The following is a 72,089-nucleotide window of genomic DNA, read 5'->3' as shown; positions in this document are numbered from 1 at the left end:
TTTGAATTTATTGTTTAATATGATGTGTAAGATAGGGGTCTAAATTTATCTGTCAAAATGGATAACACATTGGCCTCAAATTTGTTTATCTCTCTCTTCTTCGCTATTTTGAAATATCATAATTACTGTATATCAAATTCTCATGTTTATGTATCTTCTTTTGTCTCTCTCTATTTTCCTTCATTAGACTGTCTTTTCCTGTTCTAATATCACACTAAGTTATTATAGCTTCATATTATATTGTGCTTTGTAAGGATAAATTCTCCTTCAAAATTTCCTTCATTGTTGTTTGATTTACATTTCAGATACTTTTGAATCAACTTCTCATGATCTGTTACTTTTAAAAGTAGAATTTAAATAGGGGCCAGCCCAGTGGGGCAAGCGGTTAAGTGCTCGCACTCCCCTGCGGTGGCCCAGGGTTTGCCGGCTCGGATCCCGGGCGCGCACCGACGCACTGCTTGGCAAGCCATGCTGTGGCAGCGTCCCATATAAAGTGGAGGAAGATGGGCACAGATGTTAGCCGAGGGCCAGACCTCCTCAGCAAAAAAAAATAAAAACAAGAGGAGGATTGGCAGATGTTAGCACAGGGCTGATCTCCTCACACACACACACACAAAAGGCTGTAAAGTACAATTTAAATAGATATTGTATTAAATTTATAAATTTATTTGAGGAGGTTTGGCATCTTTGCAATGTTGAGTCCACTCTATTTTATTCTTTCTCCACTTTATTGAGTCTTAGAAAATTTTGACTTTTCCTTCCTATAGGTTTACAAAATGTTAGTTACATATATTCATAAGTACATTACTGTTTTGTTTTTATTTTGTCTTTGCTAAGGGTATTAAAGTAAATGTTTGTATTTTGCTATTTTCCTATATTAAAAAAGTATTAACTTACATATATTATCTTATAACTGGCCACTTTACTAAATTCTTCCATTCACTCTAACAATTTTTTTATTGATTTTCCAGGATTTTCTATATAGAAAATCACACAAATTGCAACTAATGGTGATTTTTGCTTCTGCCTTTCCAATATTTATTTCTCTTATTTAATTTCTTATTTTACCACATTTGTTAGGATTTCCATGTAATGATCACAGTACCTAATTTCAAATAACAGAATAAAGCAGACTCTGTTTAATTTGCTCAGGGAAAAAAAAAATTAGCTCAAGGGAAAACTAGAGAACCATATTTGGAAAACAAATAGGCTAAGCAGCCAGAATCAAATGCAAAATAAATCCATCTAGTGGACACATTAGTGCTGTTGCTATTGAATAGTGGAACCACAACTTGGCCCACCAGCACCAGGACAGCACTGAACACTGGGTACTTCCACTGGTACTATTGCCATCTTGTTCTCTGGGAAGCCAGAGTGGCTTCTCTGTCCTTGCTTCATGCGTTAACTTCTGATTCAAGGTTTTGTTTGAGTGTATTTGATCGGCTAGGCCAATGTCATATGCACATGCCATAGTGGCAAGCAAAATTGGGAAATGTATGTTTCTTAACAGTTCAGAGTTCCTCAGTTAGTGGGAAATTTCAAAATCATAGGATTGGGATTTAGATGGTGGGCAGAAAAAGAAATGACAAAAAGTACTCATCAAAACATGCTGAATAGGGCCGGCCCTGTGGCTTAGCGCTTAAGTGCGCGTGCTCCGCTACTGGTGGCCCGGGTTCGGATCCCGGGTGCGCACTGACGCACCGCTTGTCCGGCCATGCTGAGGCCGAGTCCCACATACAGCAACTAGAAGATGTGCAACTATGACATACAACTATCTACTGGGGCTTTGGGGCAGAAAAAAAAAGGAGGAGGATTGGCAATAGATGTTAGCTCAGAGCTGGTCTTCCTCAGCAAAAAGAGGAGGATTAGCACGGATGTTAGCTCAGGGCTGATCTCCCTCACACACACACAAAAAATAATAATTAAAAAAAAAACCTGAATAATAGCGTTGACATTGATTTATTTTGTTTCTTACTTTAATTGGAATTCCTACAATCTTCTGCTGCTAAATATGTTTTGTTGCTGATAGATACACATAATTATACAAAGGAAGATTCCTTCTATTCCTAGCTTCTAAAAGTTTTTGTTGTTGTTGTTTTAATAAAAAATGGATGTTGAATTTTTATCAAATAATTTGAGCATATATAGAGATAATTGTATATCTTCTTCATTAATATAAAACAGTAAATTACATGACTAGATTCCCTAATTGTTGAATTATTCTTGTATTTCAAAATATACCTCATTTGATCTTGTGGTTTTATTGCTACATCAATATTCAATTATTCCATAATCAGGGTTATATAAGTATATTTCATAGCTGAGAATTTTAGTGTATCATGAATATTTTTGTTTTCCCTCCCCTTTCTGTTTTTCTCGTGTGTGTGTTTGTGTTTGTGCGTGTGTGTATCCATTGCTATTGCCCCTCCACCACTTCTCAGTAGCCTCTAAGTACAATTTTCAACAAGGTCAATCACATCAGGTAAACTTAGACTTTCAATTTTCCTAGAAACAGCCTCCTGGAGACCCTCCTTTTCCTCTCTGGGCTGTTTACATTCCGTGCTTGAAGCACAATGGTCATTCTAAGACTTCCCTTTTCCTTCATACTTTGAATTCCCTTTGCCTCTCTTCTGACTTGGCTCTATTGCTTATGGTCCCCATCTCCCTCTTACTTGATTTATTGCAGATGCACGGGGATGAGAGCACTCAACAAGTCACACTTCTCCAATCTGAGCTGATTGTACTCTATGCTGGTGCCTGTTTGTCATCCTAGGATCTCCCTTCAACATCATCCTGATGATTCCTGTTCCCCTTTAATTTGATTGACTCTCTTGATTTTGAGGAGGACTAGCTTGCTGAGAAAAGGTAGGCAAGGGAGGTAAATTTTTGAGACAGTTCATACTTTAACATGGTTTTAGTCCATCCTCATATTTAATTGACATTTTAACAGGACCTAGAATTCTAGGTTGGAAATATTTTCCTTCAGAATTTTGGAGGCGTTTGTCTTCTGTTAAGAACATCAAAGCCATTCTATTTTCTGACCAATTCCATATCCCTTCCCCCTTCTATGGAACCTACATGATTTTGTTACTGTCCACAGTGTTCTGAAATTTCACAATGATGTGCCTTGGTGTGGGTCTATTTTCAGTCATTTGACTGGGACCTTAGTGGAACACTCCAGCTTGCATTTCCTTCAGTTTTAGCTAATTTTTGAGTTATTTCATTGTTGTTTTCCTTCCTCTGTCTTCTCTGTTCTATCTTTCTGTTACTTGGATGTTGGGCCTCCTGGACGAACCATTTAATGTTATCTTTTTTTTCTTCTTACAGCCATCTCTTTGTCCTTCTGCTCTACTTCTGTGAGATTTTTCTCAAGTGTATTTTCTTCTTTCATATAAATAAAACTTCTTTCATATAAATTTCTTTCTTCTTTTAAATAAAACTCCTTTCATTTCTTCTATCATGTTTTAAAATCCTTTATCTTACCTAAATGTTCCTTTTCATAATAGCTTGTTCTTTTTGTCATAGATGCAATACCTTCTCTTAATCTGAGGATTTTTATAATAATTTTCTATTGAAATTTTTTCTCTGTGTATATTTTTTACTTATAAATCATGTTTCTTCTGTTTTGGTTTCTCTTTCCATGTTAAACCTTTTCCTTGGGTGTTTGGCGATCTTTGTTTATTCTTGTTTAAGATTGTGGGGATTAAAAGTTTATTTTAATCACTCTGAGCACGTGTATGGGACTTTTTTGACCTTGAGCTTCACTTGAAGATTACCTTAAATAACATGTTTTTGGGGACCCTTGGGCTGGTCATATACACCTGAGAATATTCTTTCAATCTCCTATCTGGAGAATAAAGGTAACGGCCCTTTATTACATAGGTAAAGGCAAAGGATCCTCAGCATTCGGCATTCAGTATGTGTATGGACACTGATCTTCCTATTGTTGGTAAAGTACCCATGTGGCCAGCTATATGTAGGCAGAACCAACTTGTACAGTCACACTGAGCCCTGAGAAAGGCCCCACACATGGTTTAATTCTCTACCATGAAATTAGTAATTTTTGAACAACTGGCTTGCATTTTAATTTTGCTCTGGGCCTGACAAATTATGTATCCAGTCCAGAGTACCCACATCCTTAAGTCTGCAGATCCAAGACCCTCTACAGTTTTCTCTGAGAGTAGGAGGGGGGCATGGCCCAACAACGTATAATTCAGGCGGAGATGGAGGGATCTGTTTATAAACTGTCCTTCACACAATTCTCTTTGTTCTAGCACCCTCCTTCCCTCTCCGTCAAAAAACAGCTGTGCCTAAATCTAGCTTTCCATGGGCACCAACCTCACAGAATGCTGGCAGCTGATTTTTTCTACCACTTCTGTATGTTACTGGCCACTCAAATCCAGATGGCCTGTTGGTAAGCAATCTTTTATTCCTCCACCAAAAAGGTTGCTATTTATCAACAGTGGGGTCGGGTCGTTCCCCTGAATGTTAAACCTACATTGTGTGTCCAGTAGAGTACCCTGACCCTAGCATGCCTCTTTCTATGATAAGGTGAGGTATTGGGGGCCTGTGCCTTTCTTTCTGGTGACCACATACCTTATAAATTTTGGCAATAAAATCTGTTCCTTAATCCATTAGAGTGACTTAGTAGCATTCCTTCTGACCTACAGTGCACAAGGCACAAATCCAAATGCATGCAGTTTGCACAAAACTGCCTCAAGAAAAAAAAAAACTTTTGTGTAATCTATAACAATAATAAATAATTATAACAACAAAAATCGCTACCACAAACATCCACATATTTGTTTTATAGTTTGCAATATTGCCAAAACTTTAATTTTCATCTTTGCAACATTGGCAGATATATATCATTTCCCTATTTTATAGGAAAGGGAACTGGAGCGTGGAGTGGTTAAGTGACTTTTCCGAGGTTCACAAAAAGATTAAATAGTAGTGCTGAGTCTCAAAACTGCTACCGCCAAATATCCTCTTAACCAGTGTGAATATGCAAGGCTGTCTCATCCACAGACAGAGGTTTGTCTTTCTCCCATGACATCTCCATTTTTGCTGATTTTTTTCATTGAGGGAAGCTAATACTTCTGCCTTTCCCTCTTGGTCAAGAGCTCTTTAACAAACAATACCTAAGTTTATTAACTAAAGACTTTCCTTAGCAACCATTAATCTTCCAGAATGAACACAAAGCTGCTTTGTATCAGAATCCAAACCAGAGTTACTATTTACTTATTTATTTATATCACATCTTCATAAAGACATTTATAGAGCACCTAAAAGGTTGTTAAAACAAAGATAGAGTATGTTTTGTCTGCAACAGTTTAATGAAATAAAAACTAGGACGTCACTACAAATGGCCAAATATCTAGGTGTAGAGATGAATTAGCTTTATCTACTTTTTAAATCTTCTTTTTTAGAATTTTAATAAAATAATTAAAATGTCATGGGAAATAATATATTGGCTCTGTTTTGAGATAAAACTCTCTGCATAAAGTCAAGTATTTGCATAAAAATTGAGACTTTTAAATCATTTATAGTGGAAAATGTCCTCCCTCGCCAGCCCACTCCCTCGTCAATGTAAAAGCCGAGATAAAATTGTATGGATCAGATCTTTGATAACCTTGATTTTGCCTTCTGTAAATTGCTTCATTTTTATTTTATTATTTATTATTATTTTTTTTTAATAATTTTTATTTATTTTTTTCCCCCAAAGCCTCAGTAGATAGTTGTATGTCATAGCTGCACATCCTTCTAGTTGCTGTATGTGGGACGCGGCCTCAGCATGGCTGGAGAAGCGGTGCGTTGTTGCGCGCCCGGGATCCGAACCCGGGCCACCAGCAGCGGAACGCAGGCACTTAACCGCTAAGCCATGGGGCCGGCCCCTATAAATTGCTTCATTTTTAAAATGTGAACATAAGCTGGATCTCTTGAGATTCAGTTCAGCTATGAAATCTTTACTTCCATCAGGCATATATTCAGATCACTGAGCATATCCAGATTATTTCATTTTCCTTTCTCATGCGTTCGTTTGATTAGCCACTCCCTCCCCATAGCTTTAATTATACATTGTCACTTCCTTGAGGTAGCTTGAAATATAAGAAACAGTCTGGAATATCAAACAAATCATAAATCAATAATTCATTTTAATGACTGGATTACTTTATTGCCAAAAATGCAGAAGCAATATGAAATTCTAAAATAAAAGATGGGGTTGAATATGGCAGGAAGATGAGTCACAATTATTAACATAAATTTACAAATGCATCCAAAATGCAAACATAAAAAGAGAAAGCAAAAAACGCTATAAGAAAACATAGGATACCTTTATTTTATTTTATTTTTTTGTGAGGAAGATTGGCCCTGAGCTAACATCTGCCAATCCTCCTCTTTTTTTGCTGAGGAAGATTGGCCCTGGGCAAACATCCATGCCCATCTTCCTCCACTCTATATGGGACGCCACCACAGCATGGCTTGCCAAGCAGTGCGTCCGTGCGGGGCCAGGATCGGAACCGGCGAACCCCAGGCTGCCACAGCGGAGCGCCCGCACTTAACTGCTTGCACCACCAGGCCGGCCCCACCTTTATTTTTTCTTAAAATAATGAAGCCTTTTCTAGGTATGACAAAAACAGAAGCCATTTTTTTTTTTAATTTTATTTATTTTATTTTCTTCCCCCAAAGCCCCAGTAGATAGTTATGTGTCATAGCTGCACATCCTTCTAGGTGCTGTATGTGGGACGCGGCCTCAGCATGGCTGGAGAAGCAGTGTGTCGCTGCGCGCCCAGGATCCGAACCCGGGCTGCCAGCAGCGGAGCGCGCGCACTTAACCGCTAAGCCATGGGGCTGCCCCAGAAGCCATTTTTTTTTAAAGACTGGTTAATCTGACTACATAATTTTTAGCGATAATGTCACAAGACAAAAGGCATACTGGGAAAAGTTATTACCAAAAACTAAATAGACAGTGACAAATGACCTAAGCAGGTTTGGTTTCTCCCGAGGACTCTCTCCTTGGCCTGCAGATGGCCGCCTTTTCTCTGTGTCCTCACGTGGCCTTTTCTCTGTGTGCTCGCATCCTTGATGTCTCTTCCTCTTCTTATAAGGACACTGTATTGGGTTAGGTCCAAGCTTAGTCATATTAGATGCTGGGCCCACCCATACATATGACCTCATTTAACCTTAATCACCTCTTTAAAAGCCCAAATCTAAATACAGTCACATTCTAAGGTAGTAGGGGTTAGAGCTTCAACATACGAACTTTGGGGGAAGACAATTCAGTCCAATAACAGCTTTGATCTGCTAAGGGCATCCGTTTCTCTGTCTATCAACTTACTTCTGGTGCCAAGTGACAATATGATACCAGGGTCTGGTCTTTGACTCTTCACCTTTATGTTGGGATGCCCAGGGAGTCGACTCAGTCACAGTGCAGGGTAAGTTACAGAGAGGAAGATATGTACACTTTTAAGCTATTTCTAAACTGGGTGGCTAGCCATAACTTGTCTCTATACTGAAGGGACTGCAAAACATGAAACTATATTATGATATCCTTAACTCAACTTCCGCTTAGCAAGATCCCAAAAACATTCACAGCATGCCATCTGACATGGGTAAGTGTGATGCAAGAGAAGCTGGAGTAGAAATAAATGGTCATATTAAGTAATTCCAGTTAAAATGATTATTTTAGCAAATTTTACAAAAACATATGGAAAATAAACATGTCACTAGCTCCTGTCCCAGGGCCTTAGAATGCATCTGTACAAGTCAGGGACCCAACTTCCCCTTCTAATGTCCGTTTCTGGGGTTAGATGGGTTGCCTGCATTTGAAATGGGTAGAAGGTGTATTAAGGTGGGGGAGCATCTGCCTTTGTTTCAAAGAATAAATATGAAGAAAGGTTGCCTGTCGGTGGTGGGGAATTTGACATATTCAGGGCTTTTCATCATATTTTGAAAATGTTTCTATATTTGGGGAAATTTTCCCATTATGAATCCTGCCTTCCCTCATAGAGCTCAGAACTCAAATACTCAGCCTCTCTTGCAGCTAGCTCTCAGGTGTGTGCCCTAGACTTTGACACAAGCGGATGAGTGAGACTGATTTACACGTGAGCAGAGCCGCGCTCGCATTTATGCAGAGCCTCACTCCCATTTGGCTGGTGTAGGTGGCAGCAGGAATTGCAAGGGCAGGTTCCTGATGCACAGGCAGTATCAGTGATGGAGGCTAGTGGATGTGGGGCATTGAGTCCCTGGCATTTCATGTTTGATGGAGGAGGCGTCAGTGGTATCCATATCAGTCGGGTTTCCTGCGTGACTTCTGGTGTTCCTGAAAGTTTATCCTTGCGTCTGCTTCTTTAACAATCCCAAGTAATACCTAATAAACTTTAAGAGATTATTTTTCTGGTTGAACTAGTCAGAATGGATTTCGTTGTTTGTAACATTTGCACATCATATTTTAACATAAAAAAATGCTCATCCTGACTTATGATAAAAGAAATACAAATTAAACTGTAAAGGCATGCTGTTTTCCAACTGTCAGAATGACAAAGATCAAAAATTTGATTTGTTGGCGTTGATATAGGGAAACAGGCCCTCTCGTTTTGGGGGAGAATGTAAACTAATATAATTTTGAAGGAAAACAATGTGGCAATATCTATCAAAGTTTAAAACACAAATATTTTTTGATGAAGAAATATTATTTCCATGATTATATTCTACATATATACTCTTGTATGAACCACTAAAGAAATGTACAATGATATTAATTCTTGAATTGTTTGTAAATGGAAAGGATCACAATATAAATGCAGTCAATGAGACCTGGTAAATACAGAGTGGAACATCCACAGAACAGAATAATAGTTAGTTGTTTAAAGAGAAAAGCTTTGTATGGAGGAAGTAGACATATTGTTCAAGTAGAAAACCATGGTGTGGGACATTGAGCACAGAATGCCACCATCTGCATGAAAAGGCATACGCATATGCCCTTTGCACAGATTTGGATTATCCCTGATAGAAGGCAGCAACTGATAACCATCATCTCTGGGGTGGGAGTGTGGGTGGAGGACACTCCAGGAGATGGTTACTTTTCAAACAATATCTGTTTGTAGCTTTGAGTTTTATTCTTTCATTAATCTCTGCAACAACTGTGTGCTGGGTACTGGGGCACGCAGGACACGAAGGTAAAGCAGACACTGTTTCAGCATTTAGGGAGCTCAACGATAGAAATAAAACATTGATTACAGCGTACGGCATTAGATCTGGGGTAGGGTGTACACAAGATGCTGTGGGAGCCAGAGAAGAAGCTCTTGAAGGTAGACAATCTAAGAGAATTTTCTGCAGAAAAGGGCACACAGAAATTGAAGTGAGAATTAGGCAGCAGAGCACATAGGCCAAGCTATTCCAAATATTAAAAAAAAGAAAGAAAAAGAAAATAATCAGAGGTAAAGTCAATGAGGCACACAAGACAGCAAACTTTGGGGGAACCCAAGTATTTTAGGATGAGTTGGATTTGGGTGGGGGAAGATGTTGAAAGGTAAGTTAAAGTTATTTAAGGACCAGATCGTGTAAGGCCTTAGATATTGGATATTATCCTCACAGCAAAGGTGAGTCATTAAAACTAGAAGGTACAAAGAGAATCCTGTGTGGAGACAGACTGGGAATTCCAGTCTGTCTGGCACAGTGTAAGGCTTTTTATTTAAACCAAGTCAAGTTCCAGGAAGTCCTAGAACAGTTAGGAATGCTTTCAGCTGCCATTAACCAAAAATCCAAACATCCTGTAACTAATAGTTATTATTATTTTACACAGGTCTGGACGTAGGCACCTCAGGGCGGGTGCAGCAGCTCAGTGATCAACAAGGAGCCAGGTTTCTTTTGTTTTTCTTCTCTGCTACACTTGGAAAAGTTGGCTGGTCACCACATGATGGCAAAGCTGCCACCATTGATCCTGGCATCATGGCTATAGTAGGGGCAGGAAGAAGGAGTCAAAGGAAGGGGGCAAAAATCCTTCTCTATTTAAGACTTTTTCTCTCTTCGATGTGGGAAGGCCTCCATAGCAGATTCATTCTTTTTTCTCATTAGCTATGCTCCCCCTTAGGCACACCATTGCTAAGGGGAATGAGACCATACTCATTGGTTTGGACCAATTATGATTTATCTGCTGGGGTGTGATAGAGGACTTCCATCCCTGAGATCAAAGGATCTCCATACATTGCTTAAGTAATTTAGTGTTATATATATATGTTTACATGTAATACATATGTATTATATGTAATATGTGTATACATACAGGTGTGTGTGTGTATTTTTCTTCCTTCCAGAGAAGGAGAGCAAATGACTATCAGTTGGTCATAGGTCCCAATTTAGACCAAGTAGCTCTGGAACTTTTTCCCCATTATTCTTAATATCCAGGGATGACTAAAGTACTTCCTTCTTTTTTCTTCCATATCCACTCCTGACTTTGTTCAAGTATAGAATCATTTTCTTACAATGTAACTAGAATCACATCTGATGGGCTCCCCTGTATTAGTTTTCTCCTGTTGCATAACAAATTACCACAAACTTAGTGTTTTAACACAAATTTACCATCTCCCAGTTTCCACGGGTCAGAAGTTCAGGCACGGTTAACTTGGTCCTCTGCTCAGGGTCTCACCAGGCTGTAATCAAGGTGTTGGGTGGGACTATGATCTCATTGGAGGCTTTGGGGTTTCTTTCAAGCTCACCAGTTGTTGGCAGAATTCAGTTCCCTGGGGTTTTAGGACTGAGGTGCTCAGCTCCTGGAGGTTGCCCCCCTCCATGGGCAGTTACTTCACAATGTGGCTGTTTGCTTCTTCTAGACAAGCGTGAGGTTATCTCTCTCACTAGGAACGGCTCCCTCTAGCCTGCTAAAATGGTGTCTTATCAAATGTAACCTAATCAAGGCAGTGACTATTCCATCATATTCACATTCAAGGGGAGCCAGGGCCCATGACCAGAGGAGCAGGAATCTTGGGGGCCAGCACAGAATTTTGCCTACCATATTCCATGACTTGTATTTGTATTTGTGGTTTTTTGTTTGTTTATTTTCTAAGGGTCAGTAGCAAATTTTCACCTTTCTTTTTATTAATTTATATATTACTGTCTGATATAACATTTTTCTCCAATTAAATTCTTTTAATTAGATATTATTTTCAGTAAAAGGTAATCCACATCCACATCCACATCCATGTTCCCATTCTCATTTTCACCCCTTCCCAGGACCCTGTCACATACTTTTCACTCAATGACAGTTTATATCCTAAAATAAAAAAAGAATAAAGATTTTATAGTATTATTTTACAAGCACATGTTTCAGAAAAAAAATGTTTTCCCTATACTGATTCTCTAATAAGTAAAAAACAGAGCACACTAAAAGTACTATTTTTGTTATCGAGGCCCACGCAGGTCCCAACCTGTCCGTGGTTTGGGGTTGTTATCTGCCTCATAAAGCAAAGTAGAGGATTTGTCTTCTGGGAAGACAAAGTCATCTTCTCTGAAAAATCCTCCTACATATTTGGCTTTGGCATCCGCCAGGAATAGGAAGGCAGGGATTGACGCCTCATAGGTCTGGGTTTTCAGTTGAGGTAGAGAAAGGACAGTGGTTATAGCCAGAAAGTCCAGAGTGGGGTGTAAGTTACCTCCAGAACTCGTCACTGTTAACCCAGCCTGGGCTTCATGACAGTCACAGAAGTGGATTCCTTAATAATAAAATAATACAGTTTCCAAAAATAAAAAAAATAAAAAATAAAAGTACTATTTTTTAAAAGATACTGCAGGAAATAGAAAGACTTATAGAACTATTTCCGGGTACTGAAAAGACTTGTAATGTATTTGGGGAAAAAAGATATAATTACATAACAAGTTGAATACCAATAAAATATTTAAATGGAAATTGTAGCCAACAATGAGGGTCAAGTGACAAGGCTGTAAATTATTAATCGTCAAATTAATCCTACAGACAGTATGAGTTCAGAAGAGAGTGTTTGGATAGTTTATTGTGGTGACACAAGCTACCCGAAAATTTAGTGGCTTAAAACAACAACAGCTTTGCCTCACAGTTGTGCTGGCCAGGACTTCAGGCAGTGCTGAGCTGGCAATTCTGCTCCAAGGAGCATCAACTGGAATCATCGAGTGGTACTCAGCTGGGGGCTGGTCTTGTCTGAAGGCTCCAAGAAAGGTCCCTCACAAATCTAGCACCTTACTGCTCCTCAGCTCCTCTCTTTCCACGTGGCATCTCATTGTTCCGTGCCTTCCACGTGGTTTGGGCTTCTTATAGCAAGGTGATCTCAAGGTAGTGATAGTTCTTTCTGGGCAGCTATCTCATAAGAACAAGGAGGAAGGAAGTGGATGCTCTTATGGTTTGGATCCGGAAACTCACACAGTGTTACTTCATCAATAGTTACTATGTCAGAGGAGTCACAGAGACCACCCAGCTGGAGGAGAGGAAACACAGGACCCTTTTTCTCCCTCAACATACCTCATGAGGAGGACAGTGTCAAAGCATTTGTGGCCATATTTAATTCACCATAGAGGGAAAGTTCAATTTGGAGCAGAAAGGTCAGAAAAAGCTATACAGGGAAGGGAGCATGTGAGCTGGTTTTAAACAATATGGAGCATTTGAAAAAATAAAGTGGAATAGGATAAGGCCAAAAAATATTAAATATCTAAAGATAAAATAGTAACAATGGGGAAAAGACTTTCAAAATGCTTACCAACACAAGAATTGTATTTCTTTCTCAATTTATTTTGCTCTAATGACAAAAGCAACAGTGAGAATTAGTCTCAACTTGGGCAAGTCCCTTTTTCCTGTTCATAAACATGTTGATTCAACTGAGAAGATACTTTTTCTTTAAATTTAGAGGTCAGCTCATTTGAAGAGAGGTGAATTTGAGCTCAAGGACTTTATAGGGCGAATTGGGGAAGGTCAGTCAGAGTTCAGTTTGTTTTGAGAAGTGCTTACTGTTAAAACTCTCCAAGGTATGGGAAAATATTTGTAGTTAGTCCTGAGACAGGATGCAGGGCAGTGAGACAGGGGGTGTAATTTAGCAACCATTGATGAGGCAATTTGAGTTTAGCAAGTCGGGTCAAGGTCCTAAGAAGGTGATGATGTATAATGTTTAGTCATAAGGCTTTGTTCAGAAGGGCTTAATCATTATAACCATAATTTTCTGACTGAGAGGAGGCTTTCCTTAGATTTGTAGTTCATAGATAAATGGGTCTCTAGATTAAATAATGTGTGTGTGTGTGTGTGTCCGTGTGTGTGCGCGCGCTCACGCTCCTTGCAGTATATGCAGCCTATTTTGAACGCAGTGCCTGGCACTTGGTAGATATTTAATATTGCTTAATGAATTGTATTACTCATATTCTCTCAACACCAATTTAAACAATCTACATTCTTTTTTAAAGTTTTGCCTATATAATATTAAACTGGAAACAAAGGAATATTCTAGTAATACATACCCATTAAAAATTAACCATTCCTGGGGCCCGCCTGGTGTCGCAAGCGGTTGAGTGCGCGCACTCTGCTGCGGCGGGGGGGTGGGGGGGGGGGTGGGGGGGTGGTGTGCTTTGCTGGTTTGGACCCTGGGCGCACATCGAGGCACCGCTTGTCAAGCCATGCTGTGGTGGCCTCCCATATAAAGTAGAGGAAGATGGGCATGGGTGTTAGCCCAGGGCCAGTCTTCCCCAGCAAAAAAAAGAGGAGGATTGGCAGATATTAGCTCAGGGCCGATCTTCCTCACACACACAAAAAAATTAACCATTTCTGCCTGAAGTGAGCATAGCTCTATGTGTAGCACTTCAATTTTCAAAATTTATATCTAACTTTTTCTTTCAACCATCTTTTTTTTGACACTGATATATTTTGAATTGGTGAATATCAAACCTGATATTCAAAAAAAGGGAGCGGGAACAAAGCTCATGAGAAACACTTACTTTAAAAAAAATCCTTTAATGTGTTATAACATCCTGCAGAATCATCAGATCTTACACCTCTTTTACATTATAATGTAGATTTCTCCTCCCCTCTCCAATAAAGCAATAGCTTTTACTTGTTACATTGTATTCGGTCGGGAGCACTAAAAATTCCAAGCTACAGCCTTACTGGGGAAGGGACAGCATTATCTTAATGTTAGAGTCTGATGAATGTCAGCAGGCTTGTGCAGCGCACACAGTATCTACTTTCAGTAGCTCTTATTTCTTGAGCTCTAGGTGGCTCTTCAGAAACTGTCGGGCTAAACAAACAAAAGGAAAAGAAAAACAGACACACTGTGGGGCCTTGGGATTCTGAAACTTTAATCTAGAACCAGTTAAGCCTTCAGAGACTGGAGGGGAGGATGTGCGCGATTGGTACGCAGAGCAAAGAAAGATTAGTCCAAGATGCAGGACAGCTGGATAGCGCCTTCCACCAGCGCAAACATAAGTCTCCTTAACAACCCAGGGATGACGGGGGTGGGGGTGGGGGGTGGGGGGTAGAAAGTATTCCGTCTAACCATCCTCTCATCTGTCCCATCAAAGTAAAAGTGACCCCTGCTTCAGATGAACTGCAAAGGATAGTCTGCAGGCTTCTTTATACTATATATATATATACACACACACAGGAGGTCCAACCTCTCCGCCAGGAGACGGGCTAGACATCACCTGCCCAGCGTCTTCAGCAAGCTCTCTGCCAGAGCCTGGAGGACGGAGGCGGGAGGGGATGCGGCGCGGAGGTGGCCACCGCACATCCGGGCGCGCCTGCAGCCGGCAGCGCGCTGCATAATTGATTGGGGGCCGGGCGCAGTTCTGGGTCGGCCTCGGGCGCGGCGAGAGCGTCTCGGGGGAGGAGGGCAGGGCGGCCGCGCCCCTCCCACTCGCCTTTTCTCGCGCATCCTGCCCTCTGGCCTGGCAGCGGGGGTCGGGACAGCGGCGGGTGTGCGCGTAGGCAGCGGGCTCTGCGAGGACCGCGGCGGGGCCGCCGGCGCCATGCGCACCCTCTCCGGCCTGCGGGGGCCCCGGGCGCCGCCGCCCGCGCCGCTCCTCCTCCTGTGCCTGCTCGCCGCGGCGCGCCGGAGCTTGGCGGACGGCCATCCCTCAGGTGTGCTGGGTGCAGGGCCGGGGAGGGCCCAGAGGGCGCGCGGGAAGGGGCGCGCGAGGCTCGGTCCCTGCGGGCGGAGGGCCTGGGGGCGCGCCGGGCAAGGGAGGTGGGGAGAGGCGCAGGGATGCTGGCGACCGCGGGTGGGGAGCGGCGGCCGCCTCCTCCCTTTGGCTGTCTAAGCTGCACGAGGGCACTGGGGCGGCTCGGGCTCCTCGGCGTGAATCTGGAACGAAGCTCCCGTGAGTCGGGGGCTTGGTCAGAGGGCAGTGACTGGGCTGTTCTAGGAAGAGGGCGGTCGGGTGTGAGGGTGCGGGCGGGAGCAAGGCAACGACTTGGCCTCGGCTGAAGTGGCAGGCTTTCTGAAAGCCGCGATCCCTACGGCCAACTCCCTTCACTTGAATCGATAGTAAGGCTTAACTATCACCTTCTCTCATCCGGGCCGGTGGATTGGCTTTGAGGATGTTTTTAGAGCTGAGCTGAAAAAACAACATAACAACCAACCAACCAACCAAAGCCCCACAACTCATAGGATAGTGTGTGTGTCTTCTTTTACACGGTGGTCTTTGAAAACGAAGTTTTTTGTGATTGTTGTTTTATTGTTTAAGACACTTTGAAAGAGGAATTTAGGTGCAAAACGTTAGTAAAACCAACACCAAAGTTGCCATTTTAGCTTCACCTGTTTATAATTACTTTTTATGTTGAACGTATTCTGTCTAATCTACTTTCTAATGCAAGTTCCCGTGTTATAAATTTCAGTGTTAGCAGCTCATTAGGATAATAGACCACCTCTCAAATTGGCAGTTATTGTCTATCAGTAACTAAAATCGGGATATTATTTTACACGAGGTTTTCAACCTTTCCTAGGAATTCATTTTTATGAGCTTACAGCGTGTAGGTTTTTTGTAACATGCTTTAAAGATGGAAAGATAAAGGGTAAGATTATTCATTTTTTATAAATTGTCCTTTATAAGGCCTAGTTCTTAACAACTTGAACAAAACATTTTGGGATGCTTTTAAGTTTCTAAATTTCCTTGCCCCACTTCCTGGCCACATCTCTTCTTCATTCATACCACCTACAAAGAGCGGGCAAGGACATTTGCCCCCTGGAGCCATCCCTGATTCTCCCATCATTCACCTGAGAATACTGCAGTTCTGAGGACCAGTGCATTCTGGGTTTGTCCTAGAACTTTGGTCTTCCGCCTGGCTGTATGGTATGTTGGGATTCCCAGGGAGCTTTAAAAATACTGATACCTGGCCAGCCCCCCGTGGCTTAGCCGTTAAGTGCTCGCGCTCCGCTACTGGCAGCCCCGTGCCCGCACTGGCGCAGCGCTTCTTGGGCCATGCTGAGGCGGCGTCCCACATACACCAACTAGAAGGATGTGCAACTATGACGTGCAACTATCTGCTGGGGCTTTGGGGGGAAAAAAAAGGAGGAGGATTGGCAATAGATGTTAGCTCAGAGCTGGTCTTCCTCAGCAAAAAGAGGAGGATTAGCATGGATGTTAGCTCAGGGCTGATCTTCCTCACAAAAAAAAAAATAAATAAATACTGATACCTGGATCCCACCCTCAAAAATTTTGATTCAGTTGGCCTGGGATTCAGCCTGGACCTCAGGAATTTTAAAGCTCCCGTGTGATTTTAATTATGTGATTCTGAGCGGTTGATAACCACTGCTTTAAAATGATAATGGCCTAGAGAGTGCACTGTTGGGGAGATAGTTATTCTGTTGGCATCAGGGAGTAAGGTTTAAATTGACGTTCAGAGCAGACTTCTACAGAGAAAAAAAGTAGGAAACAAATAAATGACAGTGGAGTAAATTAACAAAGTTGTAAATAAATGGGATGATGTACGTATGTATGGCAAATGTCTTTGTGTATATAGTGTAAGGCCTGTCCTTTTAGCTCCACTTAAGCTAAAATTGTGGAATAATGTGCCATGTAAAAGGCATGAAGTAGCATCTCATTTTAAGGCAGAACGAAAAATTGTCAGGCAACCTCATCTAGTTTTATAGATTCTGTATTGATCTTCATGAGATTCATTTTCCTCGTTGTTAAAGGATATTGTGAATTTTACTGGCTGTTTTTTCTTCTAGGTGCTTTGAACTACTTGGAAATAGGTGTTCTATAAACCTAAGACTTTGGGCCAAAGTTTAATAATAAAAATGGTTAAAATTTTTTATATTTACTATATAACAACTATGTGCCAGGCATTGCTTTATGCAGCTTGTAGCCCTATGGGTTAGCTTTTATTATCTCTGACTTTCAGATGAGAAAATTGGAATTTAGAGAGGTTAAATATTTGCCCACTTACACATAGTTAAGCAGTAGAGCAGGAGATTTAGCATGGTCCGATCTGACTCCCAAGCCTGTTTTCTTAAACACAATACTCAATTGTCTTTCTGAGATAACTCGGTATGTCTATGGAAGTTTAGAACTACCGACAGAGAGCACAGTGTGTGAACTTAAATGCTTGATTTGAGCTGAAGAGCATGCTGACACGTTCCCCCCCCTTTTCTCCCCAAAGCCCCACTAGATAGTTGTATGTCATAGTTGCACATCCTTCTAGTTGCTGTATGTGGGACGCGGCCTCAGCATGGCCTGACAAGCAGTGCATTGGTGGGCACCCGGGATCTGAACCCGGGCGCTAGTAGCGGAGCGCGAGCACTTAACCTCTAAGCCACGGGGCTCGCTGCTCATGCATTTTGAGCCCTGGAATCAAGTTAAGCACAGGGACTCACCTTAACTCTTTTAGGCTGTTTCAATTAAATAAGAAATGTAGGGCTGGCCCCGTGGCTTAGCGGTTAAGTGCGCGCGCTCTGCTACTGGCGGCCCGGGTTCGGATCCCGGGCGCGCACTGACGCACCGCTTCTCCGGCCATGCTGAGGCCGCGTCCCACATACAGCAACTAGCAGGATGTGCAACTACGACATACAACCATCTACTGGGACTTTGGGGGACAAAGAGGAGGAGGGTTGGCAATAGATGTTAGCTCAGAGCCGGTCTTCCTCAGCACAAAGAGGAGGATTAGCATGGATGTTAGCTCAGGGCTGATCTTCCTCACACACACAAAAAATAATAAGAAGAAATGTAAAATATCTTTGTAAAGGAGAAATATTATGTAGATGGGACTATTCAAACATCACTGTTATTCCTATTTTACGTGGAACAAATTGAGAATGGGTCTTGTTTATCTTTTGAAAAATATTTGCAGGAGAGTCATTTGAAATGATCATTTTTAGCTTCTAGAGTTACATGGCTTATGTTTCCTTGATCAACCGCCTCCCTTTCTAGATACTCCCCTCTGCACCCAGGGCAAGTCCCTGGTAATAGTTATTTGTTGGAATGAATATTATTCAAGCACCTACATGTGCCTGACATTGTGTTACTCTATATCTAAGTAGAAAACTTGAGCAGTTTTTCCTTTTAAGGCATTTAAACTGTTTAAAGGAATAGGTCAAGTATGAGCCTATCTTTAATAGGGTTGAATCTGATGTATCAAAATTTTGACCATAAATTTATCATCACATTTAAAATTACATTATATAAACTTTTAAGAATTAGTTCAACTGGCTCTTCCTCTTCCTGGTCTTCTGTCTCTGCCTCCCATCCCCTTTTCCTTCCCTTCCTTCCCAGAATGGGTCCTATAGCCATGAGGTGGGGAAATGCAGGGAGGGAGCCTAAGGGCCCAGATCAGGGAATTACATGCTGAGCCAGGTAAGGATGTCATCCAGGTAGGAGAGTGGCCCTGTGTGGAGTCTTAGAGCCTGAGCACAGTGAGGTGGGCCCTTCTGCAGAGGGGCGGCCTGGCCACTGGCCTCAGAGCTGAGCAGAGTGACAAGGGCTTCTATGTAGAGGCAGCCCACTCTGCGGTGCCTGGCCCTAATCAGGGGATGGAGGTAAAGTCTGCAGGAGAGCAGACAGTGCAGGACGTTGGAGCCTGCGTGGGTGAGGAAGACATCTCTTTGGGGCCAGGTGTGGCAGCAGCAATGGGAGATTACTTATATATACAGGGGGATTGATCAAATAAGTAAAACTAGTAAGGATAATAGTATCCAGATTTTTCACTAGAAAAGAAGGAAATAAAGGGGGAAAACTAGAATGAACTTTGTGGTATTGGATTGCAATTGGTAGCATTAGTATGAATTTATGACTTGAAATATATTTATCTCATTCTATATATACATAGTTATAAATGTGTGTATGTGGAAATATATGTGTAATGCGTGTATCATATATTTATATATATGTATATTATACCCATTATATGTGTTGTGTGTGTGTGTATAAATATGCATGTGTATATTCTGAGCTCTGTCCACTGAGATGGAGTGGTGATTTCCCAATAGCGATGAGCATACTTAGCACCCAAATGTTGATTCTAAATACCATTCTTTACTGATAGTACTAGGACTTATAGAAATGGCTGATTTCAGGAATGGGGTGGGGAAAGTATAAGATAATCCTGGAACATCTTGTGCCAGAAAGCAGTGAAGTGCTCAAAGAATGGTGGTCATGACAAAATGATACAGGAGCTAGAGTGAAGGGGCTCCCACTGGACAAATTGAGCATCAAAATAAATAATACTACTAATGGATTAGTATCCACTGAATAATGTCTTGAATAAGATAGCTATTAGCGAGTACATACCGATATAAATTAAATGATTCAATTGAAAGTTTGATGAGGCACAAAATATCACATAGTTTCAAAGTAACTTCCAACAAAATTCTTATTAATGAAAAGGGAAAAATAATAACTACAGCGGAGAAGCCGGCAGACACTGCTTTAATCAAATGATTGAAGTGAAAATCATCAGTAAAGAGAGATAGAAATTGTGTGCCATCTGATGGGATGCAATGAGACGAACACACAACATCCCCTCTGTGCTATTCCTGCCCAAGATGTCTGCTCTGAATCTAATCATTCTACAATATAACTATCCTGGAACTTTCGTAAGCGTCAAGGGGAGAGACTAAAGCTGTTCAGAGTGAAGGGGAGTAGAGGGACATGGCAGCTAATGGCAACATGTGATTCTGAGCTGGACCTTTTTGCTAAAAAGTACATTGTAAGGACTTTTGTTGAAATTTAGCTGAGGTGTGGGATGAGACGATAATGTATAAATGCTAACTTCATTAATGGCAAAATTGGGATGATGTGGGTGTATCTCCTTTGTAGGAAATGTATAGTAATGTTTTAGGGGGGAACGGGTCATCAGATCAGCAACTTATTCTCAGATGGTTTAGGGGAATATTCTTTATTCTGTACTTGATACTTTTCTGTTGGTTCTAGATTGTTTGAAAAGAAACAAAAAGAATTTCAACTATTTCTAAGAAAGCTTGAGGTACAGTAGACATTAAACCATAAGGATAGTTGAGAAATGGTCATTGCTTTATGTAATTAGGTGCCGTTTTCCAAAGGAATGTTTGTTCTCAAACAGAAACAGATTATAAGTGTCAAGGCTGCTTGCCCTAGATTGTAATCTTTTGATTACTTTTGTATACCTGGCCTCATATATTTCACAATATAAAGTGAACCTTAGAAATAAATAACTTAGGACACATACATTGACATAGAAGAAAAAACCTCACTATGTTTTATTAAAAATTAACTCTCCTAATAAAGCATAGTCATTATTCACCATAACAAAATATCTCAAATAATATATTGTTAGTGTAGAAATAATAGATTTTTCATCTATTAATAATAATCTATTTAATAATTTATCTTTAAAATTGGTGTTATTCTTTTAATTGAAAGTAACATTTTCCTGGTCTTTTTAAAGTTATTGTGGTTATATCATTATAACCACAAGATAGTCCCAAGATAGAATCTTTTTTTAATAGCCTTATAATTATGCAGTTCTGAGATCCTGAAAGGAAATTTAGGTGTCTCATTTGATTGATGTGGAAGCCCAAAGTGCTTTTCTTTCTTTTTTTTTTTTTTTGTGAGGAAGATCAGCCCTGAGCTAACATCCGTGGCTATCTTCCTCCCCTTTATGTGGGACGCCGCCACAGCATGGCCTGACAAGTGGTGGGTCGGTGCGCTCCCAGGATCCGAACCGGGCCGCCAGCAGCGGAGCACAGGTACTTAACCGCTGAGCCACAGGGCCGCTGAGCCACAGGGCCGGCCCCCCCAAAGTGGTTTTCTGATATAGCCAAGAGCCTGGAGCTATTATAGTAGCTAGAACTGGTTTCCTGTTTTGCATTTCAAAACTCCATCCGGCCCTTGGTGCTTGTTTGTAAAAGGTCCTCAGAATAGGCCCCTGGCAGGAGGGTGTGGTTAACAAAGAAGGGTTGCAAGAAATGTTCATGCTTTAAAATATCTGCACTTAAATTATGTAGAATAGGACCTCAGGGCCATTTGAAGGTTATTAAAAATCATCGCACTGAAGAATCAAGAGTTGAAGGTGTACCTCTTTTGAAATTAGGGTTTCTCAACCTTGGCATTATTGATATTTTGGGCTGGATAATTCTCTGTTGTGTGGGGCTGTCTTTGTAGAATGCTTAGCAGCATCCCTGGCCTCTACCTATGTCGTGGGTGAGTTGTGTCCTCCAAAAAGATGATGTTCAAGTCCTTACCCATGGTATCTGTGAAAGGGACTATTTGAGAGTAGGGTCTTTGCAGATGTAATCAAGTTAAAATAAGGTCATACTACATTAGGATAGACCATTAACCCAATGACTGTGGTCTTTATGAAAGAAAGGAGAGGGAGATTTGAGTACAGAGACACAGACACACACACAGGGAAGATGGCCACGTAAATACGGAGCCAGAGATTGGAGTGATGTGGCTACAAGCCAAGGAGTTCTGGCAACCACCAGAAGCTGGGAAGAGGCAAGGAGGATTCTTCTCTAGAGCCTTCAGAGGGAGCAAGGCCCTACACCTTGATTTCAGGCTTCTAGCCTCCAGAAGTGTGACAGAATAAACTTCTGTTTTTTTAAGCTGCCACGTTTGTGGTCATTTGTTATGGCAGCCCTAGGAAACTAATATAACCTACTAGATAGAAGTAGTAACCTCCTATAAGTTTTGACAACCAAAATGTCTCCAGACATTGCTAAATGTCCCCTGGGGGGCAAAAATCACACCCAGTTGAGAACCACTGAACAAAATCTTTAAGTCTTATCAAAGAATAACCTAGTGGGTGAAACATTTGAAAAACCTACAGCCTTGAGAAAGAGCAGATCTTAGTCCAACTTTTGGGTTTTTAATTTTTTAAGAGTTTATTTGGCATGTTTCTTTTATTTATTTATTTATTCATTCATTCATTCATTTATTTATTTATTTTGTGAGGAAGATCAGCCCTGAGCTAACATCCATGCTAATCCTCCTCATTTTGCTGAGGAAGACCAGCTCTGAGCTAACATCTGTTGCTAATCCTCCTCCTTTTTTTTTTTCCCCCCAAAGCCCCAGTAGATAGTTGTATGTCATAGCTGCACATCCTTCTAGTTGCTGTATGTGGGACGCGGCCTCAGCATGGCTGGAGAAGTGGTGTGTTGGTGCGCGCCCGGGATCCGAACCCGGGCGGCCAGTAGCGGAGCACGCGCACTCAACCGCTAAGCCACGGGGCCGGCCCTGGCATAAGTTTCACTGTTAAAATATCCTCATGACCCAATGTAGAGGTAGTTTGAAATATGAGTTTCCACAGTGCCCTTCAAAATATATTTTATTGCAATAATCATATTTTAAAGAAAAGATCAATTTATTTATAGTCCTATATTACCAAGTTTTAAAAATAATTTTACAAGGCTGTGTAAAAGTGCACATTGCTCTTGTCATTAGGCTTTTTAATTGTTCTTTAATTTTTTTTTTTTACTTGTCTAAAAATGGCCTTCTTGTGCAATAGTTCTCATGCTATATAAAAAATACGGGCTCTCTGTCTGGACTGTTATCTGTCCCTGGCTTAGAAAGCTGACTTATAAATGTCCCCATCATTTTCTTGCCAAAGCTTCTCTTTTCTTCTTTCCTTGACAGACTCTCTGGAGCATAGTGTCTGAGAATCAGTGTAGTCTCATTCCCCCTTCTCTTCTTTCTACTACTGCAGTTATGGACGGGGGATAAGAGTACTATATTCCTAGACCTGGAAGGAGAATGCTAAATGCATTGTTTATAAGCAATATTGGTAATTAGATATTTTAATGCTGTAGTTCAGCCCTATCATGGCTTAAATGGCTTTTACAGTTTGGCGTGGGATCTCATGATTATAAGGCATACCTCGGAGATAGTGGAGGTTTAGTTCCATACCACCACAACAAAGCGAATATCGCAATGAAGTCAGTCACACAAACTTTTTGGTTTCCCAGTGCATACAAAAGTTCTGTTTACACTATACTGTTGTCTCTTAAGTTTGCAATAGCATTATGTCTAAAAAAGCAATATACATACCTTCATTTAAAAATAACTTAATTGCTAAAAATGCTAACCACCGTCTGAGCCTTCAGCGAGTCATAATCTTTTTGCTGGTGGAGGGTCTTGCCTCGATGTTGGTGGCTGCTGACTGATCAGGGTGGTGGTTGCTGAAGGCTGGGGTGGCTGTGGCAATTTCTTAAAATAAGACAACAGTGAACTTTGCTGCATGGATTGACTCTTCCTTTTATGAACGAATGGTCTGTAGCACACGATGCTGTGTGATAGCAGTTTACACACAGCAGAACTTCTTTCAGAACTGGAGTCAGTGCTCTCCAACTCTGCTCCTGCTTTATCAACTAAGTTTATGTAATATTCTAAATACTTTGTTGTCATTTCAACAATCTTCACAGCATCTTCACCAGGAGTAGACTCCATCTCAAGGAACCACTTTCTTTGTTCATCCTTAAGAAGCAACTTCTCCATTAAAGTTTATCATAAGATTGCAGCAGTTTAGTCACATCTTCAGGCTTCACTTCTAATTCTGGTTCTCTTGCTGTTTCTACTACATCTGCACTTTCTTCCCCCACTAAAGTCTTAAACCCCTCAAAGTCATCCATGAGGGTTGGAATCAATTTCTTCCAAACTCCTGTTAATGTGGATATTTTGACCTCTTCCTATGAATCACAAGTGTTCTTAATGGCATGTAGAATGGTGAATCCTTTCAATTTACTTTGCCCAGATCCCTCAGAGGAATCACTATGTATGGCAGCTGTAGCCTTACAAATGTATTTCTTACATACTAAGACTTGAAAGTCAGAATTACTCCTTGATCCATGGGCTGTAGAATGGATGTGGAAGACATGAAAACAACATTCATCTCGTTCTACACCTCCATCAGAGCTCTTGGGTGACCAAGACTGGGTGACCAGCATTGTCAACCAGCAGTAATGTTTTGAAAGGAATCTTTTTTTGTGAGCAGTAAGTCGCAATAGAGGCCTTAAAATATTCAGTAAACCACATTGTAAACAGATGTGCTTACAGGATTTGTTGTTCCATTTATAGAGCACAGGCAGAGTAGATTTAGCATAATTTTGAAGGGCCCTAGGATTTTTAGAATGCTAAATGAACATCGGCTTCAACTTAAAAGTCACCAGCTGCATTAGCCCCTAATAAGAGAGACAGTCTGTACTTTGAAGCTTTGCAGGCAGGCATTGACTTCTCATCTCTAGCTATGAAAAGTCCTAGATGGCATCTTCATCCAGTATAAGGCTGTTTTGTCTACATTGGAAATTTGTTGTTAGTGTAGCCACCTTCATTAATTATCTTAGCTAGATCTTCTGGATAACCTGCTGCAGCTTCTGCATCAGCATTGCTGCTTCACCTTGCAATTTTATATTATGGAGACGGCTTGTTTCCTTAAACCTCATGAACCAGCCTCTGCTAGCTTCAGACTTTGCTTCTGCAGCTTCGTCACCTCTCAGCCTTCACAGAATTGAAGAGAGTTAGGGCCTTGCTCTGGATTAGGCTTTGGTTTAAGGGAATGTTGTGGCTGCTTTAATCTTCTATCCAGACCACTCACACTTTCTCTATATCAGCAATAAGGCTGTTTCGCTCTCTTATCATTTGTGAATTCACTGGAATAGCACTTTTAATTTCCTTTAAGATCTTTTTCTTTGCACTCACAACTTGGCTAATTGTTTGGCACGAGAGGCCTAGCTTTCTGCTTGTTGGCTTTCAACATGCCTTCCTCACTAAGGTTAAACATTTCTACCTTTGATTTAAAGTGAGAGATATGTGGCTCTTCCTCTCACTTGAACACTTAGAGGTCATTGTAGGGTTACTAATTGGCCTAATTTCAATATTGTTGTGTCTCAGGGAATAGGGAGGCCGAGGAGAGGGAGAGAGATGGGAGAACAGCTGGTCAGTGGAGCAGTCAGAATGCACACATTTATCGATTAAGTTCACTGTCTTATATGGGTGCGGTTTGTGGTGCCTCAAAACAATCACAATAGTGACATCAAAGATCACTGATTACAGAGTCAGCCCTGACGGCCTATTGATTAAAGTTTGGTGCTCTCACTGCTTCAGTGGCCTGGGTTCGTTTCCTGGTCGCAGAACCCCACCACCTGTCTGTCAGTTGCCATGCCATGGCAGTGGCTCACGTAGAAGAACTAGAACGACTTACAACTAGGACTGGGGCTTTGGGGAGGAAAAAAGTCACTGATTACAGATCGCCATAACACATATTAATAAGGAAAAAGTTTGAAATATTGTGAGAATTACCAAAATATGATACAGAGACATGAAGCGAGCAAATGCTGTTGGAAAAATGGCACCAATAGGCTTGTGCAATGCAGGGTTGCCACAAACCTTCAATTTGTAAAAAATGCGATATCTGTGAAGTGCAAGAAAGCAAAGCTCAATAAAACGAGGTATGCCTGTATATAGTGTCGCTTCCATGAGGAAATGTATTCTGAGTTTCAAACCTCGGTTTTATAAATAGTTTATTTTATCCATTCCTAGGTTATAGTGTTTCTGTTATTGGGTTTACACATTTATAATGCTGTATATCAGAGTGCTAAAATTAAAACTTATTAAAATAATTATGCATATTGATAGCAATCAATACATTATGTGGATGAGAGAGAGAGAATGATATTTATCCTAAGAGTAGCTTTTTCTTACATCTTTCTCTAAATGAAGTCCAGATCCTTCCAAGATTTTAAAATATAATAAAGAGATTTTTGGAGGATTTAGAGAAAAGGCTTATTCTTAAATAGAGGTATAGTTGAACTTATTTTCTGTTTTAAATAAAAGCAAATCTTAAAACCCAATGCAGTTTTCTAGTGTTACTTATCCTCTTTCTTTCCTTCCCAATTTACTACAATTAAATGGGGCCCCAAAATTAAATATGTGAAAATGTTACTTTAATATTTTAAGTAGAAATTTTAAGGTGAAATTATAGCATGTTTCTTTCTCTTAAAAATGTTAATAGCATAAATTATAAACTCTTCTAGCAATGTCTATTTTAAAATGTAATCTGTGAAAGATGTTTAAGTAGAGACCATTTTGCTATTTCACATGAAATAAATAGAGGTGAAAATTAGAATGTTATTCAAGTCTTTGAGGCAACACCCTTATGCCCTATCTCCACTGCAGAAGGAGAAAAACAATCTTTTAATCTCTGGAATAGATGTTACTCTTTTATGTGGCAGTTTTGCCACTACCTGTAAAAGAATGCTGCCTGGAAAATTTCTGGCAATGGTTAAGAAAGGGTGAGTGTGCGAACTTGAGGAATGCATGTTATGAGCTTGGCACCATCATTAATATTATACAACTTTTCTGATCCTCCCTTCTTTCTCCATGAAATGAAACCCCAAGTAACAAGTCAGTGGCAGTACTTGGATTAGGATACAAAATTCCTGCCTTTCCATTTGTATTTCTTTTTGTGACTCAGCCTAATCCTTTCTGGGAAGTATTCAGACCACATCTGCCTGAATCTCCTGCCAATTTCCTAATTTAAATGCCAACGTCAGCTGAATCAGCCTCCTGCCAGTTGTCTGCCTACTGCAAGCAATAAGGTTTACATTCTCACTCTTGTGATTAAAAAAATATCTTGAGTAAACACAGAACTTCTCACTTTTACTAATCAGACACCTTCTGTAGACTGCCCTGCTTTTCCACTCAAGGTGTTTGTGTCTGTTGTCTCTTAAAGGGATTTTTCCCAAGAGAAAAATCACGGCAGTTATGCGTGTTCTTTTGCACTTGGGGCTTGTCCAGGGGAATCTGGAACCTGATCAAGATGAATGCTTTAGGGGTCGTGTGAAGTTAGGATACAGGTGGTGGCTGGTTTGTGCATGTCTGATTGTGTTTTTAATATATGAACTGGCGATAGGAAGCTAGTATGTTCTGAAACTACCCAAACCTCCCTACTCTTGAAGCTTGGTTTTTCCTTTTCCTCCTACTCCTTTAACTTCTATAAGCTTAGATTTTGCCCAAGCCAAGCCTGGACCCCTTTTTTCCTTGTTCTATTGCAGGTCCTAGGTGGGCTCTCCATTCAGGTTCTGATGATGAGTAATGGGACAATAACTCCCGCCTCAGAGCTCATCTCCTTGGCATTATCTGCACCCCTGTTCCACCTCCGGAGTCCCTCAAAGACATAGATCATGCTTCATACTCTGTAGCTCACATGCCAACTTATAAAATACACAGGCTAGTTATAGTCAGTTCTATGAATGGGTGCTACTCTGAAATTGTAATGATTTTCAATCACAAATTGTGGGTAGCAGCTTTTTCTTACATCTTTATTGTGATATTATACATGATCGATGTAGCCTCTAGGGACTGAGTTTACTCAGCTTCGTACTCCCCATCAGCATCAAGAAGTATGCGGTCCTCTATATATTCACTTATTTCAGTGAAATAAGAATGACAGCATTTTTTTCAGCTTATGTCACTCTCGTTGCTGATAGCACGAATAATACTAATACTAAAAAGTGATGTCAGACTACCTCAAAAGGTTCATGGGCTTGTTTCAGAGATAAAAAGTGTGGAGAGAACCCTTGGTTGCATTCTGCTCTGCAGTAGGCTAGGCCAAGAAAGGAGAACTCCTTAGCAAGGAAGCAAAGACATCAAAGCTTATGTTTTACAAGCTTCACAGAATAGATGATGTAGTAGAACAGCTTGTTCCTTCCCGTCCGCACCCTCCTGGCTTATTAATAAGTGAATAGCATCTGCCTTGATCTTCCTGAGATAGTTCCTCTTAGTACAACCTCTAAGTGAGCCATGCCCAAGAATGGAAAAAAAATTTTTTCTCATTGGGAAAAGAATGTTGATTGGAGCGCTTTTGGCTGTGTGTGTGTGTGTGTGTGTGTGTGTGTGTGAGAGAGACAGACAGAGAGAGAAAGAGACTATGAATGAATGAATATTAGGTTTGGGTAGAGGAAATGTTTTGTGTTCCTGATAGTCCAGTGAGAAACTCAGAGCATGTTTTCCTATATAATCACTATCAGAGGGTAGTATGATTTCGGTATTTAATTTATTAAAGGATTATTTTATGGAAAAGTGCATTCCTTCTTCCCAAAGCTGCATGAGAAGCGATCAGTCTTTTGGAACACAGCTTATTGGGAAGCTAGATTCCGCTAGGCAGATTTTTCGATGAGGCAATATTATAAAAGCTGTGTGTAAGCAGAAGCAAGAACAGTGCTCACTAACTTTTTTTTTTTTAATTAAAAATCTTTTATTATAGAAAATCTCAAACACACATGAAAGTAGAGAGAACAGTATAATAAACCCTCATACACCCATTGCTCAGTGTCAACGATGAGCAATTCAGTCTATCTTGTATTATCTCCACCTTTACCCACTTTCACCCTCATGTATTATTTTCAAGCAAATCCCAGACACTGTATCATTTCACTCTTAGATATTTTAGGTTGTATTTCATGTTTTTCTATCAGATACTGACTTTTTCAAAAAACATAACCATAATACTACTGTCAGAATTGAAATAAATTTACAATAATTCCTTAATATCATCTAATATGCAATCAGTGTTCAAATTTTCAATTGTCTTATAAAAATTTCATAATTTTATTTTATAGTTTGAAACAGGCTCCAAATTGGGTTCACTCACTGCAATTAGTTAATATGTGTTTTAATCTCTTTTCATAAAAGTGCTCACTAACTTTGATAACGTTTTTCATACACATGAGAAAAGGAAAGAACTGGAAGTCTAATCTTGTACTAGGAATAACTTTCTGAGCAGAGTATTAAAAAAAAGTGAAATAAAAAAGGCCCAGGTTTAATTTACATTGAATGAAAAGTTTAAAGACTGCAGCCAAGTTTACAATAATAAACCTTTTTTCCTTCTCTGACTTGTTTGATAGAGTTGGGATAGTTTTCTTGGGAGGTAAGGTCTGGTGCCTTAAAGTCAAAGAAAAAAGCTTTGAGGAGAGTGGGAGAGGTGGAAATGCAAACATTGTTTCTTTCATAAAAGTTTTCAAAAGAAGAGATAAGTGACAGAGGAAAACTGAAAGTCAGCTTGGGAGAGAGGGGCATACCAGGCTGTAACCACTGCTGGAAAACAAACAGCACAAACTTGCCTTGTGCGGCCATTTTGTCTTCTCTGGCCCCTGGGCCTCTGGTGCCCAGTGCTCTCTATTTTGTTCCTTTTTCACGCCCTTTGTTATGGTCTCTCTGTCCCTCCGTGTTCTCTCATCCTCTCTCTGCCTCTTCGTGACTTTCCTTTTTTCTGACACTCTCATCTAATTCCTCAATGTCTTCAGTTCATTTATGTCTTATAAAGAAACTACAAGTTGTAGGATAAGAAAATGAAAGTTTTTTTTTTAAGCCACTTGATGTAAATCAATAGGAGTTTTTCAGTAAAAAAAAAAAAAGAACATAGAAAATACTGGAAATTTGCTCACATTTACTGGCTCAATGTATTTCCAAACATCTATAGAGCTTGTAAGACCTAGTTAATCAGAGCTTCCTGTACATATTATTTTTCATTAATAGTATACAATAGCATTTTAGCTGTTGCAAACTAGCTTTTAGATAGTCATAAATGATAATCATATGTAATCACATGTTCTTCCTCTTACAGCTTCACCCTTTACAAGTCTGCCTGTCCGAGAAGAAATGATAGCAAAATACTCGAACCTTCCCTTGGAGACTCATAACATATCACTAACAGGTAAAGGTATTGAGTTTCAAATAAGAAAATGCCCAAATAAGTTTTTATTTTTAATTAAGCCCCTACTTTTTGCCTTGTGAAGTACTAACCCCTGCTCACAGTCTGGTGGGAGAAACACACCAGTACCTTATACAATTAAAATGCAGTATATGGGAGTCTAATGTGATGAGGATGGTGTGCTGTGTGTGCAGGGAGGAGGCGCCTACTCCCTGCATGGGAGGGCTAGGAAAGGCTCTTTAGAAGAAGGACGCTTGGGAAGAGGGGAGGGTTCATTCTGATTTGCAGAGACTGTTAATGATTTCATCAGTTCTTGCTGGTACGTCTGTCCAAATCACTTGGCATTGAGGGGAGAATTCATGTATCTGTTGGAAGACTTTTAGGCAGAGAAATTAAAGATGTTATCAATGAGTCAATGACAGTGCTAGGAAAAAACAAGTCAAGGATCGTGAAAGGAAACTCAGCTCTGCTTTGTCTTTTCACAGTCTTGGATTCCAGTGCTTCAAAAGTAATCTCAGAGTTCCTGAAATGAGTAAGAGTAGTTATCTGTGTTAGTAACAATATTAAAAGTATAATTAGAATTAAAAAAATTTTAAACCTGTTTATTAAGTCACTAACACGTTTTATCCAATTATATGTCCAGTCTTTAACTGTCCTCTAGTCTGGAGAACTGTTTCTCTATTTCTGTTTCATATGAGCAGAAGGTGTGCTTGCCCTACCCACCACTGCCATCTGACACCAGTGGAGTGTTTGCACTGAGCTTTTTGGTAGAACATTTTGATGACTTTGGGCCACTCCTGTTTGTTCCCAACTGTCCCCATTCCAATAATTGGAGTTTATTCTTACTTGTAAAAAGTAATTAGGACACTCCTGTATTGTTTCTTGTTCTCTTACTTTTTGCGTGTCTAATGGTTGGTTTCCTCTGTTAGAAATGTTTCTTTAAGAGAGATTCATGTGAAAAGCTGTAAGTTTGCAAATCCTTTGACCAGCCTGGTAATGTTGGCAGCAACAAATCCCTCACTTACCGAGTGTAGCTGGAGCCTGGGGAAGAAGGGGTCAAATGCCTAAGGAAAGAGCAAGAAATGGACTTTTTAGTTGATGTCAGGCTGGTTATTTACTTACTTAACCTATTGGGAGGGTTAAACTCTTTTTTTTCTTTTGGTGAGGAAGATTGTCCCTCAGCTAACATCTGTTGCCAATCTTCCTCTTTTTGCTTGAGGAAGATTGTCCCTGCACCAACATCTGTGCCAGCCTTCCTCTGTTTTGTATATGCAATGCTGCCACAGCATGGCTTGATGAGCTGTGTGTAGGTCCGAACTTACGAACCCCAGGCCGCTGAAGCAGAGCACTCGAACTTAACCACTACACCACCCAGCTGGCCCCTGGAGGGTTTAACTCTTAACCACTTTTTTATTCTGATACCGGTATTAAAACCAGTACGGTCATGCGCCACATAAGGACATTGTGGTCAAGGATAGACCGCATATATGACAGTGGTCCCATAAGATTAGTACCAAATAGTCTAGGGGTGTAGTAGGCTATACCATCTAGGTTTGTGTAAGTACATTTTGTGATGTTTGCACGATGACAAAATCGCCTAACAATGCATTTCTCAGAACGTTTCCCCGTCATTAATCGGCGCATGACTGTATTCCTACTGTTGTGAAGAGACCGTTCACAATTCATAGTTGTCCATTTCTTGCCTTCTGCCTTGGCTTGATCAGATATTAGTCAGGCTTCTCTTCCTCCCAGGCCCCTGAACTTCGGCTTGCTCTAAGTCTAAGCAAGCATTAAATGCATGACCGCAGCCCAATCGTGCTGTCTGCTTCCACCCACTGGTTTGCCCCATTTCCTTTCAAAAGTTCCTGCTAGCGTGCTTACCCCTCCCTATAAAAGAAAAGCCTTTTTCTGTTTGATTTTGAGATGCTTGCAGATCCAAAGTTTAGAGCATTTTCCCTATTGCAATAGACTTTTTGAATAAAGTCTCCTTATTTAAGTCTGAATTTGTTTTTATTTGACAAAAGAAAAGATTTGACATTAATTTTGAAGCATTGGATTTCTGAGCTGTGACCCAGATGGTTGTATTTTCATGTGGGTTGTTGTTCTGGGTGCCTTCCCATCAAAAAGTTTGGCCTTAGGAACTACCTTTACTGAAATATAGAATTTAAATCTGAAGGTGTATTTATGATTATTCAGAACCATAGGTTTTCTTCTTGCTGCTATCACTAGGATTTTTAATCTACTTTGTGAATGGAATGTTTTCATTTTGTCACATCATTGTTGATTTGAATTACGCTTAAAACATTTCTATGTTGTTCTTATTGTTTTCTCTTTCCCTCTGGCCATTTTAGAAGTTGATCTCTCTGTTGGGATAAAATATTTCCTGTAGAGAGATTCAAATGTAATACATTAGTTGCACATTTTGGACCAGCATGACAACGTTGGCCCAGCTCTTAGCAGTCTTACTTACCCAAAGATGCTTGAGACTGGGAAACAGGGTCCTGTGCCTGGGAGAATGAAAAATATGACCTTTGATTCCTGAAAGCCTGATTGTTTACTTATTTTATGTTTTTAAAATGTTACTCATTATTTACTTAACAGACAAATATATACATGGTGTTGACTGTGTACCATGTGTGTATTTCTAAATATAACAATTTAATCCTCACAACAACCCTATGCAGTGGGTACTATTACTTTTTGCAATTTGCAGATGAGGAAGAGGAGGCACAAAGACCTTAAGTGAACTGACCAAGGAGCTCAGTGTTAACCCAGGCAGTCTGGTGCCGGGGGCCATGCTTTTAATCATTATACTATGCAGCCTTCCTTAATGGCCAATTACCCATTTCGTTCAACAGTGTTATTAAAACAATCATACCCATTGTAAGGAAATGTACGTTAGTTTAGAAACTATGTAAAAAGTTTCAAAAACAATGAAAACAAAGCTATTCTAATTGCCTTATTCTTAAATAGTTTCATCATAGAAATTGCGTTTGCTGAGAGAATGAATATGTTTGTGGAAGTATAATTGACTTGACTAAGTTTTTTTTCTATCTGATATGACTGGGTTTTTAAAACTGATCTTTTGATAATGGTCTTTTTTTACATCACTGTACTAAGTTTCCCTTTGTCAGTATTTGAAATTCATTGTTTGTGTTACAGCAATTAGAATGTTTCGTTATTGTTACTTTTATTGTTCTCTTTCCCTCTGCTTATTACAGTGTTTGGTATCTCAATCAGTGTGTTGATAGTTTAACTGGAGGTCAGCAGTTTTCTTAATCACCCTGGTAATGTTGGCATAGGCTCTCCTCAATGGCACATTTTATTTACCGTGGTGCGATGTGAGCATCTGGCCTGGCAAGGTCCTGGTGAGGCAGGGAGGTGGACAAAACAGTCGTGGAGGAACAGGTATGCAGATGAAGGTACGGAGGAAAATTTCAAGACTAGTCAAGGTCAGGAAAGGTAGTCACGTTGCCTAGAGCCAGCCAGGCAAGAGGTCTGGGTTAGGATCACTCAGATTCCAATGGCAGGTGCCCGGTCAACGAGATTGAGGAAAAGATGTGCGAGTCCCTTATATTTGGCTGATCACACATTTTGTTGCAGAGAAAGATCCTCGAATGACTCCAACGAGATGCAAATGTTTATGATGTTTCTCTACTAGTGATCACATATTATGTAAAGACTGTTGACATACAGAGAAAAATGTATTTAATTGTCAGATTATTACTCAATGCTGTATTCTCAAATGAAATATTACATTGTTGGAAACAAGAAATATACCTTTCTGAAATTCAAATGGAACCATGTGCCTTTTAAATTTTTCCTTGAAGTGATCTTAAATCAGTTTAGAAAGTAGGGAAATAACCATCTTACCTGGTTAATTAAAGTGGAGGAAAACAGTGACCAGCAGGAACTTTGTTGAATAAAATTCAGCCGGCATCTTTTCTTGGCTAATTTTAGCACGTTTTCTAGAAAATTGCTGAATCTTTGATGAATTATGTTTGGTAAACCTGTCTTCATTTATGTAGAAGCCATCCACATTTTCTAATATTTCCCTTTCTTTTGAGGATGCCTACATAACATTTCCAAAAGTTTGAGAATAAACTGTGCTTATATAACACCAGCCACATAGTTCCTAGGTCTTGAGGGCTACCAAAGGGAGCACTTGGAGATTTTATATATACGTATATATAAAATACACAAACACACACACTTTTATACTCAGGTTGGGCTTATCTCCTTTTAGGTTTCTCTCTACACATTGGTGATTTTATATTTTAAGCTTATGGAATTTAGACTGTATCACATCAGTATTACACTGGTCAGATGGCATATAAATAACTTATTGACAGATTCAGTGGAAAAAAAATGATGATCATGATACTTTATTTCAATATGAGCTTTATTTTGGGAGAGGGGTAAAAATTACAAGAATGAAGGAGCAGTATTCTTGTGTTATTTTACAAATTTTGAATATGAAGTTTAAGAGAATGTATTTATTCTTATTCATAGGAGTTATTTTATAAAGTCAGTTCAGCTCCATATAGTAAGAAGCATCACATCAATGGAGCAACAGCATGTGACAAATAGGATAGATTGCTTCACTTTTATGTAGAGGTGTTGGCCTCATGTTAGAGTGGCCTTCTGTGTCTGTAAGGACTCTGGATGTTCCATCCAGATTTTAGGATGTAACATGAGACCTCATTGACTGCTGCGGTAAAATGAAGGAGAGCTGCGTCGCAGAGCTGTCCCATTCCACCAGGTTTCTCTGTTGTAGTGCACTTAATTCTTTTTAATGAGAGCTTCTACTTTTAAAGCATGTTTGGAAACACTGTCCTATGCAAGAAATTTTAATTGGCTTTTTCTGGTTTTTTTTGCTTTTTGTTTTTTGTGAGGAAGATCAGCCCTGAGCTAACATCTGCCAATCCTCCTCTTTTTGCTGAGGAAGACTGGCCCTGGGCTAACATCCGTGCCCATCTTCCTCCACTTTATATGGGACGCCGCCACAGCATTGCTCTACAAGCGGTGTGTCGGTGCGTGCCCGGGATGCGAACCGGCGAACCCCGGGCCGCTGCAGCGGAGCACGGGCACTTAACCACTTGCGCCACCGGGCCGGCCCCTGTTTTTTAAATACAAGAACAAAGAACAAAATAGACTTTTTTAATTTATTTCAAGTGATATGATTCCTCAATGGACCCATTATGGTCTAACTCCTGTCATTCTCTGAAATTCCAAATTGCTTAAAGATTCGTATACTTTAAAAATTTTAATTATGAAAATAAGAGTTTTTAGACAGATGTAAATTATTGTATGATTTTAAGAACAGTCTTTTAAAAGTATAGTTCAGAAGCGGAGCAAATGGGTGTAGTCTTTGAAATGTAGATGTCATGGATGTTTTCGCAATGCTTTAATACAGCAGAAATGCATTGCAGTTGTGGAGTTTTGAGGAAGTTGAAACATTGTCCATTGAATTCAGTGGACATGTTAGTTTCTTGGCTAACCACAGAATATTTTAAAGTTTGAGGTAAAACTTTGTACATGTTTTCGATGCTTGTCATTTCCTGACAGGAAAGCAGGCAATCTGCTGAAGCATCGGCAAAGTGTGCTAAGAAACAATGAGACAACAGTTAGGGCTTGGAGAATGGCCTGCCACAAAGAAAGGCTACATTCCAGTTTTAATAGAAGCATTTAGTTAAAAGTGTGACTTTAAAATATGTTAATCTGTTTAAAATATGTTAATCACACCATTCGTCTGTTATCACATTGCTATATTGCTATGTCATAAATTTTTCTCATCTTCTATTAATATTTCCTTTCATTTAAAATCTTGGTTTAATAGTTTGAAAATGATGAATAAAATTCCATTGTCATGAGGATTTCATATCTTTGAGAGTTGGTATATACTGTTGGGTATGAGAATCTGGACTCACCTACACCTAAATTTGAGATTCACCTCTGTCATTATCTTGCCCCAGATCATATATCTGGGGCAAGATAGTCAACCTCTCTGCCTCAGCTTGCTCCTCTATGAAGTAGGAATGATAATAATGGTGCTTATCTCACAGAATTGCTGTGAAGAGTAAATGAGATAATCGATATATAACTTTTAGCAACATACGTGATAGCTTTTGTTATATTCCCCAGTGAGATACATGGTGAGAAGAAGTAAGTGGATGGTTATTCAGCAATTAATTTTAGTAAACTTTCCTTACAATAGCTCACTTAATCCTTTCTGCAGTCTTGTGAAATATGTATTGACCCATTTTACAAATGAGGAGACTGAGGTGTCCAACATACAGATACTTTGTTTTGCCCTGTGAGTTATCTTAAGCAAGAAACCCCAGACATTGGGCTGCTCCCTTGTGAAATGGGAGTGATAGTTCATAGTCTAACTTCCTGCTGTGTTAGGAGGCTCCACTAAGCTACATCGCTGAAAAGAGCATGGTGCCCTGGCATCACCTTCTGGAATATAAATATCTTAGTAATGCCTCCTGCTATGAGTGATAATCCTGCTGTGCCTCTTTGTCAGTCCTCCTCCAAGAAAGATGATTGTCATCAGCCCCGCAAGGTGCCAGAGAAATAAACGCAAGAGTCAAATAGCCTTTTCTTGGTGCTCCGGCCTCCAGAGCCTCCTGAAACTCCATGGCCTACAGCGAGGCCTGGGTGTCCTCATTCCAAGCTGGGTGGCCCTGCCAGAGTAGACTGGGGCTGCTAATGAGCGATGTTCAGCTCAGACCTGAGGAAAAGACTCATAGAAGTCTCCAGAGACTTTGCACCTGAAGCAGTGTCTGAGAAGAGTTCTATAGAATGTGAAAGAGTTTCCTGGAGACTTTGGTGGATGGTCTGTCTACCACATGTCCAAGACATTTTGACCTCCTGAGGCCCCTTCCTTCTCTGTAAGTTAAGATTTCCTTTCACACACCAGCAAGGGGATACACCAAACCAGTTCAGCCTTCTCGGGATCCATGCGATACCAACAAAGACTAAGTGCTATAAGCAGAGACTGCAGAAGTGCAGACCCCTCCATGTGGGGGAGTCGTGCAGTGTTTGTCGTTCAGCAGCTGCTTATTTCACTTGTAGTGTTGTCCTCGGGGTTCATCCATGTTGCATCCCTGCCAGATTTCCTTATTTTTTTAAGGCTGAGTGATGTTCCAGTGTGTCTATACCACATTTTGGGGCTATTCACCGTCAGTGGACATTTGGATTGTTTCCACGTCTTGGCTGTTGTGATAAGAGGTATCTAAAATAGTCAGACTCATAGAAGCAAAGAATAGAATGGTGTTGCCAGGGGCTGGGGTAGGGGGATATGGAGAGGTATTAGTCAAAGGTACTAAATTTCAGTTATGCGAGATGAATAAGTTCTAGAGATCGACTGTACAGCATTGTGCTTGTTAATAATACTGTATTGTACACTTAAAAATCTGTTAGGATGGTAGAGCTCATGTTAAGTGTTCTTACCACAATTAAAAAAAAAAAAAGATACTTTTTTTGCAAATGAAAGATATCTAGTCAGGGCAATTAAATAATCTGAGTTTTGCTTTAGAAGGACAACTTTGCTGTAGTTATAGAAAATACATGGAGGAAGAGAAACTGTAGCCAAGATAAGTTAGGAAGTCATTTGTCTGGTCCTGGTGAAAGATAATGAAGGTATGGGGAGGAAAAAGTTTTCCTTGACCCTCTTAGGGTCCCTGACTGGGTCTGAAAATTACACTGACAAAGACAGATGAAAGGAAAAATGCATACAAATTTATTGAAGTTTTATGTGACACAGGATCCTCTGTAAAGAAATGAAGACCCGAGAAACCGTTAAACCTGAGTATATTATGCTAGGCTTGATGAAGAGTCATGGGAGCATCTGATAAATCAGAGAGTATGAGATAAGTGCAGTTAACTGGGGGAAGCTTAGCAAGGCCTGTTTGTTAGGATTCTTCTCTTTGTCCCTTTGTCTTTAGAGATAAGGATCCTCCTTTCCTCCAGGTATAGGGAAGGCACCTCTCACCCGAGGGTTTTATGACCTGTTTCAGGGGAGAATGGCAGGGGGAAGGTCAGAGTGACCTTCCTGCTTCTGCTGTTTTCTCAAACTCCTTCAGCTTCAAATATTCAAAATGCCAAGGTGCTATATTTTGGAGGTTAGCACATCCTGAATCCTATCAAGGGCCTGCCTGTAGTTGGGAGAGTTGGAGCCAACTGGGCAAATTTGATTGACATTTCAGAGCTGGAATCAACTGAATCCTCCTGCATATGAGTCAGTATTATGGGTCAGGGGAAGAGAAGGCTAACGCATCTCCTTTGGATATATTGAGTTTGAAGTACCTGTGGGATAGCTAGGTTTGGATGCTCAGTAGACGCCTGAAGCTACAGGCCTGGGGATCAAGAAGGAAGTCTTGAATGGAGCCAAGAGTTTTGCAAATAAAGGATATTAGAATAGTTGAATCCAACATGGGAGTGTCAAATTGAAAAGTAAAGAGGCCAGAGAGGAAAGTCCCAAGGGACACCAACATTTATGGGTAGTTGGAAGAGTTGGTGTGGCTAGTGTGGGAGATCAAAATTGGCCACCCTGAAATATGTCTCTTTACCTTGATTGTTTTCTCTGATGGACATTTGACCTCTCTCACTAACTGCCTAAAGAATTTAACATAGAAGACCGTTCCAGGAAGGAGTTACTATCTGAGGGCCATAATATAATGTAAAATAGATGTTACAATAGGAAAGGCACCAGTGGGCCCCTCTTATCAGAAATTCTGTCTCTTCCCTGCCACATTCTCTAGGTGGCCCTGCTAGGAGTTGCCAAACATTTACATTTATAAGGGAAATCTCCATTTGTAAGGGTATCTCCTCCCTCTCTGTACTAGGAAGAGGGGGGGATGACCTCATCTCTAAAAACTTATTAGTGTGAAAGGTGAGGCCTTAAATCTGCATAATAACCTTACTCTTGTTTACTGTGCTTTTCTGGTAATCTCCCATAACTGACTCCCCCCAACATCCTCCTTTGTCTTTAGCTGAAGATAGTATTTAAGACGAGAATCTCTGCTATTGTGTTGAGAAACTCAGTTTCCCTGGTTTCTCCCATGTATACATGTTATTAAACTCAGTATTATTTTCTCTTGCTAACCTGTCTTTTAATTATTTGGCCAGCCATAAGAACCTTTAAGGGAAAGGGCGTGGCGGGGGGGATTCTCCCTCTCCCGGACACTAGCAAAATGTTAGGTTTGTGAAATAGAAGCAAAGTAAAGGGACTTTCAAGGAGTAGGTAGTCTTGGGCAACGTCTGATATTTTGGAGACATCAGGTAAAACATGAGCTCTGAAAAGAGGTCATCAGGTTAAACAATTAGGCCATTTTTAACCACAGAAAGCACTTTCTGTAATGTGGCAAGTAAGATACCAGAATATGCTGTGTTCGAATGAGAATGTGGGTGAAGACAGAGACTGTCATGAGAACTCCTTCAAGAAGTTGACTAATGAAGTACATTTCTTTGACAGAGAGACAGGACTGAGTTTTAAGGTTACCCCAGATCTAAAGGTGAAGTGAGGAAAATTGACAGAAAACAAAAGCTCAGGACCACAGATAGTAAATCTTGAAACATTTTCTCCTGTTACTAGTACCTAGTATAATTTCTGCATGTAGTAGATCAGCAAATATGTTGAAATGTGCAAATCCCTTCAGTTTTACTGACTCCATTTTTCCCCTATGTAATTGAATCTTAAGGTCTTTCCATAACTAGAGGTTTTTTTTTTTCCCTTTCTTTTTGAGCATAAATTTCAATTCAGCAATTTTGGAATTAAACAAGCAGTTATTTCAAGCATATGCTCACAAAGCGCTTCACACTAGCTGTACTGCACTGTTTGCAAACTTTGTACCTTGTCATTGCTTAGGGAAGCATTTCTGTAAAGTTTTAAATGTAACTGAAGTGGGGCGCTGAGTCTCGAGTCAAAAATTTTCAGACATGAGCTGCTCGTCTGTTTGCGCACCTTTATTTTGCGTTCAGCGTGGGGACAGGACCCATGGGCAGTAAAGAGCTGCTGCGTGGAAGTTTCTGTGTGGGGCCATTATATACGATTTTAGCTATTTTACTATTGTATAGAAATGTCAAAGGAAAAGGTATTAGGTGATCTGGTTAGTCTTAAAGTTTAGGGCCTGGGGGCAGATGAATGAGATGTGTCCTTGCATTCCAAGGTACGGTATGCCTCAAGGAACACGTAGGCAGGGGATTAAAGTCATTGATCACCTCCTGAGGTAAATTCCTTTGCTCCCAGCTGGAGGCGATTGAATAAGTAGGGGCATGTGAGACTGAGTGGAGTTCTCATGGAAATTGTAAAATGAGTCATAAACAAGGTTTCGACCACACCATAACTAAAAGTGATGTTATGCTCTTTTATTTAAGTTTTATTTTTTTTTTCTTTCTGTATTTTGGCTCAGCATTCTACTTTTACAGCATTCTACTTTTATGATACTATTGAGCACGAAATTGAGAAATATATTTATATAATGCAGTGCCCTCTCCCATGTACCTTTCCTTCCCCTTAAGAGTAACCACCACTATTCTGGGTTTTTTTTTTTTTTTTTTTGTGAGGAGATCAGCCCTGTGCTAACATCCGCCAATCCTCCTCTTTTTTTGCTCAGGAAGACGGCCCTGGGCTAACATCTGTGCCCATCTTCCTTCACTTTATATGGGACGCCGCCACAGCACGGCTTGCCAAGCAGTGCGTCGGTGCGCGCCTGGGATCCGAACCAGCGAACCCTGGGCCGCCGCAGCGGAGCGTGCGCACTTAACCGTTTGCGCCACCGGGCCGGCACCTATTCTGGTTTTTATATAGTCACTTCCTTGCTTTTTTAACATTGCTTTATTACCCAGGTTGTGCATCCTTAAATATTATAGTTTAGTTTTACTTTTTTTAGTTATATTTTTTAAGTTTCTTATCATTTTTAGGTTTATTTCTCTTTTCTAATTTATCTGTTGAAAAAATCAGATCATTCATCTTGTAGAGTTTTCTCATGATCTGGATTTTGTTGATTACTTTCATGGGGCATAGTTGAACATGCTTTCCCCTCCTCTATATTTCCTGTGAAGTAGTAATTGGATCTAGAGACTTAGCTTCAGGATCCCTTCCCCTTTTACTGTTTTTTCGACAAGACTACTTCCTAGGAGGTGGGGTGTGGGGTGTTCCTTCTCAGGAGACAGGCACTTCTGTTTTTGAGATGATTGTGGCAGTCGACGCAAAACGCCTAGATCCATGAATCACTAGGAGTTGCAACGTCTTTATTTTCTATTTCTATGATTTCTTCATTTATTAGCTGGAATTCTATGAAGAGAAAGTTTTCCTCCTCTGTTACTTGGTTACCAGTGGCACATTTAGCATAGGAAGAGCAGTGTACTTGCTGGATATTTTTCCTTTATTTACCACTGTTCAACACTAAGAAGTTGGCTTTATGTATCCTCCATAAATGGGGGATATCTGTATCTATATATTTGTATATAGATATATCACCTCATGGCTTTGTGCTGATATTTCAAATTCAGTGAAAATTCAGGACTATAGAATGTTTATTTAAATTCTCCTGTCTTATATTTCTATGTTTATCCAATCTCTGTGAGTTCTTAAGGAATAAGAAGACTGGGAATTTTAGAATTAGTGTATCACGCAAACCCATATTATACGAAAAAACATTCTTGTAATAACTACCAATAACATGATTACTGAAAGGAGTTGAAACAGTCTGTTCTCTCCCCACTAATTTTGTTTGTTTTAGTTGTATTGTTCTGTGCTGTCAGAGCATATGGCTCTCCTTTAATCCTACATCCTTGTCAGCTAGAGATTTTAAAGAGATTAAGATCACAGCCTTAGACTTTTGTCATTCTGTTAATGTTGTAACAAAACTTTTCTTCAGTTGTGTGTGAAAGAGAATAATAAAGGGAACCAAATCTACTCTGACAGAGGAATAATTCTTCAAAGGAATGTTACATTAAGAAACTGTCGATAGGGCCGGCCCCGTGGCTTAGCGGTTGGGTGCTCGCGCTCCGCTGCTGGCGGCCCGGGTTCGGATCCCGGGCGAGCACCGACGCGCCGCCTCTCTGGCCATGCTGAGGCCGCGTCCCACATACAGCAACTAGAATGGATGTGCAACTACGACATACAACTATCTACTGGGGCTTTGGGGGAAAAATAAATAAATAAAATCTTTAAAAAAAAAAAAAAAAAAAAAAAAAAAAAAAAGAAACTGTCGATAGAGCACTATTGTTGATGATTTAAACTGTTTTATATATTGGATTTCTCCTAACTGTAGCTTTCATATCTTTTTTTGTTTTCTTTTGTGGCTAACAGAACATTCCAATGTGCCAGTGGAAAAAAATATCACTTTAAAAAGACCTTCTAATATACAGCTCATATGCCAATTCACAACATCTGGGGATTTGAATTCAGTGAATGTAACTTGGAAAAAAGGTGATGAACTACTTAAGAATGATGTCATCAATGCAACAGGAAACATCCTGTATACCCAATACACGTGAGTATAAAATATTTTAACCTGCATAGCTAGATGAAATTAGTTAAATTCTAAATGTTTTTGCTGAATGGGCATTCTTTCTTTTGCTGTCACTTTTATGTTATACTAATATTCTAATTTGCATAATTACAGAATTATTTCTATTTTTAAATTTTGATTAATGGCTAAGTCTTTTGATTTTCATTAAGAAGTGTTTTGGGAACTAAGCCTATATTAATAACTTAAATTATCTTTAGGTTCACCATCATTAATAGTAAACAAATGGGAAGTTATTCTTGTTTCTTTGAAGAGGAGAAGGAACAAAGGGGCACATTTCATTTCAAAGGTCAGTACTAATAATTTATAGAGTCATGACTTCAGCATTGTATTCTTAGAATTCTAAATCCTGAAATTTTAATTATTAGAATACTAAACATAATGCAGCTGAAAGAAAATCATATGCTTTCCATTGAATCATAAGGGGTGACCTTGAAAATGGAGCTTCCCGGAGTCTTCTCAGTGGTAGAATTTGCATTTCCCAATTCACTCCCACCCCTGCCTCCCTCCCCCAGATTAAAGCACAGGTTTTAGTTCCAAAGGCCAGGCTGCCGGGTTATTTGTAAGTCATGGCAGTCTCTTGAATTTGTTTATTTAGCCCTCTAAACTCAGAGCTTTCATAGTATCCCTCTAGGTGTCTGAGTTACTGTTCTCCTAGACTATGAGAATATGCTTTGGTGTTCTTTATCAGTGGCTCTAGGACTTGGGATTTTAAGGATCCATAAAATTTAAAAATGATATGGAGGTGCACAAAGGGTTGTCTGCTTTTGATCTTATCAATTTAAGGACAAACCCCAGAATATAATCCACAACTCTCCCCGTGGGAACAAATAAATCAAAGTATTTTATGTTTACCATCATTAAACCAAAACTTTAGGTTTCAATGTTATGATAAATAATAGTCATTTGAGTTGGATAATTATCTTCACAAAAAAACCCATATTCTGTGATACGTTAGTGAACCCCAGTGTCCATGCTGGTATTTGGAAAATGCGATCTATTGCCATATTAACTATTTTGGGCTTTGCTTCACATTAATTTCCCAGTGTACATGAGAAATTGTTCTTTACTTTTCCTAAAAGTTGTGAGGTCTGGCTAGCTGCCCTGACAAAATATGACACTGTCCCCAAGGCCCCATCAATAGCTGAATGGTCTGCTTCATCACCACCATGATTTAAGATGGTTCGCTTCTGTGTTCCCTCTGCAGTCACAGACCCATTTCCTTCGTGTGGTTTTGTAAATGTTCATACTTGGTAAATATAATAAATATTTGTATTTATTCACTTTGGTCTTTCCAAAGGCAGAAACTAGTATCATCCTTTGATAATTTTGATCATGTACATTCTCTTTTAACCTTCTTTCCTCCTTTTGCCTATTTTAACTTAGTGAAGGATAGATACACATATACACTTCCTTCCCTTATTCCTTCCCTTTTCCTTTTCTTTTCCCAGTCTTTTTCTCTCCCTTCCTCCTTCCTCCCATCCTTTTCCTCCCTCCCTTTCTTCTGTCCTAATGAGCTTAAAGGATATTAAACACATGTGCGCACACACACACATAAAATCCCAGTAAACATTCTATTGAGTCTCCTTTAAATATGCAAAGGAGGCCTATAGGTCTTGAGGAGATACTCATCCAGTATTGAGACTTAAAGAGCTTCCAGGAGATTCAACTTTAAAAATTGCTCTTTTTCCTTCTAAATAGCACTGTTTTCTAGAAATATGTACTAGTCATGCCTGTTCAGAGTTTAAATATTGCAAACATTACATTTTTTCTTATTAGCTCTCTTATAATAAATTACTTAGAGTATTATTTGGATGTGATCATTCTTGCCTCTAATGTGAAGATTAACAGAAGCATTTTAGTTTTGAATATACGAATTCATTTAATGCCAAGTAGTCTTAGAAAAAGGCTCTTGATTTGTCTGTGTTTTGAGATGACTAGGCTGATGCTGGCTGGTGTCAGAAGTACCACCACAGGGCCTAGGTTTGAAATCCAGTGCTTGAGGAATGCCAAGAGCCACTGAATATTCACTTTTTTTCTTTTTATAGGTTTCCTGAAGCAGTTTAGTTCATTTTATTAGTTTTTAATGCCTACTTAACATTAATGTAACTTTTAAGTATGCACTGTGTCTTGAAGATATTTCTAAAATTAGTAAGTTGGGCCCTCTCAGATCTTATTTGGTAAAATAATAATTCTCTGTAACTTGTCTAAATTGAATATTGCTTGGAGAAATCATTTCATTTGAGTACAATTTAAAGGCATCAGCAGAACTATTCATATTATAGTTATTATTTAATTAGCTCTATAAAGCTTATAGAATGATATATATTTTTATAAATATTCTATTATACTCTCTCTCCACATAGGTTGTTTATGTTTCTTCCTAAGAAGAAGGAATATCTTTCCTTAGCAGCACTACAATTAAGTGTGGATGAAAAGCCTGTTTTATCCTCTGTTTTAAGTTGAACCAAAAAAAAAAAAGAAAAGTAAATTCTGCTATTGACTATATGAGTCAACTGTAGTGCATGAGCCTGAGTCCTCAGAACAATTCATCAGCGAAGTCCCTACTTCTGCCTTTATGGGAGCTGGTTGATTTGTTACTACAAGATTGTAAAAAAGCCTCAACATCACTGATTAGCATGATGCAAAAGAACCTGCTGACTTTGTTGAGCTGTTGATGTCAGTACAGGGGAGACAGCAAAAGTGCACAGTGGAAGCTTGCAACTGCTAATATGTCAGTGGTCACATTTCCCCCAAGAAAGATGAGTGATGGTCCATGATGTTTCTTAGTATTGGGTCACATTTTCTGAGGTAGTTGCTGAAAACTTCCATAATATTCACCAGTGTTAAAATCTCTTAGTGGAAGGATGCAGAAATTTAGTTGGTAAAGGACAAGTAATAGGCCATGGAACTTTTGGAAGTCATGGTGAATTTTGAATAGTACCAAGTGCTCTGAAACCGTCTTGGCCCAGCCACCCGTCTTGACTGGGAAGTATCCAAGGAGTCAAAGTATGGAAGATTAGCATAATAGAATCAGTTGGAACTTCAGCTTCAAACACCAGTGTCCAGTTAGCTGTCTTTGTCACATGGAAGTATCTTTTTGCTGATTTGGTAATACCTAAATATCCTTGAACCAAAAAATGACACTTAGGCCAATTTGTTCTAGTCCATGAATATGCAGATGTGAATCTCCAACCTTACAGCTCCATAGGGCTTTCTCTTTCGCTGGGTAAATCCTTGACCCCATCTTCCTAGACACTAGTCTGAATCAATAATTTCACCATCTTCAAATCTAGATTCTTCCAACCGCAATATTTTCATGTGTCCTACTTTATCCACAGTTCCAAAAGGTCAGCAAGGCACATTAGAATACTGTATCACTGTCCTTATATTCATAAATATTTCTAAACATAAGCAGTGGCCCAGAATACAACACACGGTGACCTTGAAGGAGAGCAAACAAATTAATGTTCCCTGAGCATGGTGCATTTTATAATTCAGACCCACACAGCTGTTAGCAGGCATAGATAGCAGAGCAGAGCAGTGGTTAACGTTATCTTGGCCATTAATCTAGTGGATAGTCAAGAAAACAAGATATGAGAAGAAAATACAATTTGGGTTTCAATTTCTTTGTGGCATCACTCACTCAGTCATTGTCAGTTATCTAGAGTCTACAACCTGATCTTAACATTTAATTGGGATGGTTTAATAGTGTAGCCATGTGTTCCTCACCCAAACCTCACAGAATACCCAAGATTTTCTTGAAAAGCCCCTTTCAGCCACCAGTTCTGCTTCCCAAGCCTGTGCCTCTTACAGGCTTACTGAAAAACCAAGTCGTCTGCCATGTTTTCCTCCCAAATGTTACCTTTCTTACACTTTTGATTCTTAGCCTGTGGGTATATTTCAATATTTTGATCATTTCAACACATATTTTCCTGTTAAAGCATGACCTAATTTCCAGAAAGAAGCAGGCTGAGATTGAGAAATAGGATATGTGGGAGATAAACAGACTGGGAAAGCAGAAACTGTGCCCCTGACCAGTGCCTAACAACCAGTTTGAAAGTCTGCCTTCAAAGTAGCCTGGCTCTAGAAGTAACTTCATCAGAGCTGTACTGTTAAAAAGCAGTGCCAAGATGAACGTGTTGTACCTCTGCACGCTGAATTCGAGAATTGTAGCTCTGTTCCATCTGAGATTTGGAAGCAACCTTGTGGCTTCTGAAAAGAATCCCTGTTTTAGCCCAGCTCAAATCCATGTTTAATCTGCAGGTCTTTAGTTGAAGCCTCTCCGAAAGTAGGGTTGATCTTTCCAAGTGGGGACTTTATCCTCCAAATGCCTCTGTGTCCTCATACTTCATTTAAGACTAAAACCACACCAAGTGTTGGATATATTGGAATGAAGTATGATTAGAAAGTGGTATTGAGCTGATAGATTGATAGTGCTTTGTTAGGAGACCCAAGAATAACTTTGTTCTCACTTGGTCCAATCATTCCTCCTCAACAAAATCTCAAATATGGAAATATACACGAAAAAGAGATACCAAAGCAAAGTAACATTTTATTATTGGCCAGCCTTTGTCACAAATCTTGCTGAAATTGTTGGAAGGCTTGACCACATGGACGGCTTCTTTTTCCTCATTTAGGTCTTACTAACCTTAAACCAAAGCAGAGTCATCTTTTCTTGAGTCCAAGCTCAATTTACTACTTAGTACTCTAGAGAGGAGGATACACCCTCCTGAATGAGAAAAAACGTGGTGAGCATGGGGCAGAGTTCTTTATACCTCCAAATCCCCAGCCCTAGAGAACAGGGCCCCATCAGTGCCCTGGAACATGACCAATCCAGGACAATCCTCTCTAGGACTGGAAAACCCTCCAGGAGGGTTCAGTGAAAGGAGGGAATTTATATCGAGGTCACCAGGGACTCAGTCCACAGACCACTGCCCAGCCTTCAGTGGTTACCACCTTCACTGTCTAGTGAGGAAACTTGTTCTACCATAAGAAAAACAAAACAGAATAAAATGTTCTGTGGTTCAGCCTAATTTAAGCCTTTTACATTTTGACATTTAAACTTATTGTCTTGTTTCTCAAGAACTTAAAATATAGTTATGTTAATATCAGGACAGATGGTCAGCCTATTCTCTTGGATCCTACAGTTTCCAATTTTCTTTTAGTGGTTATTTTCCTCCTTTAGGTGCTATCTGGGTCCACAAATGAGCCCTGAAGGGGTAGCCACAGACTGAGAAAATCGAACCAAACATTAACAAAAGTAGCTTGACCTAACAGGGCAGAGCACTTATGTGAGAAACGCGCTCTTTACTTTTATATTCAAAAAGGCACGTGGATAGCAATTATTGTCTTATTTTAAAATTGAACTTGCGGTTGTATCAAATTATTAGTTGCTTTATTCTGCCTTTTGTTGTTAAAACTAGTGTGTGGTGAATGAGCCATTTCCTTTTGATTCTTAGGTTTTATAATGTGTAGTTATTATTCTGTGTATTGTTTCTGCTCCATATACTACATAGGTCTGGAACAAGATTTTCTTTTTAACTTTTTAACCAGTTTCATTTCTTGTTACGGTAAGGAGCAGTAATTAGACACCTTGATTTAAATTGTTCTAATTTATATTTAAATCATAATCCTTAAACAAAATCTTATTCAGCTGCTTTAGCCAAGCACTTGAATGTGTTTCAAGCTGTAGAATTGGTTTTATAGCTTCACTGAAAAATTGTTTAATATATGTTATTAAAGCATGGATTGGTGCCACCACCAGCATCTCAAAGCTCCTGTTCCTTCATTCTTCTAGGCCTTGTCTCCTGTGAATTTATCTCCTATTTTTCATCATTTTACTGTTTTACTCTCCTTTCTCAGATGGGCTGGGTGGTGTGTAAAGGACTCAGTTTGGAGCGTTTTCCTTGTTTTGGGGTGTTTTACACATTCCTGTGATTCTGAGATGTATTCAGATGAGTTTCCAGTTGTCCTTTTTATTCTAGGTCTTATTTCTTCTCTGTTCCACAGGGCCAGCTGGCCTAGAAGTCATTCTTGCACGTGATGATAATCCATTCTGTTAAGCTGGCTAATGACCACTATGTAGAAAGGCCGGGGGCATTATAACTTGTAAAAAAGCTCAGTTAAAAACAGAAGTACCAGTACATGATCACAGCTACAGGTTGAACTTTGTGGTGTTTACTCTGCAGCAAGCACTTGATGTCTTGTGTTCTCGTACTTAATGCTTTGCAGCAGCAGCAGCACTGCAGGCTGGGTTTGACCTACCTGTGTCCTCAACACTAGTCACAATGAAGCTGTAGTTCACCATCATTGTCACATTGTGCTGACTCCTTCAAACACTCATGACCTCACCTTTGAAATGGACACATATTAACCACTTTTCCCGTAATGTCCCTTAGCCTAATGGTGACCAGTAGGGAGTGTGGGACACTAGTGGCCTCTCAAAAGGAGTGCTCAGAGTATCTTCTGGCAAGGTCAGCTCACCAGTTTCTTCTGGCTGGGATGACTCCAATCAAGCTAGTCACATGTACTCACCCCTCTCCTCCCTCAGGAGCTCCCTAGTCGTACCGTACTAGGTTTTCATTAACTATTAGTGGGGTGATTATAAATTCTGATTGGCAGTTCATATCTTTGTTTAATGTAAAATTGTAGACCATTCAAATTTCATCAAAATGTGTTTCCTTGGTTATGAAAAGTGTGAGAACCACTGATTTATAGACTGCTCTGTCATCTTTCTTATGACTACTTGAAGCATTTATGTCTTCATGGGTGACATACCTTCCTGTTATTTGCATCTCTTTATTAGTAGCAGTGCCTCAGTCAACACTCGGCTGGTTAGCAGTCCTGATGGAGGAGAGGGTGATATGTGCACTTGTATTAAGGCCCGCTTCAGACAATAAGGAGAAAAGACTTCTGTGCTCCTCATTGTAACTTTAATCACCTAAGGACAGAACTCCTAAAAAAACCCTCTTCTCCAGCCCTGTTTTTACCACTTCTCTGGTAGTTATACAAATCAGAATTTCTCTTCTAGATATTATCAATTCTTTTCCCTTTGCTCATCTTTACCATTCCTACATCTAGCAAATGCCTGATTATCTTTGGGTAGCAAACTCAAGAGGCCTTGGAGAATTGTTAATCTAGAAACCCAGTTTTAGTAATTAAAATTGATCTTTCCAATCCCCACCCTGAACCTCCCCAAAATAAAATCTAAGAATAGAATAACAAGTGACTGTCAAAACAGTATCTGTAAAACTTGACAACATAGTATTAAAAATTTAGACATAAATTCATATATATTCTCTCTTGGCAAACCAAACAAACAACAAAAAAAGGAAAAACAAAACACAAAACCAAAAGCCTGCTAAAATTAGTAAAAGAAAAAAAAATCATCAAAAGTAATCTTTGTTGATCAGTCTACATCTCCAATATAAGTATACATTCTATATTACATTCTTTGAGGTCAGTCAGGAGAAACTGATTTCATCATGGGGGCTATTGGTTGGCTTTTTATTGCTTTGCATGTGTTCTTTTTTTTTTTTTTTTTTTAAGTTTTAAATTTTGATGAAGTCCAGTTTATCTGTTTTTCTTTTTTTTAATTTATTTTATTTTATTTATTTATTTTTTCCCCCAAAGCCCCAGTAGATAGTTGTATGTCATAGCTGCACATCCTTCTAGTTGCTGTATGTGGGACGTGGCCTCAGCGTGGCCGGAGAAGCAGTGCGTCGGTGCGCACCTGGGATCCGAACCCGGGCCGCCAGTAGCGGAGTGCGCGCACTTAACCGCTAAGCCACAGGGCTGGCCCTTTCCTTGTGTTCTTATGTTTTAATTTTCTTTACCAAGTTATTCACGTCCTTAAAATCTAATTTTTCTAAATTCAGTACTCATTTTTATTCCAATACTAATGCCATCTGCTTCAAACTTTAAGAAATTTATCATAATGAATATTGGTATATATATTTTTACAAAACCATGTGAAAGTGTTTATCTCATTTTCTTTCCTGCTCTGTTCTCTTAATTTTCCTAAGTTCCTTTCTCATGTTGCCACCTTCTCCAGCTCTTTGATGGCTTTTCATAAATCTGTATCAACTTAAGGTTTTATATCCTGAAAATTTTGTCTCCTCACTCAAATGCCATCTAAGGGTAAAACTTTGAAAAAAAAATTTGTCTAAAGTAACCTAGTAGGTGAGAAGAAAGAATAGACTTGAAAACATGAAGCTTCTTTCTTATCCAAAGCATGTAACAGTTTATTACAATACTTGTAATTGTTATTAGGCTCAATAATAGAAGACCTTTCTTCTGTTTCTACCTTACAGATCGTTATATTGAGCTACCTACCTACTGCTATTATTATTGCTACTATACATCGTAGCTACTATAAATTAGTTTCATTTTATATAGAACTAAAACTACATAAAGAAAATCATATATTAATGGGAAAATGAAAGGAGAAATTGTCTTCAACTTGAATACATTCTCCCTATTCAAACTCTTCCAGTAACATACATTTCTCTAAATTTTTCTTAGTCCCTGAACTTCATGGAAAAAACAAACCATTGATCACTTATGTGGGGGATTCGACTGTCTTAATGTGTAAATGTCAAGACTGTTTTCCTTTAAATTGGACCTGGTACAGTAGTAATGGGAGCGTACAGGTAAGATCATATTTCTTTGATTTGAAGAAAAAAACTTTTTATTTCATAAATAATATTATAACAGACTCAGAATTCCTAGCACTCTTTATACTTCTGTTATCTTGTTCTTTAATGTGTATTTATAAAGAGACAACAGTAATAAATGGAGTTGTCATTTGATGTTTTTAGCATATTACATTATGTATCTGAAGATAATCTTAATGTTTCATTAGCTGATGCTTTGTTTTTTAGATTTAGCAATTTATTTAAATTCTTTGAAAGGAAATTAAAATTCATTTTTAGTTGATGAGTTTACAAATAACCCCAACAAATAAGATTATTTTTTTCTTATCATTCCATGAAAGTAACTAGAAAAAAAGGCAGTCTTCTTTTCCTGCTTCTGTCTCTGGAAACATTTGTGAGAGAATGCAATACAATGGCCCCATTTGAGAAAAGAATGAAAATTTGGTAACTTACACTTCGGTCTTGGGTTCTTTCAGTAAATGTCATTGGCCTCTTTTGGCCTTCCAGAGACCTAAGGGAAGCCAAATACTTTAGATTCCTGTTAAAGAATTAATGGCTATTCAAAAAGCTGATATTAAGAAAAACATGAGTATTCAAGAAGTCATTTCTGGCTCTGTTTCTTCCTCCCAGATAGCCTCTAATGGCAGGGAAATTTAGGACATTGTCTTTAGGGGATGTTCTTCTGTTGCCCGCGTGCTAATGAGCATTGAAATTATAGTCCTGTAAAAGCAAACTGTAATTCTAGAAGGAACAGTATGAAACAGTGTAGATCTTACAATGAGATATTAAATTCCTTCTTAGACAAAGTTGATGCTACTGTAGACTGTTGAAGGATGACAGAGGAAGGACTTAAAAGGGAGAGTGACTGATTCTCTGATAACATGGGTTTGACTTTTCAAAGAAGTAGCTCCAAATCGCTTAGGAATAGACTTAAACCATTAATATTTCTGCTTATCTTCTTACTGACGATTAGGAAAGGTAATCATTTTGTGTATACAAATTTTTGAAAACGTGTATTTGTAAAAACAAATATCAATTCTGATATTTGAAATAATAGCCTAATTTATTTATGCATATGTAATACTAGACAAAAAATAGCCTAGATCTAATTATATTAAACTTTTATAATGTAGTCTGTGCTTCTCTTCATTTGCTGTACTAATTTTCTCTCAGTTTGGCCCTAAGCATGGGCCCTAAGCATTAGGATGTGAGAAAAGTGCAAGGAAGAGGGTGCAGGTCAAAAGTTTAGGTTAGGTGTTTTTATCAAAATGTCGACCAGCCATCTGCATCAGACTTACCTGGGTCCCTGTTAGACATGCAGTATTCTGATTTATCAGCTCTGAGTTAGAGAGTGTACATTGCAACAGGCATCAGGGGCAATGCTGTGCACAGGAGCCAGGTTGCTATAATTTTGGGGGCAAATAATAAACTCACAGTTCTCATCAGATAACCTCCAAGAATATTTGTATGGAGATTAGCATTTATTGAACAGTGGGGTTGAGAGAGAGAGCAGTGAAAGCATCACATGGCCTGAAAATAAAATTTAATTTAAATGGATTAAATAAATCAGCTCCAAAATAGCTTAGTATGGCTCTTAAGAGGCTGGGGAAAACTCAGTGAATCTCAGAAGCCAGCTTACCTGAGAGCGAGAAATTTAGATATGAAAATACAGAAGGTGTAGAGACCATGGGTACCAGGCGCACAGGGGATTTCTATCTTCCTTCTACGTCAGTTCAAAGGCCTGACGATTTCATCTTTGATTCTGATCTGAGGAACTCCCAATGTCGGGAGCCAATGATCTTCCTTTGTAGGAATGATCAGATTTAATAGCTTCATTAATTTATTAGTTGATTTAATGTATGCCTGTGCTTGTGAAGGAGGAAGTACTTTAACAGCTAGTCAGGGATTAGAATGTGAAACCCAGATGGCTGGAGTTTTTCTGTATGTTGAATTCTCATATAATATTTACTCATGATGACCTACACATTGTAGTTTGATTCAGTGCTAAGTACTTAAAGCAAAGTATACTTGTCCTTTGTTTGCTACCTCTGGGAGATCAAACTCTGAAAAGACTTAAGCTCTGTTATGTATAACTTCTCGCAGATTTTAATTTGCCCTTTTCTGTTAAGCAGTTTTCTTGGCACTGTCTTACAGCTTTCGTTCAAAGTTAGATCATTTAGGATATGTATCTTTTAAGCAATATGATAGAAATGGATTTTAATGTCTCCTTATACTAGGTTCCTCTGGATGTTCAAATGAATGATAAGTATGTGATCAACGGAACAAATGCTAATGAAACAAGGCTCAAGATAATGCACCTCTCAGAGGAAGATCAGGGATCTTACTGGTGCCGTGCGGTATTCCAATTAGGCGAGAGTGAAGACCACATTCAACTTGTCGTGCTGAGTTATCTGGTGCCCCTCAAACCATTTCTCGCAATAACTGCTGAGGTGGTTCTTTTAGTGGCTATTATTATGCTTTGTGAAATTTACACCCAAAAGAAAAAGAAGCAGCAAGGTAGGATTTCTTTTTTAGATAATGTTCTCGTGTTATGACTTTATACACCACAGTGGCTTTAGAGTATTTGGGAAAAATCTCACTTTGGTATCTGGAGTGGTATTTATGTTACTGTTAATGGTGACAGCGGGCTATGAACTTGTATTGATGGTCTTCCTGTTTCAACTTCCTACAAAATTGTAGTATTAAAATAGATCTTTATTTTTTTCCATTTCTTTGGTATTACTGGTACCTACGCACCCATTAGGTGATATGTGCTTTGGTACTAGAATATTAGAACATTCTGTGGTAGCTTAATATAAAAGATCTCAAAGATAAACAATTACTCTTTCACTTAGATAACTCATTTTTAAAAATATTTTATCAGACATTCTGGAGTTCTCATAAAAGAGATATTGACCTGTCAGTTTTCTGTTTTTGTAGCCTGTGCCTGATGGATTGCAGTTGAGAAACCAGTGGTCCCCTAAGAACATTTATCTTACATTCTGTATTCTTTCCTGGTTTTGTACTAAATTTTTAATAACTTAAATAACTACAAATCAATCAATCCTGTTTTTGAAAATCCCAGGCACTAGGCTATGCTTGATCAAAATTGCAGGTAAGGTCTGGAGAGCAGGGAAAGAGGAGGACGTCACGGAGGTACAGTGTGTAATTTTAGCGCATCTCTCTTTCATTCCAAAGAGGGGAAACAGCACAGTGCACTCTCACCTCAGGGAGAAGTTGAGTTGAACATCTATGCTTCATAAGAATAATAAAGCAATCTTAATAGTTAAATTCTTCTTTTGTTACACAGATGAGGGGAAAGAATTCGAACAAATTGAACAGCTGTAAGTATTATTTTTTACAGATTAATTTTCACTTGAGTAAAATACAGATAAATACGAAGTCGAATAAAATGTTTGCAGTTAGGGAAAAAAGCACAAGAGTATGTATGTGTGTGTTATTTTCTGTACACGTTTATCTGTGTGAAGAGTGGCATCTGGAATTTGCCTGCCTGCATGAGAATCCCCCTCCACCACTTACTTTCATCTCTCCGTGACTCAGTTTTCTCCTCAACAAATGGGTTTAAAGATAGTACTTGTCACATAAGGCTTTTGGATTATTGATATTCTCTATGTAAAAATGCTTAGCGTAGGCTTTGATGCACAGAAGGTATTCAGTAACCATAAGGAAGTATTATTTGTACAAAGCAATGAGTCTCAACCCTGGCTATATTTTTGATCGCTTAGGATGCCCCTTAAAAATACAGTGGCCCAAACCTTACTGGATCTCCTGGATCAGAACCTCTAGCATTGGTGCCTGGGCATTTGTATTCTTTTAAAATGTATGTCGCTGATTCTGATTCTCTGTCATATTGAAAATCACTGGCCTAGAGTTCTATTAGTTGCTATTTTTGAAAGAACACAAATTGTGCCACTACTTCTCTTACAGCCCCTCGTTTAGAGTTGAGTATGAGGAGAGCTGGGAAGAAAATTACCAGGGATGTGATTTGGTTTGGTGAAGCTGGGAGTTGCTAGCTTCTCTAAGCCAAAAACCTAGTGTGGAGTCCAGTGATGGAGGTGCCCAAGACTGGGATTAAAGTCTGAGTGAGAGAGTCAAGGGCTGGCCCAGGAAAATGAGACCAGAATAAAGCTGCTGAAAGAAACCTAGGAGATGGGAGGCCTGAGCAACTGTTACCAACACAAAATGGCACTTGAGGTTTACCTTTCTCAGCCACCAGTTCTGAGGAGTGGTTTACAGCCACCGTTAAAGAGCAGGAGTGGGGCAGACTGTTGTCACTTAGATACTCATAGGCATTATTCAAATAGTTATTTCTATGCAATTTACATATGGCAGGTAAAATAAATTAACATGGTGTGAGCTTCTAAATTAAGGTCATAAAATAGTTATATCAGGAGTTCCATAACCCCAGATAGGAAAAAAACAGTGTTGTCTTAGAATCATAGACTCTCGTAGTTGGAAGGAAATTGTACCTCTTTCTGTAGAACTCGGACATCTTGTTTATATTGATCTGAACTTTTTATCTTTCTGGTTCCCATGTATTGATTCCCTTTCTTATACTTGGAGTCATATAAAAACCACAACAGTCATTAGGATATTTTATACAGTTAAGCCTTGCCTGGATTCTTCTGTCCTCCCAGCTCAGCCTCCTCACTGTTTCCAGCCATTCCCTTGTAGTCGCGTTTGGAAGTTGCTCTGGTCTCGTGGTTTGGAAGTTGCTCTGGTCTCGTGGTTTGGGGGTTGCTCTGATTGCTCTGAGGTGTGCCAGAACAGGATGGAGTAGACTATCAATTCTTCAAAATTTAATTTTCATTTATGTAGTCTACCCTATTTTAAAAGTATTTTTAAAATATTTTTTTCTAGAATATCTTCACAATGTCAAACTGATTCAATCTACAGTATAGTGAATTAACTTGCTTTTATTGGAAATTGGGATATTGTACATCATTTTCTCCCTCCTGTAGTGTTCCACAGAGATCACTGACACTGTTTCAATTTTCTCTTCTTTCGGTTATTTCAGTATCTTTAGATTTAATACAAGTATTGAGGGCACTTGAACTCATTTAGAGCAACCTTTTACCATGCTCTTTTAGAATTTTTAGTTAGGAGATAAATTTTTCTTGACACAGAATAAATATTTATCAATACATTGTATATATACTGTATATATATTGTATATATATATTTGTGTTTAGCTACTAGCAATTCATACAGTTTCTTGGTGAAAATCATTTTGAAAAACACTACTAAATGTCTAACATCAAAAAAAGCTAGTCACTTCAAATAATACAGTGAGGAGCTCACTCATTTATCTGATCCACTCAGATGTTTAATCCACATAATCTCACCTACCTGCCCCCTCCCCCAAATTTTGACATAAGGTGGTTGAATTTATTATCTGGTAGTCATAGCTTAATGAGGTAAGCCTGCCCATAAGACTTAGAAGGGTGTTCATCATGCACCACTGTGACCTAGTTTAGTCATTCCTGTCTTAAGAATCTGAAGCCCACATTTGTAGTCTTGCACTCATGCACATTGGGTAAGGATAAAGAACCAAGTTTAACCTCTAATTCAATGTAATAAACATGTCCACTTACAGCACCTGTATATCACATGTTGGCTGAGCTCCTGATTGGCAGTTAGCTTGCTTATGTCAAAACAATGCATAAGTTATGGCCACATACTAAGCCCCCATTCATGCTTGGGGAGAAGCAGTTCTCCCTCTGTATAAAATAAACAGGCATTTTCACTGTCATCTGTGGCAGCAGTTCCCCTCCAAGCAATGGCATAAAAACAAAATGAGTAAAACATTTTTAGGATGAATTCTGTCTGTATAGACCTTTTACATTTTACCCTGATGTCCATGATGTCAGTGGTGTACTGACTTAATTATATGCAATGTAAACATCTAGTGATCTTTTTTGTTTTCCATACAGGAAATCAGATGATAGCAATGGTATAGAAAATAATGCCCCCAGGCACAGAAAAAATGTAAGTTGGCTTCCAAATGATATTCCAAGTAAAAAGTAAAATTCAATATATATAGGCTATCTATTAATCCAGCGACTTTTCTTTTAGTTTCATGAAAGACCTAGTCATTCACTGTGCTTGAATATGCTTGTTTACAATGTTATAGGAGAAAATATATAGTTATACAAAAATAAATGGTGTCTTTTTTCCCCACCAGAGAACAGGTAGCAATCAATCTAAAATCTGTTGCACTGCCTATATATTGTTTTCTTTTGTCACCACAGGCTACATGTTTTAGCCTTTACATGTTTTCATGTAGTCTTATTTTTGTTCTCAGTTTTTCTGGATTTTCTTATCTTATTCTCATATATTCCCATATATCTGGTGCTATGAACGAATCCTTATGAGCTTCGAGGAATCAAAATTTTCATAATTCATCCACATTTTTTGCCGGAGTATTTAGAATAGGAACTGTCATTTTGGCAGTAGTTTGGATCACCCTGCCCAGCACTTTTTGCTTTGCTGAAGTGATAACAAGTTATGGAAGAATAACCAGGACATGCTAATTATATTTCATTATGCTTTATTTAACTCAGGAATCTGTGAGCCAGTGAATGAGAAACATCATGTCAAGAGTCATGGGAAGATGTACAGAGAGTTTGTATCTCAACTTTGTTTACGCTTCCTGTTAAGAACATCTGAGTTTTTATGTTTAAAAGGATGGAAAATTTATGCAACATGCTCAGCAGTAGCTTTGTAAATTATGTATGCTATGAGACCTAAAGATTTATTTTCATTCTGTAATTATTTTACATTAAAGCAAGATAAATTGTATTAAATATGTTCTATGCGCTATAACCCAGGATAATTAATTTCCTCCTGGTCTTGAAGGGACACACAGAAAAGACACCAGCAAAACCAGTTAATGGTACATAGAGCTAATGTCACTCAAGACTTGTTTATAACCAAAGAATTCATTAAAGAGAAAAGCTTTGCCGTTTGTCTTTAATTTTTTTTTCCTCAATCATGCTTACTATATATAGAAGTATATGTAATAATTTTCATGTAAAGTTCATCCTTCTGTCATATTGAAAAAAAGTGTCTTCACTAGGAAATGAATACTTTCTGCCTTTGCTAATGAAGGTTACTCTACAATCTCCACAAGGTAAACGTACTTTTCCTCTAAAAATATTGGTTTAAGGCAAGGAAATAAAACCATATACTTACCCCAAATATCTATCACCAGAAAAGCAAATTTCCCAATCTTTATTCCACTCATTTCCATTGCTTTCCCACACCAGGCTAAAGGGATTCTTAGTCTTTATGCAGAGAATTGTTTTTAAAACCATAGGTTTTAGATTTCTTAAGTTACACCTGGTGTTGATATTGTAGGGTGCAGGTCCATATAGACATAAGATAGCATTGCCACAGGGATGCTTCTGTGGTTCATGGTTTCCTGGTATCTCTGCCTTGATACCTGGCTTCCTAGTATCCATGCCTGGCTAAATATCTAAAAATGCATTATTAGAGCTTTACAATACTAATTCCTTTGTCTGAAATTCAGAAGTACTAAAGTACTTCTTCTATGTTGTTGCAAATGCCTTAGACTTTTCTTCCCAGAGAGAATAGTTTCTATTGCATATATAACTGAAATATTTTATAAAATCACTGTAACCAAATCAAATGAAATCTGGATAGACATGAAAAATTGTCAGTGGCTTTGACTGGAATATTAAAATCATACTGTAGGATACTAGATTGGGTTGAAGATGATGATGTGAAACCCGCTGGGTGTCCTTGGTGCTGGTGAGTCCAGTGTCCCACAGCTTACAGTGCAACAGGGTTCAGAACAGTCAGAAGCAAAGAAGGAAGAGTTTGGGATGGTAGCAGGGAACCCACAATTCTTGTGACTAGGGTATTAAAGCTTGGAGAAGAGGAGTTCAATGATTTGAAAAAAATATATAGAAATTTACATGAGGTACTGGCTGAGAAAATCATAATAAAATTCTAGTAGTGAAAATTATAATTTATAAGGCATCTTAACTAATGTTAAAAAACATTACTAGTATGAATAGTACACATAAAGTAGTGACTTCGAAGCTGCTCATTATTTTGTTGCAACAGTATTTTGTGTAAAGCATGTGAACTATACATACAAGTTTCTTTGAACTAGAATACATCCCTTAAGTAATGGCAGATTTCATTTTATTCTTGATCTCAGAACCATAAGCCATGCATTTGGTTTGGTTTAATTCATTATTAATTTGATAAAATTACTTTGGGTGATATCTATATGATGGCGACAACCAATCAGTTCACTTAATTAATCTAAACAATTTGAATTAAATGAAAAATTAGACCTTCTATTTGACTAAGTCCAATTCAAAACAGTATATTTGTGACTGGGTATATACAAAACCAATAACAATTTGTAGCTCATATGCAGTATGCGTGCTTCCATTTTGCCACCACTATTTAGGCTAAATTATTTTTTTAAGCAAGAAAAATTGCTGCCCCAACGTCAAATAATCTGAAATGTTTATATAGTAAATTGAATTTTTAAGTGGTAATAATTGCTGTTTTTCCTAGCAAAGACAATTCATTTCAGTAACTTTAAACAGAAAAAGTACTCAGAAAATTAAAGTTGAATTTTGGCTTTTCAGAGTCTCTCTTGGAGTACTTCCAAAAACCTACTTCACGACTGTTAGATTAAAAATGGAATTAATCTTCCATTAACTAACCTCATGGAGATGACCAATTGTAAATTGACTGAAAATACTAGGCAAGCAGAAAAGCTGAAGTAGGAAAACTACTCCATGTTTATGTATTAGACACCTTGGGAAATTCTATTAATCTTTCCAGCTAACAGAGTTTTGCAGCATAAGTAGAGTTCATGATGTCTTAAAATTCCCAGATACTTTCATATTCAGTTTATGTGCTAATGTAAATCTTCTCCCTTTGTAGTCTTTCTCTTTTTCCTCAGCATCTAGTTACTCAGGCCAAAACCTAGAACTCATTGTGATATTTTCTTATCCTCTATTAACTAATACTTATTAGTCATGAATAATAAGTATTATTATTTGGTCTTTTCCTTTGGTCTTCTTAATAGCCCATTCATCCACCCAGTGCCTCCCCCACCCCACCCTTGCCAGCTGCAACAGCTAAGGTCTTGATTTTCCTACCTCAGTCTTCTCTTCTATTAATCCATGCTTTGCATTGTTTCCTGAGTCATCTTTCTAACACACAAATCCCATTATGTAACTTAACATAGCAGCTTCCATGCTAAACTTCTGCAGGCTCACCTTTGCCATTTCTTAATATTGCACTTTTCCAAATGGCTAATCTCTCTCCAGTGTCTTGACTTAGCCTTGACATATAGAGATTCGATGCAGAATGCTGTCCCCTGTGCTCCTTCCCATAGACTAATTCAGGTTTAGCTTTCAAGACTTTAATCTGGTGTTATTAGTTCCTGGCAGATCCCTTATACCCAGTGTGGTGTGTACCATCTTGTGTGCTCAAATCACTCCACATTTCTTTGTGTTTATTACTCTGTATTATTAATATGCATTTATTTGTCTCCTTCCTGGATTTGGCTTTTTATTTCTGTGTCCTATACCTACCATAGAGAGGGTACATTAGCTATGTCATGAAATGTGTGTGTTGAATGGATAAATGTATAAATAAAAATCAAATTTCATAAATGTGTACTTATTTTTAGAAGAACAATCTAAATTGTGACATCAGAACTGAAACAAAATATTTTAACAGAGATAAGCAAGCTTTTATAACTTTAATGTTTGCTTCTGTTACTTTGAAAAACACATAGTAAAAGAATAAAAAGGCCTGTCAGGTTTTTTTTTTTTTTTTTATGAGCAAGATCAGCCCTGAGCTAACATCTGATGCCAATCCTCCTCTTTTTTTGCTGAGGAAGATTGGCTCTGAGCTAACATCCGTGCCCATCTTCCTCTACTTTATATGGGACGCCACCACAGCATGGCTTGACAAGCTGTGCTTCTCTGCACACCCGGGATCCAAACCTGTGAACCCTGGGCCGCAGAAGCGGAGCACGCGCACTTAACCACTGTGCTGCTGGGCCGGCCCCTCCTGTCAGGTTTTAATAATGTGTTAATATCTAGTGAGCAAAGGGTGTTCTGATGCCTAAACTATTATACAGGGTTATGTTGCTTTCAACTTATTTAAATTCCTGTTGTCCTCTGTTTTTCATGGACAGTACAAAGGTTAACCTATTTTTTTATTTTAATAAGATAATGTAGTGACTTTAAGAATTTTAGCAACTGTAGTTCTTTGCATGGTCCTGTAGCAGGTGTTGATATTTGTGCCCCCTCCACTAAATTTCTCATTCTTCCTCCCCACCAGTACCTTATGGTACCTTAGAATATCTGAGAATCCAATTCAAAATTTTATCTAGAAGGAAACAAAAAAATTTTTCGGAGAGCTTTCGTTGTTATAGTTTTGATCACTGCAAGTTTGTCTTTAATCAAATTCCTCAAAAGAAAAAGAGGTCAGTTCTGCTCGATTCCCTGGGTCGTCGTCTTTGAGGCATTTAAATCGATGTATGCAAGATGATTTACTGAGTATCCACTCTGCTGCTTTATAGAAAATGAATCTTTTCTAATTGAACAAGGCTATGCAATGAATCAGGGACTTACTCCCTATTAGCATTGTTAATCTTTAGGTGGGAGTAAGGTCAAGTATGTGTTCCAGTATTAATTAAAAGGCACAGTGACCTACTTATGGCATGCTCTGAATTAAGATTTATTGAATGAGTGAAAAATAGATGAATGACTCAATTATTTTGGAGTCTTAAATTATACATATTTATGTAATGTCTACTGTGATTTTGATTAATTAACTGTAAATTTATCCTACTCTGTTATAGATAAAAAGAAAACTGGAATTGTCTCTATGCATTATTTTTCATATGATATTTAGGAATGTGTTTGCACTGAATCGAGAAGGTCAGTTACATGCCCAGTTTATCAACTGAGCTCTTTATTGAGGAAATATCATATTACTAAGTAATAATAACTGACATTTGTTGAGCTCTTAGCATGTGACAGGTACTGTGCTAAATGCTTTGAAATGTGTTATCTCATTTAATCCCACATCATCTTATGCTGTGGGAACTATTATCGTAGACTTTTTTATAGATGAGGAAACTGAAGCTTAGAGAGATCAAGTGTTTGGAGCTGGGATTGAAATCCAAGGAGTCCTCCTCAGGAGTTTAGGTTTAATAACCATGTTGAACAGCTTTGGCCTGCTACTTACATGCTTCTGTCACCTATCAACATTTTTAAAAAAATTTCACTCCTTTAGATGGTCAGTTAAATAATCAATTCCATAATCTTATTCTTAAAGCTTATAGGACCTATGCAATGGCCTACTTGTGTCCCTGCAGTGGTGCTGGGGAATCAACACACTTTTGTTTGTTTTGGGAGTCTTTCTCTTTTTTCCCCCCTCTAATTTTACTTCTCAATAGCTAGTGTGACCATAAAATTTATCATCCAAACACTGAGAATGAAAGAAGGTGCTATTTATAATTTCACCAGGACAATAGGCAGGAATGGACTGTGTGGTCACACCTTTAGTCTCCAGGGGAGAGCTGAGTACTTTCTGGATGTTCTAGCCTACACATAGCAGTAACATCTGCAGCAAGTTTAAATGATAAACAGAAATTCACTTTCAGGAAGAGAATTTTTTTAGCAAATGCCAGGTGAGTTTCACTATAGAGAAGTGCCTATAATGAGACAATTTAGTAAGCTTAAAGATTTATTACTTTCCAAAAGTACTATGACTAAGATTTATTATTCAAAAGTATGATTTACAAATTGTAAGAGAAGCTGGGAAAGAAAGTCATGTTTTGACGGCCTGTGAAATGAACTGGGAAGTTCTTTTGACTTGCTTATCTTGTTGATTAATGTGTCATACTAATAATATCTGTGTGACTCTCAATGAATCAGGAATGCCTGATTATGCTTTTGCAGTAAAATTTACTTTATGAAATCAGTGAAGATCACTCATGAATAACATTGCCAAATTACTTTTAATCACATGATTAACCTTTAACATCTATATTTCTTACTCTTTCATTTCCCAAATGAGAAAATGCTAGGGAACTTGTTTAGGGTATTGGTTAAAATCTATATATTATTTTGGTGTGTTATCTATTATGTTTAAGAACTTTTGTTCATAAAAATTGACTTTGCTAGTTCATAAAAATTGACTTTGCTATTTAGTTTGTAATTTATACAAATTCAGAAAATAATTTAGCACAAATTTTTATTTTTTCTTAAGTTTATTTGTTAAATGAAAATATTAGATTTACGTATGTAATTGACTATAATGCTATTTAATGTTACAATATCATAAAAATATGATTATATTGTTTTTGAATCTTTTAAGATAGAAATTTGCCCATAAGCTTTACTTTTTTAAAAATCAAGGACCATGAATTTATTATGACACATTTCCAAATAAATTTGTTTTTTGCATATGTGTCTAAATTCTCATTAATGCCTTTCTGTATTATGTAAATAGCACAGAAAATGTCTGTATTGGAATGTTTTAAAAAACTTTTTTGTTGCATATAACTCAAAGGATATATCTAATACACAATTAAGTCAATAAAATGTACTCTGAATTAAAGATTTAAGTGAGTATTGGAAAATATATTTTCAATTTTCCATTTTTAATGATTTAAATGTGAATTTAAAGGCACTAGATAATAGAAAGTAATGATTTTTTCCTTTGTTGTAAGAAATTCAAGTTTTGTAAAACAATTCATCTTTGTCAAGCCCAACAAAAAAAGTGTGCCTGAAGCTGGGAATCTATATTTTCACACATCAAATAGGAAGTTAGAAAGGAATTTTCAAGACATACCAAAATATATTTGGAAAATTTAAAAGACAACTGTGGCCTTTACATAAATGGACATTTAAAATGAAATTAATGCATAGAACATATTTGCTTACTGTCCTGGGTAAAATTTTTCTTCAGCTTTGCAGTGTCATTTTAAACTGATTCAGCAAAAATAGTTAAAAAATGTTTAAAATTTGTATTCTGTGAAAATGTCTATGCTATACAAGAGAATCAGTATTCCAAATAGGGCATTTTAATGAGTCTAACCATCAAGGAAAAAAGAAAAACATTAGGGAGCATAATAGAATATTTCACTATGTATTATATTTGACTCTTAATAGAAATAATTAAATATATATGTTAAAAGGATTACTGCCTAATAAAGAAGTGTTTGTGTTCTAAAGCATGTGAGGCCAATTTAAAGCAGTGAATAACTGTATTTGGGCAGTGACCAGATTAACAATGGTTGGGGAAATCCACTAAATCCACTCTGGCAAGATGAAGACGACATATTTTCCCCTATTCCTTTCCCTAAGTACAGCTAACAACCTTGGGCATTATTAAACAAACAGTAAGAGATTCTGAAAGGTGAAGAGAAGAATCCAGACCACCTAGGGACTTTGGGAAATGAGGTATAAGACAGACCAATGAGATTACTAATTTCTTTTTTGCTTCATATATCCCAGGCTAGGTTCTAGAGAAGCCAACAGCCTGGAAATACTAATGGGTACAGATATAGAAAGCTTCCCCAAAAGCCTGAGGTCTTTAGCCGAAAAACCAAAAGGAGAAATCTAGCAAGACAGAAAACATTTAGATAATAACTATTCTACTCCGGCCAAACACTACCACTGTGGACCTACCTGCATAACCAGCAGCAAAGGCTGAGTGGGGAGCTGAGACTTCGACCCCGCCTGGTGGTGGTGAGGTACACCCTTCCCACTGCTATTGTGAAGCCTGAACTCCCACTCCTGCCCTGGAGAATCAAGGTACCACTCATTCCCTGGAGCACCAATGGAGGCAAAGTAAAGAACCTGTATTTCCAACTCCACATGACAGTAATGAGGTCAAGTACCTCTTTTCCCACTGAAGTGTCTCATAATACCTAAAACATCCAGGTTCTAATAAAAACTCACTTGTCATATCAAGAATCATAAAAATTCTCAACTCGAATGAGAAAAGAACAACAGATGAAAACACCAAAAGGAAACAGAATTATCTGGTGGTGATTTTAAAACGGTGAACATCAAAATGCTTCAATGAGCAATTATGAACAAATGAAAAAATGGTATCAGGGGCTGGCCCAGTGGCGTAGTGGTTAAGTTCATGCACTATGCTTTGGCAGCCCGGGGTTTGTGAGTTTGGATCATGGGCACGGACCTACGTACCACTTATCAAGCCATGCTGTGGCTGGTGTCCCACATATAAAATTGAGGAAGATGGGCACAGATGTTAGATCAGGGCCAACCTTCCTCAGCAAAAAGAGGAGGATTGGCAACAGACATTTGCTCAGGGCTAATCTTCATTAAAAAAAAAAAATAGTATCAGAAAATAAATAGAAGATATAAGAACCAAATAGAAATTTTAGGACTGAAAAATACAATAACAAATAAAACCTCAATGGATAAGCTCAACAGCAAAATGGAGATGGTAGAAGAACAAACCAGTGAAATTGAAGACAACAATAGAAATTGCCCAATCTATACAACAGAGATAATAGACCAAAGAACATGGGCAGAGCCTCAGGGTCCTGTGGGACTATAACAAAAGGTACAACATTTGTGTCAATGAAGAAGAGAAAGGGTAGGGCTCAAAAAGTATTCCAAGAAATAATGGCTGAAACTTTTCCCAAATTTGGCAAATGACATAAACCTACAGATTCAAGAAGCTGTGCAAACTCCAAATAATAAACCCAAAGAAATCCACGCCAAGGCACATCATAATCAAACTTGTGAACACTAAACATAAATAATCTTGAGACTAGTGATAGAGAAACACTATCTATTGGGAAAAAAATGAATGACAGTGGATTTCTTATCAGAAACCATGAAGGACAGAAAGAAGTGTCACAACATTTTTCAAATGTTCAAAGTACTGTAAACCCAGAATTCTATATCTGGTGAAATGATCCTTCAATAATGAAATGGAAATCAAGACATGCTCAATGAAGGACAACTAAGGAACTTTGTCACCAGCAGACCTACCCTAAAAGAATGGCTAAAGAAAGTTATCTAAAGAGAAAGGGAATGATAAGAGAAGGAATTTTGGAGCATCCTGGAGAAAGAAATAACGATGGAAAGAGTAAAAATACCAATAAATACAATAGAATCTTGCTCTTGATTTTTCTCTATTATGTTTGTTAAAGCAAAAATTACAACATTGATCTGGTTGTCAATGTAATATAATGTAAAGCAAAAATTACAACATTGATCTGGTTGTCAATATATTGTAAATTAAATGAAATATTTAATATAATTATGTAATAAATGGAGATGGTAAAGGGACATAAAAGGAGGTAAGATTTGTACACTCAAACTGGTAAAATGTTGACACCAATAAATTGTAATAAATTATGTATTATGTGATACCTAGAGCAACCACTAAAAGATATACAAAGACGTGCAGTCAAGTCATTATGGATAAGTCAAAATGGAATTCCGGAAAATGTTCTGGGGACCCACAGGAATGCAGGAAAGAGAAAACAGAGAAAGGAAAAAGAGAAAAAATAGTGAGGATGGAAATATATGCCATGTAAACTTTAATCAAAAGAAAGCAGGAGTGAGACTATTAATATCAGATGAAGGGGTTGTCAGAGAAAAGAAAATTACCAGAAACAGGAAGGGACATTACATAATGATAAAAGAATCAACCCACAAAGAAAATATAGATTAAACAACAGAGTTGCAAAATATGTGAAGCAAAAACTGATAAAACTGAAAGAAGAAATTGACAAACCCACAACTATATTTAGAGACTTCAACATCCTTCTCTCAAAAACTGATAGATCAACCAGACAGAAAAACAGCAAGTATATAAAATAACTCAACAGCACCATCAACAAATAGTATCTAATTTACATGAATAGAACACTAACCCAAAACAGCAGAATACACATGTCCATGGAACATACACCAAGATAGGTCATATCCTAGATCATAAAACAAACATCAATGAATTTAAAAGAATTGAAATCAGAGTATATTTTTTCACCAAAATGGAATCAAACTAGAAATCAGTAACAGAAAGCCAACAGGGAAATCTCCATACTTAGAAGGTAAACAACACACTTATAAATAACCGATGAGTCAAAAAGGAAGTATCAGGGGAAATTTAAAAGATACATTGAACAGAAAGAGAATGAAAATACAACATACAAAAATTCATGGGACACAGCTACAGCAGTGCTGAGAGGGATGTTTATAACAATCAGTTCTTATGTTAGAAAAGAGGAAAAGTCTCAAATCAATCTAAGCTCTCACCTCGAGAAACTAGAAAATGAAGAACAAAATAAATCCAAAGCAACACAAGGAAGAGAATAATAAATATAAAAACAGAAATCAATTAAATAGAAAAGAAAAATGATAGAGAAAATCAATGAAACAAAAATCTGGTCCTTTGAAAAGGTCAATAAAATTGACAAACCCCCAGCAAGACTGACAAAGCAAAAAGAGAGAAGACACAAGTTACTGATATCAGGAATGACACAAGGCTATGTCCATTACAGACCCTGCAGACATTAAATAAAGAAATAGTATGAACAACTCTATACACATAAATTTGATAATTTAGATGAAAAGAACCACACAACTACCACACAAACTACCATGAATCACCATTGTACAAAAGATAATCGAATAGCTCTAAAACTATTAAGGAAATTAAATTCATAATTTAAAAACTATCAAAAAAAATCTCCAGGCCAGGTGATTTCACTGGAGAATACTACCAAACTTTTAAAGAGAAAGTAACACGAATTCTACACAATTTCTTTCAGAACATAAAAGAGGAAGGAATATTTCCCAAATCATTTTTATGAAATTGGTATTACAGTATTCTGATACCAGAACCAAAGACAATACAAGAAAAGAAAACTACTGACCAATATCCCTCATGAATATAAAGCAAAAATCCTTAACAAAATATTAGCAAATGGAATTCAGCAATATATAAAAAATGAGTTACACACCATGACCAAGTGGAGTTTATTCCTGGGATATAAAACTGGTTCAATATTTGAAAATCAATTATTATCATTCACCATATTATCAGTGTAAAGAAGATAAATCACAATATCATATCAATTGATGCAAAATAAACATTTGACAAAATTCAATACCTAATCATGATAAAAACTCAGAAAACTAGGAACAGAGGGGAACACCCTCAACTTGAAGAACATCTACAAAAATCCTATAGCTAACATCATACATAATGGTGAAAGCAGAATGCTTTCTTGTTACGTAATTGGGAACAATGTGGTGGTGTCTTCTATCCCTACTGCTATTCAACATATTACAGAAAGTTCTAGGAAGCTCAACAGGGTACGAAAAGGAAGTAAAAGAAATACAGATTGGAAAGGAAGATATAAATGTGTACCTATTTGCAGATGACATGACGGTCTACATAAAAAATCCTAAGGAATATAACCGAAACTCCTAGAACTGCTAAATGAGTTCAGTAATGTCTCAAGGTCCAAGTAAAACATACAAAAATTAGTTGCATTTCTATATAAAAGCAATGATCATGTGGAAACTGAAATTAAGGATTTAAGAATGATACCATGTATAATCTCTCAAAATAAAAAATGAAGTTAGGGGCCGGCCCGTGGCTTAGCGGTTAAGTGCGCTGCACTCCGCTACTGGTGGCCCCAGTTCGGATCTTGGGCATGCACCATCATGCCGCTTGTCGGGCCATGCTGAGGTGGCGTCCCATGTACAGCAACTAGCAGCATGTGCAACTATGACATACAACTATCTACTGGGGCTTTGAGGGAAGAAGAAAAAAGGAGGAGGATCGGCAATAGCTGTTAGCTCTGGGCCAGTCTTCCTCAGCAAAAAGAGGAGGATTGCCATGGATGTTAGCTCAGGGCTGATCTCCCTCCCAAAACAAAACAAAACAAAAATGAAGCACTCAGGTATAAATCTGACAAGACGTGCACAGGACTCCTATGCTGAAAACTACAAATAACTGATGAAATAAACTAAAGGAGATCTAAATAAATAGACATCCTGTGTTCACGGGTTGGAAGACTCAACAAAGATATTAATTCTCCCCAAAGTGATACACAGATTCAATGCAATTACTATAAAAATCCTGGCAAGATTTTTCTCTAAAGATAAAAGCAAAATTATTCTAAAATTTATTTTCAAAAAGGAAAAAGAAATACAATAGCTGAAACAATTTTGAAAAATCAGAATAGAGTTGGAGGAATCACTTCATGTGCTTTCAAGATTTATTATGCAGCTACCTGTATAATCAAGACTGGATGGTGCTGGCAGAAGGACAGATATACCGGACAATGCAATAGAGTGAAGAACTCAGAAACAGCTCCACACAAGTACTGCCAAAGAGTATTTTCAACAAATGTTGCTGGAAGAATTGGATATCCAAAAAGATGAACCTCATCTTCAACCTCACAATTTTTTCAAAAATTATCTCAAAATGGATCACAGATTTAATTACAAAGCTTAAAACTCTAAATCTTTCACACCCATGTTCATAGCAGCACTCTTCACAATAGCCAAGAGGTGGAAGCAACCCAAGTGTCCATTAACAGATGAATAAATATTCATACAGTGGAATACTATTCAGCTTTAAAAAAGAAGGCAATCCTGTCACATGCTACAACATGGATGAACCTCGAGGACATTATGCTAAGTGAAATAAGCCAGTCACAAAAAGACACTGTATGATTTCACTTCTATGAGGTATCTCAAGTAGCTAAATCCATAAAACCAAAGTAGTCAAATCCATAAAAACAAAGTACCAGGGGCTGGGGAGGAGGGGGAAAAAGGGAGTTGTTGTTTAGTGGGTAAAGAGTTTCTTTCAGTTCTGCAAGATGAAAAGGTTCTGGAGATCTGTTTTGCAACAATGTGAATATACTTAATACTACTGAACTGTACACTTAAAAATGGTTGAGATGGTAAACTTTATGTACCTTTTTTTACCACAATAAAAAAAGAGTGATAGGATAAAAAAATAACCCATAATCCTTTAGCAAAAAAATAGAAAATCTTTGGAACCTAGGGCCTGGTAAAGAGTGCATAGGCAGGACATCAAAAGAACAATCCATAAAACAAAAAATTGATAAATTATCAATTTTAATCAAAATTTGAAACTTTTACTCTGCAAAACACCCTCTTAAAAGGATGAAAAGACACACTATACCCTGAGAAAATATTTGCAAGCCACATATGTGACAAAGGACTCCTATTTAGAATATATAAAGAACTCTCAAAACTCAAAACTCAACAGTAATAACAAAACAAACAACCTGACTAGAAAATGGGCAAAAGACATGAAGAGACATTTCACCAAAGAGTATATATAGATGACAAATAAGTATATACAAAGATGTTCAACATCACTAGTCATTAAGGAAATGCAAATTAGGATCACAATAAGCTATCACTACCTACATATGTGAATAGCTAAAATATAGAATATTGACGATACCAAATGCCGGCAAGGAAGCACAGAAATGAGATCTCATACACTGCTTGTGGAAATGTACAGACACTCTGAGAGGTGGTATGGCAGTTTCTTAAAATAATAAACATACATTTCCCATATGACCCAGCAATTACCTTCCTAGGCATTTATCTCAGAGAAATGAAAACTTATGCCCACAAAAAAAACTGTACATAATTGTACATGGCAGCTTTAATTATAATAGCCCAAAATTGGAAGCAACCCAAATGTGTTACGATAGTGACTATTTAAACAAACTGTGCGACACCCATACCATGGAAAATAACTCAGCAACCAAAAGGAACAAACTATTGATACATGCAACAATTTAGATGGATTTCAAAGACATCATGCTGAGTGAAAAAAGCCCATCTCAAAAGGTATGATTTCATTTAGATGAGATTCTCAAAATGACAAGATTATAGAGAAGGAAACCAAGAGGTGTTTGCTAGGGGTTAGGAATGCTGCGAGGCAAGAGGGGGTGGATGTGACTATAAAGAGCGTTGAGGAGATCTTTGTGATGACAGGTTAGTTTTGCATCTTAGTGGTTACATGAACCTACATATGTAATAAACATAGAACTATACATACACATTATACCAATGTCAATTTCCTTCTTTTCATATTGTACTATAATTCCTTAAGATGTAACCATTGGGGGAAATGGGACCTCTTTGTACCATCTTTGCAATTTCCCATGAATCTAATTTTTTTCAAAATAAAGTGTTTAAAAAAGTTTGAATCAATTGAGTAGTCTAAGCATTAAATGGTTAGAATTAAAAAAGAATGTGGTAGAGATTTTTCTACTTTTTTGTATAGGTTCAGGTAGAAAATCAACCTAAAAGTTCATCTAAAACCATGCGTAAAGGCAAATAGGCATATTACAAGCCCATGTGCTCTGGTTATGTCTTATCAGATCGTCCTCCCCAGAAAAAAGAAAAATCTGTTTCTTATTCTTATTTAAATGACAACATGTGTTTATAAGTTCCACCCCATCATTGAATGATTGACAATATGTACAAAATTGAGAAAGCTCATCTGAGCATAAGGATCTTTATTTTGTGCTACTGTAGTTACATAAGAGATGGAAATTATTTATGTTGAATCTCTCATTGTCCCTAACCATAGCTAAAAGAGCCACTTAGCTTTATCTGACAAAAAATGGTTGTTTTATTTCAGAAATAAATCCATAATCAAAGTTGAATCAAA

At 38.3% G+C, this 72,089-nt stretch overlaps 1 protein-coding gene across 1 annotated transcript; it reads left to right on the top strand.

Annotated features, from left to right (window-relative positions):
* Window positions 1-14,776: 14,776 nt before the first annotated feature.
* On the top strand, window positions 14,777-58,314 carry EMB (embigin; the record flags this gene model as incomplete). The annotated part of the gene is given in 10 exon segments (XM_014781527.2): window positions 14,777-14,858; window positions 14,861-15,088; window positions 30,041-30,130; window positions 42,450-42,633; window positions 42,870-42,958; window positions 51,196-51,323; window positions 53,564-53,843; window positions 54,637-54,670; window positions 57,281-57,335; window positions 57,911-58,314. Coding segments are annotated over 10 exon segments (1,188 nt in total), but the record flags the coding sequence as incomplete, so codon positions are not given.
* Between the last annotated feature and the right edge of the window lie 13,775 nt (window positions 58,315-72,089).

This window comes from Ceratotherium simum, chromosome 18 (assembly GCF_057802395.1).
Source record: "Ceratotherium simum simum isolate JZ-2026a chromosome 18, ASM5780239v1, whole genome shotgun sequence".
Lineage (NCBI taxonomy): Eukaryota > Metazoa > Chordata > Mammalia > Perissodactyla > Rhinocerotidae > Ceratotherium > Ceratotherium simum.
This window is presented reverse-complemented; position numbering and strand designations above follow the sequence as displayed.